This window comes from Nymphaea colorata, chromosome 1, assembly GCF_008831285.2.
Source record: "Nymphaea colorata isolate Beijing-Zhang1983 chromosome 1, ASM883128v2, whole genome shotgun sequence".
Classification (NCBI taxonomy): Eukaryota; Viridiplantae; Streptophyta; class Magnoliopsida; order Nymphaeales; family Nymphaeaceae; genus Nymphaea; species Nymphaea colorata.
In genome coordinates this window covers 6,762,096-6,828,947 of record NC_045138.2, presented here as the reverse complement: position 1 = coordinate 6,828,947, position 66,852 = coordinate 6,762,096, and the positions used below count along the sequence as shown (strand labels likewise).

Genomic DNA, 66,852 nt, shown 5'->3' with positions numbered 1-66,852 from the left:
TGTACCAAATGCTCCTCAGTGTGCCCACTCACTAAACACGAGCACTGGGTTATCGAAGGACGGACAAAGCTTAGATCCAAATTTTTATTGAAATGTAGAGTCTGATCCTAATTTAACAATTAGTGCTTTTTTTTTTAAGTGGATCCAACTTTGTAGAGGGTTATTTTTATAATTTTTTATTTTCGATAGTGTTGACTTAAACTTTAAATAATCTTTAAAAAGGACCCGTATCTCTTGTATCTATTTGAAATAGTCGACTTTTAATATTGCTTTTCATAGCATCTGAAACACCATAAAAAGGTGTGTTTTAGGAGATCTTTATTTTAATCAAACTAAAAATCTTGGTAACATCTTAGTAATATGTATTTTAAATTCTGCTACATGTTAAAACTGGTCCAACCTAAATACATTTAACATAGTGAGGATGCATAATAAGTCAGGCTACTCAACTTTAGCTTGACCTTGATTTGTCTAGGTTTGACTCCAATCGAATCTCAAACTCAACCAGTCCGAGCTCACATAAGTTCAAAGAATTAAAAAAATGCAGGCATTTAATCTCCCCAATTAGCTTACATAAAACACAAATATTCAGCTCGATTTAGATTGAAAAAGGGTATTAATGCAGAATTTATGTCATAGATACTGTAATCGTGGTTGGTCAAGCTACTTTTCCTTTCTACCAATTTATTTATTTAGTACTAAGTCTCGTGTTAGGTCGACTCTATCTTGACTCACTTTTAACTCACTTTTAGTAATTGAACCAAGCTTGAGCTGTGGACAGAGCCTGTTTATGTAGAAGAACCAAGTTTGTTCATATTTAGTACTTAGAAATTTTTGACGACTGAAGAAGACTAGTTTAATTCGCAAATGTGAAGGTGTAGTTCAAGAAATGAGAAGGGAGCCCGATTCAAATGAAAATGCCGCTTAAGATATGTTTGCTTACCAGATCCAAGGTGATTTAAGATCACAATAATCTTAGATTCTACTAGGATCTTAGTTTTTAACATATATGATGGATATGAAATCAACAATTAGGAAATCTATATTTGTTTAGACCATGAGTTCTATGAAATGTGGATTCAGATCTGCCTGTTGGCCAGTCGCGGAGCCAGCCAGTAGGCTATGGTCCCCTCATAAGCATGAAAAATAGGCATTGGGCCGGCCTGATAAGTTATCGGGCTGGCCAGACTAAGCCTGGTTCTATCCGATAAGATTTTTTAAATGTTATTTTTATTAATTTATGTATTATTATAATATTTTACCATGATTAATTTGATGTATATATTATTTTATATTACATATATATATATATATATATATATATATATTTATACTTGTTTTCATTTTTCATTTTTGTTCATACTTGGAAACTCAAATTTTCATTTTTCCATTATTGTTCATATTTTCAAGTTCTCTAGATTTTCTTAAAAAAAATCTTGATTGATACTGAAGAAAAACCTCACTGATAAAAACCCCAGGTCTATATATATATATATATATATATATATATATATATATATATATATATATATATATATATATATATATATATATATATCGGCTCGAGTTTCGCGTGTCGGATCAAGAAAAAAAGCTCCACATGTCATTTAAAAAAAATAATTTAACTTAGAAAAATTTTGAAAAAACATATTTTGGCCTGTGTCAAAATGTTGAAACTATAATTCGGCGGTTAGAAGCATTTAGAATGGAAAATCTATGGCTTTACCTCTGCTGGTGGAAGTTCTATTGTCATGTTGCATCATATGTCTTCATGAAAAATTTGTTGAACCTGTTTCTTTAACAACAAGGAACCCTCAATTAACTCTGTCAAAAAATATCCGATAAAAACCACGTTGATAATGTTTTAATTAATATTGTCACAAAAGTTATTAATTTGAATAAAACCGGTGGCAAAAAGATTCTGTCCACATGATGATACCAAGGATAATATACTTTCAAATGATAAATATTTATTTTATTTTCCTGTTGTTTTATTCTAGTTTTATGTTGGTCTTTTATTTTTTAAATATATATAATACTTTTTGTTCTTATTCGCAACTAATTAAGCTGAATCACCGAATCGGCATCTCGGGCAATTCGATACAGTTTCTAACTTTAATGTTATTTTAAGCAAAAGAGTGTGATTCATAAACAATTTAAAGAAAAATGCAATTGGATTTCAAATTGGACAACAAGATTTATTAAGGCTTCCATTGCAGATAGCATGTGTAGTTTTGACTTTAATCAAAACATGTAAAGATTATTAGATCCTATGAGAGGTGTGAGTGAATTGATGATTTTTGAAGGATGTGATGGCTTGTAGGAGGAGAACAATGAACATGCCAATCAACATCGAAACCACAATGAAATAACTAAGTATCGTTCTAAGGAAAATATCGGCAACGTTTCTTTCTGGGTATTTGCAGTAAATTTTTTTTCATAGAAAGACTTTGGGAAAATTTTCAAAAAATTAAAAAAAATATTAACTATTAGAGAAAAATAAAATAAATGCGACACTAACAATGGCAAAAGAAAAAAAAGCAAAAGAATTGCAAAATTTTCATTTTTGTCGAGGTTTTTCATTTAGATATACGAGACGTGCTGAAGAAATCAATTTGCATAAGAAAGAAACACGAAGACTAAGCAACACAAACTCTTCAAAGTGTTGTTGTTCCCAAGTGGACATGGACTATGTCAACAGATCGGATTCGGATCAGATATACCTTTTATTATGTCCGATTTTTCAGATATCCATATATTCAGATTCGGATTAGGATTCGAATTCGGATAAGAAGAAGTTTATACTATATCCGAATCCGACTTTAAAATCTACATCCTGATTTTTAGTTATACTTGAATCCAATCCGAATCCAATTTTTAGTTATACTTGAATCCAATCCGAATCCGATTTTTAGTTACACTTGAATCCGAATTCGATCTGAATTTTAAGTTATATCCGAATCCGATCCGACCGAATCCGATCTGAATTTTAAGTTATATCCGAATCCGATCCGAAATTTAAGTTATATCTGAATCCGAACTTAGAGCATGAGTCCCCGTGCAGGTGCAGCAACAAAAAAATTGCCTCCTTTTCCATTAAACTATTGATAAAATTATAGTTTGTTAATCATTAATTGTTAGTTTTATTATTTATAGATGATTATATATATGTGCGTACATGATACTATATTATATATAGTTTTATTATTTACACATGATTATATATATGCATAGCAAAAAAACAACCAGAAGTTGCTTGACCGGTTTGAAAGTCCCAGGAGTCAAAGGCCTGTTCGATTCAGAGTTTTATAAAATTGGTCATATAACTATAAGAATAGTAGGTTCAGTCAGCTAGTGTTTCACTCTAGAGAAAAAAGTTCACAAGGCTATTCAATGGACTTTGACACACTTGGCTACTTTTTAGATTGAAACTCTGCTTAATTTTACGTACATGATTTAATTTTTTCCAACTAAGTTTTCCTTTTGTTTTCAGAGTTATTATTCATTAACATGTGTAGAAATACGAACAAGAGGAAGACGAAGAGAAACAATGATCACGATGTAACGTGGAAAACCCTCAACACGAGAGAGAAAAAACCACGAATGAGGAGGAGTTGGTGCCCACTAGCCGCCAGACTCTCTCTCCCTTAAGATTATCATTAACCCTTAAGGATTAGGGTTACATGACTTAAGTAGAGCCCAAAACGGGCTACAAGGCGGGTCGGGTATGGATCCGGACCCGAAACACACAATCTATCAACACTCCCCCTCAAGTTGGGCATACATATCAAACATGCCCAACTTGGATACATTCCTCTCAAATGAAGCTGAAGGAAGAGCTTTCGTCAGAACATCAGCAGTTTGGTCTTCAGACTTTATGTAAGGTGAGATCAACTCTTTCGCATCAATCCTTTTCCGAATGAAGTGACGATCAATTTCAACATGTTTTGTTCTGTCGTAAAGAACAGAGTTGTTGGCTAAGTTGATTGCAGACTTGTTATCACAGTACATCTTCATAGGTCCTTCAATCTGTATTCCAATGTCAGTCAACAATATCTTCAACCATAATAACTCTGACACTCCCATAGCAACTGCCCTATATTCTGCCTCTGCACTGGATCTAAAGCAAACATCCTGTCTCTTGCTCCTCCATACAACAAGGTTTCCTCCCAAGTAGACACAGTACCCTGTAGTGGATCGTCTGGTATCACCACAACCTGCCCAATCCGCATCAGAATAGCCCTCGATTTCTACAGTCTCTTGTTTCACATACAGGAGTCCCTTACCAGGATTTTTCTTCAGGTAGCATAGCACTCTATCCACAGCCTTCATATGTGCATCGGTTGGCGCATGCATGAATTGGCTCAAAACATTCACCGCAAAGGTGATATCAGGTCTCGTGAGGGTAAGATAAATTAGCTTCCCAACCAAACGTTGATATCTTCCATTGTCTTCTTCACAGAGAGGCTCTCCATCTCTAAGACTCAACTTGTGCCCAGTGTCAAAAGGGATAGGAGTAGGTCTACATCCCAATTTACCAGTTTCTTCCAGCAGATCTAATGTATATTTCCTTTGGTTTAGTACAAGACCAGTACTAGACCTATCAACCTCCATACCAAGAAAATACCTTAGTTTGCCAAGATCTTTGAGGTCGAATTCGGTAGCCAGTAACCCTTTTAGCTTGATAATCTCCTCCTCATCATCTCCAGTAACAATCATGTCATCTACGTAGACGAGCAGGAAAGTAACCATGCTCTCCTTCTTCTTCACAAACAGAGTGTGATCTCCATTTCCTTGTTTGTATCCACAACGTATCATCACTCTTCTCAGTCGTTCAAACCACGCTCTGGGCGATTGCTTAAAGCCATACAAGGCCTTTTTCAGCTTACAACACTTTTCTGGTTCTTCATATCCTGGAGGCATATGCATATATACTTCTTCTTCGAGGTCACCATTGAGGAATGCATTCTTAACATCCAGTTGATACATCTTCCACTCATTCATCACAGCTAGGGATATAACCACCCTCATAGCCTTCATTTTCGCAACAGGAGCAAAGGTTTTCAAGTAATCAATTCCATATTTCTGGCTAAACCCCTTGGCCACAAGTCGAGCTTTATATCTTTCAACATTCCCATCTGGTTTGTACTTGATGATATACACCCATTTGGATCCAACTAGGTGAGCGGCTTCAGGAATCTTCACAACTTCCCATATCAAGTTTCTTCTTAGGGCATCTATTTCTTCTTTCATTGCATCAGCCCACTTGGAGTCACTTTGAGCTTCAGCGACAGTCCTGGGAATCACAACCAAAGAGAGAGTAGAAACAAAGCACTTGTAATCTTTCCCAAGTCTGGAATAAGAAACAAAATTACCAATGGGGTGTTGAGTACATGACCTGACACCCTTTCTCAGGGCAATGGAAAGATCGTCATTCTTCTTTTCAACCTCATCATGAGTCTCCACGGTCTCCTTGGTAGGACTTGGTTCATCCAGGGAATGAGTGGCATTGAGATTGGAAGTAGATCTAGCATCACAAATCATCACCTCTGTCCGAGTACCTCGTCTAGAGTAGAACTGTCCAAACAACTGAGGGCCTTCCTTCTCAATGTTATTGTCACCACTTTCCTCCTTCTCAGGCACATCAACAGTATTAAGTGATTCTGCTTTCTTGTAGTCCAAAAAATCTATAAACTGAAGTTCCTGTCTCTGAGAATACTCTTCTCTGCCCACAGACTGCTCCCCCTGAAGAGGATTTGCACCAAAGTAAGAGGCATGTTCCAAGAAGGTAACATCCCTCGTAACATAAGCTCGACCAGTAATAGGATTAATACATTTGTATCCTTTTTGCGTAGGGGAGTATCCAACAAAGACACCTCTGATAGACCTAGGATCAAGTTTCTTGACATTTGGACTGTGATCATGGATAAAACATACACAACCAAAAACACAAGGAGGAAGAGGAAATGGTGGACGGCTGCCAGGAAGCAACGAGTGGGGAGTCCTACCATTCAAAACACGACTGGGCATGCGGTTAATAAGATAGACACTAATAAGAACTGCATCACCCCAATAGTGTTTAGGAAGATTTCTCTGAAACAAAAGAGCCCTGGTGACATTAAGAAGTTGACGATTTTTCCTTTCAGCTACCCCATTTTGAGGGGGGGTGTAACTACAGGATGTCTCGTGAACAATCCTCCGTTGTCTAAGAAACTCCTCAACAGGCTGACACATGTACTCACGGGCATTATCGGACCTGAAAGTTTTAACATTCGCACCATACTGGGTATGCACAATAAGAATAAATGTCTCTATGATGCGAGGAACCTCGCTGCGGTCTTTTAACAAGTATATAAATGTAGCACGAGAGAAATCATCAATGAAAGTGATAAAATACTGGAAACTTTGACGGGTATGAATGCCCAAAGGTCCCCATATATCAGAGTGAATCAGGGAAAAAGCTTCATTAGCACAACTAAAAGAAAGAGGGTATGAAGCCCTTGGCAAACTGACAAACATCACAAGAAATGGAAGACAAATCAAAGGAGGAACACAAGTCTAGAAACAAATGTTTCAAAATCCCAAAAGGTAAATGCCCAAAACTTTCATGTCAGTACATAAAAGACTGAAGACAATCTTCTCTTCTCTTATCTGTCTTGCGGATCGCTGTCAACAGAGCAGTAGCCACACGTATGGGAAGACGATATAATCCATCAGAAGCTAAACCAATCCCAATCCTCTTCCCTGTCACCAAGTCCTGCAAAACACAACGATCGGCAGAGAATATAAGTTCACAATTCAATTCTTTAGTAAGTCTACTGACTAATAAGAGATTTAAAGGAAACTGGGGAACATGTAAAGCGCCCTGCACATGAAATTTGTCCAACAAGGACAGAGTGCCTTCGCCTGCCACACAGGTAGAGGAACCATCTGCAAGAGAAACACGTTCCTTTCCCGAGGACAACTTATACTCATGAAACAATTTTGGATTACCTGTCATGTGATGAGTAGCACCACTATCGACAATCCATTCCCCCACAGAAAAGTTACCTTGATTGCCAATAACCGCGAGAGCATGATTAGCTGTATTTCCCTATGAGGTCTCAATCTTGTTGACATCGATCCTGCCCAAATAAGCCCTTAGTTCACGAAGCTGGTTAGCAGAAATGGAGACTTTTTCTCCATTGGATGCTTGCACCTCAGACACAGGCGTTCTCCCAATCGAAGATCTCCCTTTGTTTCCCTTCTTTTCTGGATGAAGATCCCAACAATAATCCACGGTATGACCTGTCTTCTTACAGTGAGTGCACAGGCGAAGGGATCTAGACGGGCCGCCAGGACCACGACTCACGAGAGCGGATCTCTCGTTATAGGGCACAAGTTCCCTCTTCCCTTCTTTTGTAACAAGCCTCCTCTGTTCTTCCGCTTCAATACAGGAGTACACATCTTCAATACTGGACACCTCCCCTGAATTCAGAATCTGGCTTCGAACACCTTCAAACTCATCATTTAAACCTGCTAAAAAATAGGAACACCATGTTTTCCCATTCATGAGCAACATAGAGCGCCTGATCATGGGGACAATACCAAGGAATATCAGAATGATAGTCAAGCTCTTCCCACTTAGCTTTCAAAGCCCCATAGTACTCTGCAACAGACGAGTTCCCTTGTCGAATGCCATAGACTGTCTTCATTACTTGGTAAGTACGAATTGCGGTCTTCTTTTGGCCATACATTTGCTCGAGGACCACCCACATGTCTCTAGCAGTCTTCTTCCGAAGGATAAGGGGCTGAATATTGGCGGAAACGGAATTGACAATCCAAGTTTTCACTTGATTATCCTCAAGAAACCAAGTATGCCACACATCACTTGTTCTTGCTGGTTCGGGGTTGCTCCCATCAATATAGGCCATGCGACCACGGCCAGCAATCCCCATAGTCATAGCAGGCGACCACAAGAAATAATTCTCCTTGGTGAGGCGAAGAGTGATGACCTGCATGGGAACATTCTCAGTTCTAAAAGCCCCTATTTCAGTGAGATTGGTGTTGACGGTTGACGAGAAAGAGGCTGCCATAATCACAGACCAGTCTAGCTACGGGAGAAGCCCAGTAGGCAGCAAGGGAAGCAGGGAGCAACAGCACAATACAACACCAAAAAAGGCAGAGAGCAGGCAACGGACAAAACAAAGAACGCCTAAACCTCACCGGCGGAAGAGACAGCAACAGAGAGGCAGCACCGGAGAAAAAAAAACGAGGCAGAGCGGCGCGGCGCTGGGCGGAAACAGACCGCCGGAACCAGGCAGAGCGGCGCACCAGCGGAAGCAGACCGCCGGAACCAGGCAGAGCGGCGCGGCGCTGGGCGGAAATAAACCGCCGGAACCAGGCAGAGCGGCGCAGCGCTGGAAAAAGACACGGCGGTGGGCGATGCGTCGGATGACAGAGAGGAACGCCGCTGGACAGGGCGTCGCTGAGCAGGCCGACGCTGGGCGGAAGCGGCTGAACAGGAACGGCGCTGATCAGGGCGTCGCTGGGCCGGTCGTCGCTAGGCGGAATCCTGAGCGGTGCTGATCAGGGCGGCGCTGGGCGACAGACGAAGCTCGGGCACGAGCGTCGGGCACAGGCGTCGGGCGAAGCTCGGGCACGAGCATCGGGCACGGCCGATGAACAGTGCCGGGCGAGACGATGAACAGTGCCGGGCGAGTCAATGAACAGTGTCGGGCGAATCCTCCTCCAACACGGGCAAAAGACAAACCAGAAACGCCGGAACTTTACGGCTCTGATACCATGTAGAAATACGAACAAGAGGAAGATGAAGAGAAATAATGATCACGATGTAACGTGGAAAACCCTCAACACGAGGGAGAAAAAACCACGAATGAGGAGGAGTTGGTGCCCACTAGCCGCCAGACTCTCTCTCTCTTAAGATTATCATTAACCCTTAAGGATTAGGGTTACATGACTTAAGTAGAGCCCAAAACGGGCTACAAGGCGGGTCGGGTATGGATCCGGACCCGAAACACACAATCTATCAACAACATGTAATAATTTGATTTAAAATCACTTGTTTACTTAAATGTTGCTTTCATTTTGATTTTTTTTTATTATTTTGGGTATATACTTATATATCCTGTTACGTACCCACATCTTCTAAAGTTGTCGTGTCCGTACCCATATCTCAATTCCTATACTTCAACCATACCCATACCCATGTAACTTAGGTCTCAAGTAACATAAACCTTAAGAGGTCCCTGTTATTGAATACCAAGACAGTCCATCAGGTGCATATGACCCCTAGTGAGGTTGCTGCAACAGACTGGGTGGGTCGAACTCCCACAACGCACAACTTTTTGTGCTACAAAAAGTGGGCAGGGAGGGGTGGGGGGACACCGATATACAAATTAGAGTATAGGGAAAGTGTCATCTCGAGGCACCAAAAGTATGTCAAGTATCATGAGGGGATGGCAGAAAGGGTGGAAGCTTGGCTTTCAGCTAGGCTGTTGGATGCAATCCTCCTCCTGCTCACCTCACGCAAAAAAAAAAATCAAGTGCATATACAAATATGGTAGAAAAATTTTGCAAGACTAGTGCTGTTAGAACTTTAAAAAAGGTCATTTGGAAAAAGATGTTTGCATCAAACATTTGAGAGATGTGCAACCACACAACAAAGTAGAAGTTTCTCAAACTTGATAAAATTCCACTAGGTCCAGCCCTTTCCTCTAATGGTTGGTTTTGAGAGAGACTAAACAGTCTAAACCAAGTTTTCTTAGTCCACTTAAAGATCCTCCACTCTTTAAATACGAGAAAGTTGATAACATGACATCTTTCAAAGAAGTCCCCTCTAGTTAGATAGGTAAATAAATAGATAGATAGATAAACACAATAATGACCAAAGTTGCTTCAAAAAGTTCATTGTTCAAAAGATGCAGAAATGCCTGCCTTGAGATTGGTATGAGGCTAAGCAAGACTCATACTGCAGAGTAGATGCAAAACTCATCTAACCGAAGCATGCATATCTAATTAGAGGTTGAGATATTCAATATTGATAGTTTATATTAAGTATTAACTATGAGACAAAGCGCATAACATACTCCACACAGTAAAAACTTTACACTGCTCGTCATATACATTAACTGTATACGAGATAAATCTCCAATATAGCATACTGCACACAGTAAAAATCTCTTCATGTACAAAACCAATTTTCCCTTTTGCTAAAACCAATATAGTATTTTGCTATTTTTTTCTTTTGTACAGACTCTGAGAATCAAAAATTCGCAAATTAAGTAAAAGCTCATTAGCTTTCTGGCTGGCTTGAACTGGAATCATCATCTAGGCCTCCTAGTTGAATTGCAGGATAATAATGGTTTGGCAGTGTAGAGGGATCTTCAACGCAGCTTTAGACTTTCTAAGAAGTTGCTTCATGCAGAAGCAGTCCTCTGACTTCCATTATATGCACCACAATGCTGTAACAGTCATCTTTATACAGTTTTCCGTTTTTAATTCCTTCAAGCTTTCATTGGAGATGCCAACATTTGATTCTCTGTGTTTTCTTGTTCCAATTATGTCAAGTCTAAATGTCTAAACTTATGGCTTGTGAAATATATCCTATGGTGCCATTCCCTGCTGCAATACAAACCCCATTCTTTTCCTTACGATTCAATTCTGCTAAGCCAAAACAAGAAATTTTTGGTGCAAAATCATGATCTAGTAAGATATTCTTAGGCTTGACCTTCAAATGAACATTTCACATATTCAATTGCTTGTACAATTCCTTGTAAATGAACTGAAGTTCACTAGAGAACCATTAATTAGTCATGAATTCATATGCAGAAGTCCTTAGCCTTTGACGTGGTGCCCCAGAAAGAAAATGATGCTTCTGTGGCAGATCCTAGTTGATGATTGTCTGCCATCTCTGTAAGACTTCTTAGCCAGTTCTGTTGGTGCAAGAGTGCTGGCTTTTCACTCCTCTGAGCATTATGCATAGGCATCCTGCCCAAGTGAATGTTCAAAGTTGTTAGTCTTCCTCTGCTTTTCCTTGGTATCTGCATCTTGGGGGCCTGAAGGATCTACAGTCATTCAAGAACTGCTCAAAGTTACACGGTTTTTGTTCCTTCTTTGGCTTTACTTTGCATGCTCGCAAGGCAAGAAAAAGATTACTCCAACTTTCGAAGAAATTGCTTCATGCAGCAGCAGTCCTTTGACATCCATCAATTCCATCACTGTTATCTTTGTACAATTTCCCTTCTACAATTCCTTGAAGCTTTCACTGGAGATGCCAACATTTGATTCTCTGTGTTTTCTTGATCCAAATATGTCAAGTCTAAAGGTCTAAACTTCTGGTTTGTGAGAGAGATTATTCAGGTATCTCCAGGGAAATATATTTGATTGTGCCTTTTCCTGCTGCAATACAAACCCCATTCTTTTCCTTACCATTCAATTCTGCTAAGCCAAAACAAAAAATCTTTGGTGCAAAATCATGATCTAGTAAGATATTCTTGGGCTTGATCTTCAAATGAACATTTCATAGGTCACATCAATGATGCAGATATTCAATTGCTTGTACAGTTCCTTGTAAATGAACTGAAGTTCACTAGAGAACCATTAATTAGTCATGAATTCATATGCAGAAGTCCTTTGGGAGCCTTTGACACGGTGCCCCATAAAGAAAATGATTCTCCTGTGTGGCAGATCCTAGTTGATGAGTTGCCTGCCATCTCTGTAAAGACTTCTTAGCCAGTTCTGTTGGTGCAAGCGTGCTAGCTTTTTACTGAACATTATGCCATAGGCTTCCTGCCCAAGTGAATGTTCAAAGTTGTTATGTCTTCCTCTGCATTTCCTTGATATCTGCATCTTGGAGGCCTGAAGGATCTACAGATTCAAGAACTGCTCAAAGTTACACAATACAGTTAGAAATTCAAATAGCTAGGATTCACACACAGACACACACACATATATAGAAGCAACTAAATATTGACAACCAACTTTTGGGACGATTCAAACAATGTCCTTTCTCTTTCTATTAAATGCTTAGCGGTGAGCATTCAAGCAAAAGGTGATAGAAAGATATATCTTAAGCTGAGAAACCAAAAGTGTTGTTAATATTGTCCTGCATTGGGGATGTGTTATCCTACAGCCGGTACAGGTTTATAAATTTCTTTAGATTTGCATTTTCCTTAAATCAATATAAATATTTTAATTATTTTTCTTCAATTGAGAAAAATGATTAGAAATGGTGTTTATCGTTTGAGCAAACAACAAATAGCCACTCAACTTCAAAAGTCCATATATATGCCCTAAACTTATGGAAAAAAAATATCAAAGAGCCACCTATTGTTAGAAAACATTAATTTTTTTATATAAAAAATGCCTTTCTTAATGAACCATATATTCCTTAGCCCACCACCAAAGATATTATTCTTATTTTATACTAAAAAATTAATATTTTCTGCTAGAAGAAAAGTTGAGTCATCATTCATTGATGAATGATGAGTATCTACCACGAGAACCAAACCGCTCCGCCACCTTCTTCTCTTATCCTAGAGTCCATAGATGAGTCCGTAGGGGGCCCGTAGTGCACGTTAGCTACTATACTGGTTCCATACATTGGCACAAGGGAGGTAGGCATTCTGTTTAGGGATGTCAATATATCCTATTTGAATAGGATATCCAACCGAATTAATCTGAAAATTTCAAATATAGAAAAAAATTTAAAAATTTAGTACCCGATTAAGAAATCGGATCGGATTCGGATTTAATAAATGACATCCGGTTGGCTTCAGATTCAGATATACATAAATATTCGATGGATCAGATTCATTTCTAGACAAGCATCTTGTATCTAATGCTATTAAAATTTGAAAATTCAAAAAATTCGGTTCAAAGTTTGGATTTGGATTTTGGATATAAATATAAAAATCAGATTCGGATCGGATTCATATTGTAAAACCAGATTTTGGATTTGGATTCAGATTCGAATATCACTTTTTTTAAAAAAAAAAATTGAATATGTGAATATTCAAAAAGCGGATATGATTAAGAATATATACGATTAGAATCCGATCCATTGACTTCCCTATTGCTGCTAGAACAAATGAGCAGCCACCTACCAGCCACAGGCCCGCGCTGGCTCACCGAACCTCGTCGGTATAAGTTGAACAGTAATTTGTTATCTGCTCAAGCGGCTTTTTATAATCAGACGAAAAAAGGAAGACGACGATGCATTTTGGCAAGATCTTAACAGTACTTATTAACTATTTATACAGCATTTATATACTGAACTAAATCAACGTAGGATCTGGCAGTACAGATTAGGTAGGATTAGAAGATTAGGTGTAAGTAAGCGCATTCATTGTGGGGTTTGAACTTGTGACGTCCTGTCGGCTTTGCGAGTGGACCTCACCCCTTAAGTGGACAGAAGAAGTCATTTTCTCACCGATTACCTGCTCTGCTCAGTACTTCGCCGCCCTGTCATAAAGAAATTCGACCACAGCAGGATTGAGGATCAAGTCAGTGAGTACAGTAAATTTTAATTGAAATGGGAATCTAAATGGCTGCAAAACCGGGTTTATCGACCACAGTTGAAGCATGGTGGAGGCACTAAAAGCAGATTCTATATTTTAAGGGGCCGATGAATTGGATGGAGGCTTCAGTTCTCATCTGAGTGGTAGGATGAAATATTACTCCTACTCACTCAAGAATAGTTCAGATCCAGTGTAGATATCCAGACAAATCCAAATTCCTTTTGTCAGATTCGATGACCAATGCACCGGAACCAAATCTCAACTTGAACCTAAATCTGAATTCAGATGAGCTTTTGGGGAGCTACAGTATATCGAATTTGAAACCACTAAGATCTATGTTCTGTTTCAGCTGGTGTGATCTGACTCCGGAATGATTAATCTAAGCGAGCTCATTTTGGATTCAGTAATAACTAATAACCAGGCCAGGCCTGGCCTATTCAGTTTACTCTACAATGCTACTTGCACTCATCCCACCTTTGGTTGGACCTTCTTGTAGTAACAATATCATGCTTTTTGTGAACCAAGATCATGATCTATTTGACTATTCACATTGCTGAAAGAAAATGAACCAGTATCATGATCTTAGATGTTCCTGCCCAGTGTGAAACTTGGGAACCTTGAGTTATCTTGCCTGTGAAGGGAGAAGCAATGGCATAGGTGAGGCTGTTTGGCGCATGAAAAAGGTGCCCAAGATAATGAAATTTGCATTGTTGTTTAGTTAATGTCTGGTTTCTAGATCCCAAAATTTTTTGGGGACTCCAGCATTTGCCTTCACAGCATCAGCCACATTGATATAGGGCAATTATTGTTTCAGTTTGGGAAGTTTCCCTTTTAGGACCTCATTATCTATAATTCCAAAAAAGGAACCACTTTTTATGATTTTTGAAAATAAGGGTGTCTTCTGATTGAGCGGAGTATAAGTTATGGCCCATAACAAGGGGCCCATTTATAGACTGAAAATGACGAAAATACCCCTATTGACTTGGAAACTTCTTTACAAACGAAAAAATGGTATGACGAAAATACCCTTATTGACTAAATGGGAAACTTCTTTACAAAGGAAAAAATGGTATGGCTCAAAAATATTTCAATAAAATGTCCAAAAAACCCTTTTAGGTTTAAATTATGGGAATATGTTTTCCTATGTTACGACATAACAGAGAAGTAGTTCTCATTTAACCCCACCCTCTCCTCTTTCTTACATTTCTCCACTCTTATCAATTTCTAATATGTCACTTAAAAGGGTAAAAAGGTAACTTAATTATAATGAGGCAATGTTATAAGAAGATTGCAGCCATCTTTGAGGGATGTAGCGTATCTGTCAGACTGGCGGGTCGGTGATAACTTGGTTAGTCATTTAATGCTCATGAATACTACTTTTTTAGACTACAAACGGAGGTAGTGTGACACTCTAATTGACAGGAATATGATGAGGTCCTAAAATAGCATTGGGCTCTGGGAAAGGGGAAGGGGGAGGAGTTCGGCCTTTCTATGAGTGGTTTCTACTCACCCATTGGCCGTAGAAGAAGATTGCAACCAACTTTTTTTTTTTCCGGTCTCGTTTTTTTATGAAAAAGATGGTTTTATTGAAAAAGAAAATGTAGATCACTTTTGCAATTACAGGCAAAATGTTAGGCATCAAATGAAAATGTTGATTTGTTTGTCGTAATTAAACAGTGCCCTTAAGTAATTGTTTGAAGTGACCCTCTGTCTCTACTTCTCCATAGAGAGAGCAGCTACCATGCATTGATTATATAATGCACCGAATTTTTGTACCATAATAAATTAGCATTCTCTACATTATTGTGATATCCTGATTATATGGTAGTTGGTATTCATGGCTCATAATATATTCTTTCATTCAGAACAAGTTGGTCCCCTAAATGACTCTGTGGAGGTTGTGAGTGAATCTGACATGATACTTAATGTCTGATCCAAGTCTGACCCACCTTTCATTAGGGTTGTAGATGACTTAGGATCCGATTTCAAATCTGTTTAGTCAGATCTGGTAAAGAGATAGGATCTTATCATTGATTAGATTCAAATGCGTTAGGCACTTCTCCTTAGTTGAATCTGGGTTTGATTCTCAAATATGGGAGCCAATTAGTGCATGATCAGTATCCGAATTTGGTTCTAGAAATGGGGTATGCATCCGATCCAAATTAGATTAGGAATTCTGAAAAAAGCTGGATCCGCGGATCAGTCCCCAGTTGAAATTTTAGACCAATGATCTGAATCATGTGGTGGGTTTGCAATTAGGGTTTCACTATTGTAATTTTGCCCTCTACTAATGTTTTTTGCTTCTACAACGCCTTAGATTCTTATGATAAATTAACCTATATCAAGGTCCAGATTCAAAATCATTTATCATGATCTCCTTGAGAAGCCCCCCCTCTTTAAGAAAGAAGATCTGGGTCTGGAACCGGTACCATTACTTCAGGCCTACAGCCGTGTTACAAACGAAATCCAGTTAAGTGTTTGGATAGGACCTACAAAAGAGCATTTGATAATATGAACACTGCATTTTTGCAACATATGTTATTAGACCACATAAGCACATTTTTTTATTATAGAAAGCCTGATAATTAGCTACACTAATATTTCTTAGAAGAAGAACAGTGTATTTGAAACAAATGTTATAGAAGATTGTGTCCAAGAACACATTGTTCTTCCCACCACACACCTTTCTAAAATAAAACTGATAGATAGCCGAATATTTTCACGTTCAGAATAAGTTGCACTAATTTCTGAGTTTGAGGTGGAAGTAAAAGTGGTCTTTTCTTATGAAAGATATGGCAGATCCATGTTCAAGTACCTATTATGAGTCTTAGGATTGTGAGTGGCCTGAATTTTATCCGAAGGTTTTGTTACCTCAAAAGGGCATAGCTTACCTGGTTGGGTTAATGAGAGTGAAGGTCTCATGTCGTATATATGTTATATTCCTATGAGTGGTATCCTACTATGAGTGGTATCCTATGAACAAGGGTGGAGCGGGCCAAACAGTCCAACCTCGGATTCAGGTAGGGTCAAACTGAACTCGAATATAAAAAATATATTGCACAACTAAATTTTTTTAATTTTTTCGATGTAATTTTTTTAATTAGTTGGAGTGGGGCCATGGCTTAGGTGGCCCCCCCCTCTCCCTCCGCCCTGCCTATGAAGCAATATGAGGTGGGTCACAGCTCGAAACGGTGCACCGGCACTCCGGCACTACGTTCATACACTAATGCACCTACAGTTTTCTTGGATTTAATTTCTTCCAGAATGCCTGGATTTTGTTTGTAGATTTGGATGTGAACGGTTTTGATGCTTTTCTTAGTATCTGGTGTCTGGAGACGGGAGTTTGAATCGATGAATAACCTCTTTGTCGCCTCATGGAATGCCACAAGGCTTACAACTATCGTTAGTTTCCCCAGAGATTCTGCTGCAACATGCAACTGATAGAGTTGCTGAAATCGTTCATATGGAAAATTTCTGCTGCTATAAATTAGCTCCGCAGAGAAGATAGAGAAGATACTACAGCCTTGTATATCAAATGCAGGGGGACCGTGACATCCTGGGATGAGAAGATGCACACAAAGATGAAGGAACTGATGCACCAATAACTTTGCAAATTTTGCATGTTAAAATCAGTGGCAGTTTTTCTATTACGTTAAAGAAAAAATGAAAGTTGGTCATTGGATGCTAGCCATACACCATGCTCTTACTCTCATCGGAACTGTATAATCGTGTTATCTGCATCAAGATGCTTGTGTCTACCTCTCTATGAATGTCATATTTAAGAAGGTTTTGCACTAGCAGGAGTTAGGCAACTGCTACTACAGAACAAGTTTGTTGGAATAGATTAGTTTTAAATGTAAAAGATCCAAATAGACATTGCCGTAGGACAAACACATAATTCTTGTGCACTTTATAATATTGCAGTGAACGGAGACTGTGAACCCCCTCACTTACATTGTCATGCACTTCATATAAGCTACGCCTATATGTAATGGAGCCTGAAGCTATTTATGTTAGAATAACATTCCTGCAAACATTTTAAATTTTCATTTTCAGTTCATCAGCTTTAAGCACTTTGAATGTCTTTTACAGATACCAATTATTTTGATCATATTATGCACTTTTTTTTTCTATTTTGGGGTTTGCAATTACTGGTTTTTGTTTTTCTTTTTGTACTGTATTACCTATGTAAGGTTCAAGCTCAAGAAATGATAGTCTCATATGGACTGATGCTCAACTAGAATATCTTATAAATATTCTAGTTCAGCAATCACGACTATCTGGCATGAAGTTAGGCAGCAATTTAAAGCCAAAGCGTATAAGACAATTGAACAGAAGATGATAGAAAAGTTTGGGCCAAATTTCACAATCGAAAAAAAAAAAAAAGAAGTTGAAGATTACAAAAGCAGACTACAATGTGTGCAAGCAAATTTTGGCAACAAGTGGGTTGGGTTGGGACCCAACAAACAAGTGTGTAGATGTTGACAATGAAGTTTGGGCCGTCTACATTCAGGTAAGCTGGGGAACATTTAGTGTATGAAATTAATCATCATGTCAATAACATTATACAACATATGTGACTAAAATTCTAACTGCAGAAATTCCCTAAGAGGTAGAAATTCAAAGGAGGGCAAAAATGGAAACGTTATGAACAGTTACATGAAGTGTATGGCCAATCAACTGAGAGAGGTCGTGACAATTTTAATTGTACTTCATACATGATGACTGAAGACTTAGAGACTAATCAAGCACCCGCGACCCCTATAACCCATACACCTGGTTTTGGGGTAAATGTTTGATGAAAATGTATCTTTCACACAAATGTTGAACAGTAATTCTCCTATACCATCATCAACACATGTTCAACAAGAATCGGATCCTACCGCATCAGAAAGTAGGACCACCAACTCATCAAACTAAAGAGCAAGATTAATGTTTTGCATCTCAGGCTCTTAGTTCGTTCAATATTTCTTAAGCTGCAAACAAGTTGCAATTGATGTTGTTATCATTTACGTTTTAAGCAACTGATACACACACAGACACAAACACACCCGTATCATAAGCCAAAATGTGCAGTTATCATATTAAGATTATAGTTGTTGAATAACTAGGAGTTGATCTTTATGTTCATTACATCGCTGGTCGTGGTTTGGTAAATTGTTTATTATTTATCCGTGTGCTTAAGAAATTATATCAAAAGATTATGTAAATATGGAAATATGTTTCCTTATTATCAAACTAAGAAATAATTTTCTTGAAAATCTGGAAATATATTTCTTTATCATCAAACATAGAAATACATTTTTGGGAATATATTTCTCAGTCATCACACACACATCAAAATGAGAATCGAAAAGATTTTTCTCAATCCTTTATTCCAAGAAATATATTTCTAGAAAAATATTTTCAATTCCAAATTTCCAGGCCATCAAACGGGCCCTAATGTATCGCATACGCTTGTATTAAGCCTCAAACCCCTTAGCATTTGTAGTAGGCTATAACTTGGGCCGAGAAACCCACTTGTACCCTTGACCTAGGGATGATTTTGCGCTGGGGTTGTTGTCTGGCCAGGGAAAAATATTATAAGGCTTGATTATTTAACCAACCTAGCATCCCACTCCAAGAGATATTGGGAGGAGGATCAGCCTTCGGTAGTTTCTTGGTCACTACAAGGTCAGATCCTATTAGTTGGTATCAGATCACTATAACCCAAAAGCGAGACAATTTTCCCTTCGGTAGACGCTGTCACTATTATCTTTGTAGAATTTTCCTTTTCCAATTCCTTCAAGCTTTCACTGAAGATGCCAACATTTGATTCTCTGTGTTTTCTGGTTCCAAATATGTCAAGTCTAAAGGTATAAACTTCTGAGAGATATTATTTAGGCATCTCCAGTGAAATATATCTTATTGTGCCCTTTCCTGCTGCAATACAAACCCCATTCTTTTCCTTTCCATTCAATTCTGCTAAGCCAAAACCAGAAATCTTTGGTGCAAAATCATGATCTAGTAAGATATTCTTGGGCTTGATCTTCAAATGAACATTTCACAAGTCACATCAATGATGCAGACATTCAATTGCTTGTACACTTCCCTGTAAATGAACTGAAGTTCGCTAGAGAACCATTAATTAGCCATGAATTCATATGCAGAAATCCTTTGGGAGCCTTTGACACGATGCCAGAAAAGGAAAATGATGATCCTGTGGCAGATTCTAGTTGATCAGTTACCTGCCATCTGTGTATGACTTGTTAGCCAGTTCTGTTGGTGAGTGAGATATTATTGCGTTTGATCTTCAAATGAACATTTCACAGGTCACATCAATGATGCAGACATTCAATTGCTTGTACAATTCCTTGTAAATGAACTGAAGTTCACTAGAGAACCATTAATTAGTCATGAATTCAAATGCAGAAGCCCTTTTGGAGCTTTTGATGTGGTGCCGGAAAAGGAAAATGATGCTCCTGTGGCAGATCCTAGTTGATGAGTTGCCTGCCATCTTCGTCAGACTTCTTAGCCAGTTCTGTTGGTGCAAGAGTGCCATAGGCATCCTGCCCAAGTGAATGTTAGTTGTTGGTCTTCCTCTGCATTTCCTTGCTATCTGCATCTTGGAGGCCTGAAGGATATACAGTCATTCAAGAACTGCATAAAGTTACACAATCCTTGTGTTCCTTCTTTGGCTTTATTTTGCATACTCGCAAGTGAAGAAAAAGATTACTCCAACAGTTAGAAATTCAAATAGCTAGGATTTACACGCAGATATATATATATATATATATATATATATATATATATATATATATATATATATAAGCAACTAAATATTGACAACTAACTTTTGAAACAATTCTAACAATGTCCTTTCTCTTTCTATTAAATGCTTAGGGGTGAGCATTCAAGCAAAAAGTGATAGAAAGAGAAATATCTTAAGGTGAGAAACCAAAAATGTTGTTAATGTTGTCCTGCATTGCGGATGTATATCCTACAGCCGATACAAGTTTAGAAGCTTCTTTAGATTTGGATTTTCCTTAAATCAATATAAATATTTTAATTATTTTTCTTCAATTGAGAAAAATGGGAAGAAATTGTCAGAAAATGGTGTTTATCGTTTGAGCAAATAACAAATAACTACTCAACTTCAAAAGTTCATATATATATGCGCTGAACTTATGAAAAAAAAATATCAAAGAGCCACCTATTGTTAGAAATCATTAATTTTTTACATAAAAATTGCCTTTCTTAATGAACCATACATTCCTTAGCCCACCACCAAAGATATTATTCTTATTTTATACTAAAAAATTAATATTTTCTGCTAGAAGAAAAGATGAGTCATCATTTGTTGATGAATGATGAGTATCTACCACTAGAACCAAACCCCTTCGCCACCTTCTTCTCTTATCCTAGGGTCCATAGTGCACGTTAACTAGTATACTGGACCCACCCATTGGCACAAGGGAGGTAGGCACAAATTGCTGGTTAGGGATGTCAATATATTCGATTTGAGTCGGATGTAGTCAAGCGTCAACGGCTTTTTTAAATTACTTTCAGACGAAAAAAGAATGATGAAGATGCATTTTGGCAAGATCTTAACAGTATTTATTAACTATTAATGCAACATATATATACTGAGCTAAATCAACGTAGGATCTGACAGTACAGATTAGGTAGGATTAGAAGATTAGGAGTAAGTAAGTGCATTCATTGTGGGGTTTGAACTTGTGACGTCCTGTCGGCTTGATAATTCTTGCGAGTGGACCTCACCCCTTAAGTGGACACAAGAAGTCATTTTCTCACCCATTACCTGCTCCGCTCTGTACTTCGCCGCCCTGTCATAAAGAAATTTGACCATATCAGACTGATAAGATTGAGGATCAAGTCAGTGAGTACATTAGATTTTAATTGAAATGGGGATGTAAATGGCTGCAAAACCGGGTTTAAAGACCTACAAGTTGAAGCGGTATCCCGAGGTACTAAAAGTAAGTTCAATATTTTAAAGGGTCGAGGAGTTGGATGGAGGTTTTGGGTGGTAGAATGAAATACTCTTCTTACTCACCGAAGAATAGTTCAGATCCAGTGTAGATATCCGAACAAATTCAACTTCCTTTTGTTGGATTCGATGACCAAATCCAGTTCGGGCATAAATAAAAGCTATTTGCTTCGGAACCAAATCTCAACTTGAACCTAAATCTGAATTCAATGTCAAATTTGAAACCTCTAAGATCTATATTCTGTTTCAGCTGGTGTGATCCTACTCCAGAATGATTAATCTAAGTGAGCCCATTTTGGGTTCAGTAATCCCGATAATCAGGCCAGGCCTGACCCATTCAAAGCCTTGGGGATGGACCCAGTTTACTCCACAAAGCTACTTGCACTGATCACCTTTGTTTAGACCTTCTCGTAAGAACAATATCATGGTTATTGTGAACCAAGATCATGATCTATTTGACCGTTCACATTGCTGGAAGAAAATGAACCAGTATCATGATCTTAGATGTTCCTGCACAGTGTGAAACTTGGGAGCCTGGAGTTCTCTTGCCTGTGAAGGGAGAAACAATGGCATAGGTGAGGCTGTTTGGCAGCATGAAAAAGGTACCCAAGATCATGAAATTTGCATTGTTGTTTAGTTAATGTCTGGTTTCTAGATCCCAAAAATTTTTGGGGACTCCAGCATTTGCCTTCCCAGCATCAGCCACATATAGGGCAATTATTGGTTCAGTTTGGGAAGTTCCCCCTTTAGCACCTCTTACCTATAATTCCAAAAAAGGAACCATTCTTTATAATTTTTTAAAATAAGGTGTCTTCCGCTTGAGCAGAATATACGTTATGGCTCATAACAAGGGGCCATGTGTTACAGACCGAAAATGACAAAAATACCCCTATTCACTAAATGGAATTTCTTTACAAAGGAAAAATGCTATGGGTTAAAAAAATATTTCAACAAAATAACCAAAATACCCTTTAGGTTTAAACTATGGGAACATGTTTTCCTATGTTACGACACAACAGAGAAATCGTTTTCATTTAACCCCACCCTCTCCTCCTTCTTACATTTCTCCATTCTTAGCAATTTCTAATATGTCACTTAAAAGGGTAAAACAGTAACTTAATATATAAGCAAGATTGCACATAGGTACTACTTTTTTATACTGCAATCGAAGGTAGTATGATACTCTAATTGACAGGTATATGATGGGTTTACCTAGGTCCCAAAGTAACCTTGGACTAGAGAAAGAGGAGGGGGGAGGGTTTCGTTCGTTCTTTAAGTGGTTTCTACTATCCCATCGGCCGTTGAAGAAGATTGCAGCCAACTTTTTTTTTTGGGTCTCTCTTTTTTTTATGAAAAAGATGATTTTATAGAAAAAGAAATGTTGATCACTTTTGCAATTATAGGCAAAAGGTTAAGCATGAAATGAAAATGTTCATTTGTTTTGTCGTAATTACACACTGCCCTCAAGTCTGTTTTTGAAGTGACCCTCTGTCTCTTCTTCTCCACACAAGCAACATAGAGAGAGCAGCTACTATGCATTGATTATATAATGCACCAAATTTTTGTACCATAATAAATTAGCATTCTTTGCATTATTGTGATCTCCTCCTTGTATGGTAGTTGGCATTCATGGCTTATAATATATTATTTCATTCAGAACGAGTTGGTCCCCCAAATGACTCTGTAGAGGTTGTGAATGAATCTGACATTTTACTTAATATCTGATCCAAGTCTGACCCACCTTTCATTAGGGTTATAGATAACTTAGGATCCAATTTCAAATCTGTTTCATCAGATCTGATAAAGAAATAGGACCTGATCATTAATTAGATTCAAATGCGTTAGGCACTTCCCCAAAGCTGAATCTGAATCTGGGTTTGATTTTCAAATATGGGAGCCAATTACTACATGATCCGTATCCAAATTTGGTTCTAGAAATGGGGTATGAATCTGATCCAAATTGCATAAAATTGGATTAGGAATTCTGAATTCTGAATCATGCGGTGGGTTATGTATTGCAATTAGGGTTTCACTATTGTAATTTTGCGCTTTACTTATGTTTTTTGCTTCTACAACGCTTAGATTCTTATGATAAATTAACATATAACAAGGTCCAGATTCAAAATCATTATCAGGCCGGCTCGGGCTGGTTTTTTCGAGCCCGGGCCCGATCTGCCAGTTTTTTCGGGCCCAGGCCCAAGCTCGATCGGGCCGGGTAACGGATACCCGTTGGTTACCCGGGCCTGATGCCCAGGCTTAACAGAAAACATGATAGATAATTACACTATATTTCTTAGAAGAAGAACGGTGTCTTTGAAACAAATGTTATAGAAGATTGTGTCCAGGAACACATTGTTCTTCCCACCAAACACCTTTGAGCAAAAGAAAACTAATAGATAGACCGAATATTTTTACCTGAACTAAGTTCAGAATAATATGCACTAATTTCTGACTTTGAGGTGGAAGTAAAAGTGGTTTCTTCTTGTGAAAGATATGACAGGGATCCATATTCAAGTACTTATTAGCACTTCCCGGCCTGTCTAGCCCCAGTTGTCATATTATGAGTCTTAGGATGTCCGAAGATTTTGTTACCTCGAAGGGCATAGCTTAGATGGTTGGGCTATTGAGAGTAATGGTCTCATGTCGTATATATGTTCTATTCCTATGAGTGGTATGCTTTGAAGCAACATGAGATGGGTCACAGCTCAAAATGCTGCACTGGTACTACATTCATACACTGATGCAGCCCTAGACATATGAGGCATTAGAAAGGAGGGGGTGGCCTTGTCTTTGCCTTGGGCATCCCTATGTTTACATCTTGTGTAATGACCTGACCCACTTTCATTCTCGGCTTGGGCCTTTGCTTTGCCGAATCCCTACCCATCCCCTAATAGTTTCTGTTTTAACTCCAAAACAAAAAGTAAAAACTAGGACAACCAATCATTGAGCAATCCTCATTTAAACCCTCTAAGATTCCTTACAATATTCGATACGGAGTCTGATGTCAAGTTTTGGTGCATTTTGCTAGCTGTCACGAGTTCGACTAGTTTGCAACTCTAATCATGAAGTGGGTCCATTGGGGGAAAAAAGTTCATTGGTCATAGCTCATACGGTGCACTCTGTATTTATTGATCATCTAACATGCAATTCATGGTTTCAAACTCTTCTGCAACATGAAATCTCACCCACCACAAAACATGATCACCCCCAGCCAGGGGCGTAGGGACATGGGGTCTCCGTGGGACATATGCCCCCATAGAGCCCATTCTTTGAAACATTAATTTAGTATTGAAATTTATGTGAACTTGTGTTTAATTGTATGAAGTAGCCCCATGAGATCAAGGTCACTACTCTATGATCAATTGAAAATTTGTTAATTATATATTTACTGTTCCATAGAAAAAAATTTCTGGCTCCACCCTGCTGCCACGACAACAAAATAACCAACTCTTGGCTGCTTTGAGAATTGGCAGTTTCATCAATTTAATTCCACCACCCCTAAGAGATTCCACTACCTTTCTCCGTGTTCCTCATCTCTGGGGTTCACAAAATAAGCTTCGGGACCTTTTATGTTTTGAGAATTAGCACACTGAGTTGTGACAATGACCAGAGATCCTTTTGAAGTGGACTGCCATTCCGCCCAATCCACAACGATCCTTTTTTTAATTAACAAAACAATTTTCACAACAATGGGCAGAGTTTTTTCAGTCACAGAGAAGAAAGTTACACCTATCAAACACCCTGGCAGGGACATCTAACGCCTGTGGCGGAGCCACATGGTGAGTGTTTTAAAATTTCTTTATTTCTAAATGGACATCTTAAACATTATATATATATATATATATATATATATATATATATATATATATATATATATATATATATATATATATATATATATAACGCCTGTGGCGGAGCCATATGGTGAGTGTTTTAAAATTTCTTTATTTCTAAATGGACATCTTAAACATTTTATATATATATATATATATATTGGCTCCGCCACTTCGATTTTGAGGGATCGAGATTTGTGAATTTATACTTCCAAATTCGAACAAGTTTTAAAATATCTGGATCTTTTGAACTCTACGTTTCAATTGCATGAGGAAATTTGCACAACAAAGATCAGACAACGACAGTTCATGAATTAAGTGCCATAACCCCATTCCAGTAGGAAATGCACCCAATTGGAAGGACCTTGAGGAGGACTTCGGACCGAATTAAGCAAGGAGAAATCCGGTAGGACAAGGTGGCCAACGGGAAGGAAATCAAGGAGACTTTCCGATGTCTGCCATCAAAGTAGACTTTCCTAAATTTAATGGACGTAAAGCGCAGGATTAGGTCTTCAAAGCTGAGCAGTACTTTCAGTGTCAGTTAGTACCACGTGACCAATGGGTGGCATATGCTGTGCTGCACTTCGAAGACGAAGCTATGCAGAGATTTAGGCGGTTAAATCATGACCACCTGGGTCTAGGATGGATTCTATTTCGGTAGGAACTTTTAAACCAGTTTGGAGAATCGGGTTTTGCCAACTTTGATGTGGAGTTAGAAGATTTAAAACATACACCATCCGTGCAAGACTATCAAAGCAAATTAAAGAAGCTAGCTTGCATGGTGACGGGTTGGCAAGAGGGCGCACGAATCGGTGCTTTCATAGGGGGCTTAAAAGAAGAGATTCAGATTGAAGTACTTTCACAACAACCCCGTAACCCAAGGTACCCAAGGGAATGTTTCAGATTAGCAAGAAACACCAAAGAAAAGAATAGAAGATTATACGCACTAGAAGCAAAACAAGGTGTTCGATCCACATCGGGTCAGGCCACTGGACATAAGGGTTCAGTCCCCTTTTAAGAAAAAGGAGGTACCACAACCCACCTTTACTGCACCAAAAACACAGTACATAACCCAGCAATAAAGGGTTGAAAGGGTCAAGAAAGGGTTATGCTTCTATTGCTTTAAAAAATGGCACCGTGGACATACATGTAAGTCCTACAAAATGTTCTTGGCAAAGGACGGCGAAGAGGAAGAGGAGGAACAACTGGAAGTGAAAGAGGATCTAATTGACGACTTGGAATTGAGGACCGACTCAGACTTATTGGCTGAAATAGATGGCTTGTGTCACAACCTAATTGATCCGAATGGACCCAACTCTATGAGGGTCATTGGTAAGATCAACGATTATCAAGTGGTAGTCCTCTTAGATATGACAGCTACTCATAATTTCATGAGTACCGAGATTGCTCAAGCTATCGGATGTAAGACAAGGCCTCAAACTTCTTTGAATGTGATGGTTGGTGATGGATCCCACCTATCATGTAGTGAAGTGTGCAAAGAAGTCAAGCTAGTCATGAAGAAAATTCCCCTTAAGGTTGACTTGTTTGTATTGCTGATAGGGGGTGTAGACGTGGTGCTAGGGATGCAATGGATGAAAACCTTAGGTAGAATTACTTGGGACTTTGATGAGATAATGATGTCCTTCTCCAAGTAGGATGGTGACGGCCAAGTCACTTTAGTAACGTCGAGACTCATGTTGACCCAAAGATGGCGATGAAAACCCTAGTAGTGCAGCAGCCAGTGTGGTGGCTGGTTTCCATGGTGCAAGACATAGTCCCTACAGCCGAGGACAGTGATGAGATACCCAGCTGTGTGCAGCAAGTCTTGGGAGAATTTCCAGAAGTCTTCGCCGAGCCGACCAACCTATCTCCCAAGCTATCGCATGATCACCGCATAACATTGACGACAGGGGCCAAAGCTGTCAGTGTCAGGCTTTATAGATGTGCACATTGTCAAAAGGCTGAGATTGGACGTTTGATTGAAGAGATGTTCGAAAGTGGGGTGATATGACCTAGTAATAGTCTGTTTTCTTTACCAGTCCTCTTGGTTAAAAAGAAAGACAGCACATGGCGGTTTTACATTGACTACCGCACCCTCAACGAAGTTATAGTCAAGGACAAGCATCCAATTTCTGTCATTGATGAGTTTTTAGATGAATTGGCAGGAGCATCATACTTTTCAAAGATGGATTTATGGGTTGGATACCACCAAATCCGCATGAAAGAGGACAACCCAAAAACAGCCTTTAGAACACATAATGAGCACTATGAATGTCTCGTAGTGCCCTTTGGCCTGACAAATGCACCGACAACATTTCAGAGGTGCATGAATGACTTATTTAGGGACTACTTGAGGCATTTTGTACTCATCTTTTTCGACGACATCCTAGTGTACAGCCCAAATTTGGAGCAACATGTGAAGCATTTGACGACGGTGTTGCAAATCTTGAAGGACAATCAGCCATATGCAAAGATGTCAAAATGCACATTTGGGCAGATCTGTGTAGAAAATTTGAGACATGTTATATCCCATGGTGGTGTTAGGGCTGAACTGGACAAATTGTTAGCAGTGGAGAGATGGCCTATACCTGAAGACCCGAAAGGTCTAAGAGGATTCCTCAGACTCACTGGTTATTATCGGAGATTTATCAAAGGTTATGGGTCGATAGCCGTACCTTAACCCAAATGTTGAAGAAATGACCATTTGTATGGTCAGAAAAATCCAGGCTGGCTTTGAGCCAACTCAAGATAACATTGACATCGGCACCGGTTCTAGCACTGTCAAACTTAGAGTTGGTCTTTACATTGAGATCAATGCAAGCAACATTGGTGTAGGGGCAGTCCTAAGTCAAAAAGGGCACCCGATCGCGTACATGTATAAGGAATTGACCAGCAGGGCCAGACCCCTATCAACATATGAGAAAGAACTATTAGCTATAGTTCTAGCGGTGGAAAAATGGCGACCGTACTTTCTAGGTTGAAAGTTTGTAACCACAACAGTTTGAAGTATATGATGAGCCAACGAGTATCTACCCCAACGCAACAAAGGTGGCTAGCCAAGTTATTAAGGTACGACTTTGTGATAGAGTATAAAAGAGGACCCGAAAAGGTGGCTAGCAGGATGCTAAGGATAGCCTCTGGTTGCGGAAGGCATCACTGCAACAAAATGTCGGGTTTGTCTCGAACCAATCAAAAAAGGGAAACATTCTATGTCGCAAGGGACGGGCGGTTATCCCACGGGAATCCTTTCTCACCCGAGAGCTTATGGAACACTTTCATTCTACCGTTGTAGCAGACCATGAAGGAGCGGCCAAGACCTTAGCATGGATTCGATGTCAGTTTTGGTAGGAAGGCATGAAAACGGGTCTTACATCAAGCAGTGCCAAGTATGTCAACGAGAGATGCATGAAACTATGAAACCACCGGGACACTTGTGCGCACTTCCCATTCCAACACAACCATGGGTGGATATCTCGATGGATTTTATTGAGGTCATGCCTCGAGCAGAAGGTAAAGAGGGTGTGATGGTAGTGGTGGGTAGGCTCACCAGACACAGCCATTTTGCACCACTTCCACGGCATTACAATGGACCGTTGATGGTGAACATATACAAGGACTATGTGGGAAAGTTGTATGAGATTCCATATATTATCTTATGTGATTGGGACTCAATCTTTTTGAGTAACTTTTGGCAAGAGCTTATGAGGTTGCCTGGAACTAAGGTACACTTTAGCACAACCCATCATCCTCAAACAGATGGGCAAAGTGAAGTAGTAAACCGAACACTGGAGACCTATTTGAGGTGCTTCGCCCCGAGCTTGCCCAGCTCGAGCTCGAACTCGAGTCGAGCTCCCTAACACAAGCTCGAGCTCGACTCGATTATACAAAGTCGAGCCCGAGTTGCTTAACTCTGAGTAACTCATTTAGTTTTGGTAACTCCAAAAAAAGACATCCAACATCTTGCCTATTGCAACTTCGGCTCTCCAAAAACATAAGGATGAGACAAAAGCAATCGAAATGGTTATTAGTTCTTGGGAAAGAAGAAGTTACCTTTCAGAACAGCGATTTAGATTGTTAGCAGTCTGTTTTCAACTTCTGAGAAAAATGGAAAAAGAGAAAAAATGAATGAGTAAGACGAACTCTTGAAATGAAAGGGAAATTTTGCATACATGGAGAAATTTAAACAAGCAGAAGCACACCTCTAGAAGCAATTACGATCTTAATATTTATCTCATCCTAAGATTTCTGCCAAAATAAAAAGCAGAAAAATGATTAAGAAGAGGATGAAGTCAAGACTTTGTTTGAAAGCAAAGACGCAAGATATTCAAAACTTTGACCCTTGAAGGACAGGGGCATTAGCAGACACCATCAGGCGTTAGACAGAGCGTGGAGGTGAGCTGGTGGTGGTGGCAGTGGCAGAGAAGGAAAAGGAGGAGGAAATGCAGACGGTGGTGCTGTCGTTCCGTGTAGCCCCTGTGGGGGTGAGCCTGTGTGGATGAGGTCACGAGAGTTTAAGAGAGAGAGAGAGGCAAAGAAAGAGCACAAGAAAAAGAAGGGAACATACCTGATACCAATGGCAATCCGGCCAGACGGTGGAACTAGTGTGCGGCGGACTGGTGGAGTCATGGAGAGGACTGAGGATGGTCGATGGAAGAGAGAGACACCAAAGAATCGAAATGGGAAGAGAAAAAAAACTGACCAATTTTTACCCTAAACCGGTGAACCGGTTTTGATAAGTTGGTGTATCAATTTTTAAGATTTAACCGGTTTTATAAAAACGAGTCGAGTCGAGTATAAACGAGTCGAGTTCTTAAAACTCGAACTCGATTCGTTTACTTATTCGAGTATCGTTGTAAGCTTGAACTCGACCCATTTATAAACGAGTCGAGCTCGACCCGAGTTGACTCGACTCGTTGTGCAACCCTATTCCCCGAGGATAGGCCGAGTACATGGGTTAGGTACTTGTCATGGGCTGAGTGGCCTTACAACTCAAGTACCAATTCTACCATCGAAATTAGTCCTCATGGGGCTCTATACGGCTATCCTCCACCATTCATTCCATACTATAAAGGAGGCACCGCGCTGGATGATACAGTGCACTACGAGTTAAGGAACCGCAATGAGATCATCAACTCTCTACGACAAAATATTACCAATAACCAAATGCAGCAGGTCTTCAGTAAGGAAAGACAGGACATGGAATTTGCTTTAGGTAATTATGTTTGGCTGAAATGGTTAGTCATGAGGCAGAGATTCTTGATGGGGCAGCTATATCCTAAGTTGTTGCTGAAATATTATGGGTCATTTCGGGTGCTACAGAAAATAGAAAAAGCCACGTATCGACTAGCCTTGCCAGCCACTGCGCAAGTCCATTCCATTCTCCATGTTACTAAGCTTAAACCACACCATGTAGACTTGCCAACTAAGATTAAAGATGTTCCTAATCAGCAACCTGTACCTTACCAGATATTACGACATCGATAGGAGGTGTGTAATGGGTAGCCAAGATCAGAGGTATTGGTTGAGTGAGAGGGGCTTGATAAAGGTACCTTGTGGGATGCATTGGACGATATTGTACATTGTCTTTCTCGTGTACGAGTTTGGGGGCAAGCCCAATCCAAGGAGGGTGGATCTAATACCAACCTACTTGGAGCATTATCGAATGCCGCCGAAGAGGCTGCCGAAAGACCTGGCGCTAGCATGATCGCGGCCGTCGCCGAAGGCATTGTCGAATTCGAAGCCATAGTCACAACGGCAAGCAGTGTCGAGACCGCCGCCAAGGATGAAGTAGAGGACACAGCCAAGCTGCAATGTGCCGAGACTGCCGAGCAGATAGCCGGCACAGGATGGGCTATAGGTGCGACAGCTGATGTCGAGGGTCGCAATCAAAGTGTGGTTACTGTGGAAGTCGAACAGGATGATGCAGGCGGAGTTAGCCAAAGTGAGGTTACCGTGAGGAGTCAGCCGAGAGCGGCAATGGGTCGTGCCAACCAAGTGGCAGAAGAGCGCCCAGCGCAGTCACGTGAGGCTGAAAGTGTTGACAAGTGCAGTCGGGCACATACGGAGGCTAAAGAGAATGCGGGACATCGTGTGATGCAGATGTCGCGGCCAGGGCATACCAGCTGATGAGGAGCGTGGTCGAGGATTGATGAGCACTGCCGTGGGATGCATAGCCAAAGACGCCGAAGGAGGTTACAGCATGGGAAGGGCCGCACGCCCTTTCCGGGCGCGATGAGCTGAAGCGAGGAGAGCATCGCATCAGGCCAAATCCCTAGCGAGGTTAACGACAAGATGAGGCTAGCAGCTGCCCTAGGTGGAGATCTTAGTGAGGTTAATTGCCGCAAGCAACAGGTTGTGGTCAAGGCCGAGGACACCAAGGGCAGACAACAAAGTGAGGCTCAGCGTGGTGGCAGACCTCGACGAGTGAGAAAAGTTTAACTTTTTACAGATGGACTTGGTTTGGATCTGGTTTCGACCCGTAATCAGATCCAAACGTACCACGTACACGCCTTAAACTTGGTTTGGATCTGGTTTCAACCCAAAACCAGATCCAAAGGTACCACGTACACGCCTTTAGATGAACTTGGTTTGGATCTGGTTTCGATCCGGAACCAGATCCAAACGTACCACATACACGCTCATTAGGTGCGGTTTGGGTGCGAATCTAGGTTGCACCCGCACCCGAATCTGCACCCGCACCGCGTCGACGTGGGTGCGGGTCCAATTCTGCCACACCCCGGTAACATAGAGTGCAAGGGTAAGTCTGAACTCTAGAAGCGATCGGATTTAGACCCAGCAACGGACCATGGAGATCAGCACCCAGTCGGTCAAGGTGATGAGACTGGAAACAAGAGCAGAGCAGGAGCGAGTCAGGTCAACGATTGCGGTCAGAGCATCAACGACCAACTGAGGAGAGAAGCCGATGGTGAACCTAAGTGGGGTGGGGGAAGAGCCTAGCTGAGCGTCTATCGAATAAAGGCAAATCACTCAGTTCAACCCGACCTCAGGCAACCTGAGCAGGTGCGGGTCAAGACGCCCAAGACAGTTCAAGAATTTGTTTTTGTTTCGCTTTGTTTCTTTTGTATCGTTTCAGACCGAGACAACAGACTTGACCCGGGACACTTCAGCATTATAAAAGATGAAATTGTGTGTAATAACCTTATCTGATAATTAATGAAGTTTTGAGTTCTTCTTTCTGGTGACTGTCTTGCAACAAAGACATCTTTCTCTAGTCATTGTCACCAGGAGGGATCATTGCCAAAAATTTCACTGGAGCGGTGGCCGGAAAATGCTATTAGAAGCTTCAGACATCGCTTATTCCCAGTTCGACATTGTAGAGTGGCTGACGGTGTAATCTCCCCAATCATAGAGGAGGTTAGAGGCTGCAATCACCACCGGGAGTTGCAAATGAGGGCAACAGAGGCTGAAGACTCGGCGATAGATTCTGACCCTGCAACATCGACCACCGGCGATTCTTCAGTTCAGGTTAGTATTTGAATCTCCACTGATACTATCAGTTGAAGAAGTCATAGATTCTGATAAAGGTTGATGTAACGACATTGACACACCCATGATTCCGACAAGCCCAGTCTAACGTGCGTGTAGATCGGTCCATTTCGATCTAGATCAAAGGATCGAGCAATCAGGAGGTGTTGACGGGATTCTGATGCATTCGATCGCTATTCCGACAATAGTCTAACGTTGATCTTAGATCGACCAAACAGGTGCTCTGATCAACAAATTCCCATCGCCATTCATTGATTGTTGTTTTCTTCACTTGGCGATGATGATCGGAGATGATATTGCCAGAATCGAGTGGTATCAATCAATTCGGGTTCCCAAGTGTTCACAAAACATTTCCACAAGATTTTAGAATTTTTGGAACTCGGATTATGAATATGTAGATTTTCCAAGTTCCACCTGAACGTGTGACGCTGCTGGATTCTGTTTCGAGGCCGAGCCTCCTTTATGCCCCCAATTCATCAATAATTGGGATTCTGATAAAATTCGGTGACAATTCTATAAATGTTTGGTCTATCATTTCATACTCTTACTGAGAATTTGATATTTGTTGTCCTCTAATCCTTAATCAAGGAAGAAGTCACTGTCCGGCTGATAGACACAAAACCAGAACTAAAGTAGGGAATTTCTCATGTTCATCGGTGCCTCCGACCATCATTCCCCCAATTATGTCACTGTTTGGGGTTGCTTCTACTTTCTGGTGATGCATTCAAACATGAGAAATTATTGTCATTAATTCCAAATCTGTCAGTAATTTCTGTCTTATATTTGTTGGACATAATCGGTAGCGGACAGGAGCTGTCGCCTTAGGACCAAAACAGTCACAAGCGGCGCAAGGGAGTCACCTGAGTTCGCCGGCGCATTCTGGCAATTGCTTCCCTCTCCTCGCTACAAAGACAGGGGTTAAATTGTCCTCTGGTGACTTCCCTATCCCTTCTGAAATATCTTTGCCATTGTCTAAGATAAACTGCTGTTCACTGTGGAAGGAGACGACCAAACCAGCTGCTGTCAAGAGGAAGGCGATAGCCGCTAGTCTGTCGCGATTAACAAGAGGAGAAGACAACTATCAGCGTACCTGATGCCTGCCTCCCCAAAACATCAAACACTTGGGGCAATATTGGAGCACGGTGATGCATTTCCTCCTCTTGTATGTTGCTCTAGCTGCATTATTAGAACAGTGATTTGTTGTTTGCTGTCTCAAGCTCGGAGCAATCGGGGCAGCAGCTGCTGAACTAGAAGCGAGCTGAATTCGAAAGAGCAGCCCAAGCTTCTGCTGACATTCTCCGAGCTAATTGCCGCGTGGAGATGCCGGGTGAGGCCCCGGTATGTGAGGCTTGTAACTCCCAATAGAATCGGGGAGGGAGTATTTGTTTTCAACCGGCCTTTGGCCAAGCAAGCGGTAGGGACTCCTCCAAGGCATAAATAGCCAAAGGCACAGTCCTGGGTTGCGCGAGCCTACCTAAGGGTGCTGGGTGTGGTTTGGACACCTAGAGATGATAGGGTGTATGTGGAATGGTTTTCATGTATGGGGAGTGAAGTGAGTGATTAATGTATTGCATACGCTTGTATTAAGCATCAAACCCCTTAGCATTTGTAGCAGGCTGTAACTTGGGCTGGGAAACCCACTTGTACCCTTGACCTTGGAGTCATTCCGGGGTTGCTGTCCGGCTAGGGAAAAATTTTGTAAGGCTTAATTATTTAGCCGACCTAGCATCCCACTCCAAGAGATCTTGGGAGGAGGATCAGTCTTCGGCAGTTTCTTGGTCGTTACAAGGTCAGATCCTATCAGTTGGTACCAGAGCACTATAACCCAAAAGTGAGATAATTTTCCCTTCAACAGTTCCATCAATGCCGTCACTGTTACCTTTGTATAGTTTTCCTTTTCCAATTCCTTCAAGCTTTCACTGGAAATGCCAACATTTGATTCTTTGTGTTTTCTGGTTCCAAATATGTCAAGTCTAAAGGTCTAAACTTCTGGGAGATATTATTTAGGCATCTCCAGTGAAATATATCTTATTGTGCCCTTTCCTGCTGCAATACAAACCCCATTCTTTTCATTTCCATTCAATTCTGCTAAGCCAAAACCAGAAATCTTTGGTGCAAAATCATGATCTAGTAAGATATTCTTGGGCTTGATCTTCAAATGAACGTTTCACAGGTCACATCAATGATATAGTCATTCAATTGCTTGTAGAATTCCTTGTAAATGAACTGAAGTTCACTGAAGAACCATTAATTAGTCATGAATTCAAATGCAGAAGTCCTTTTGGAGCCTTTGACATGCTGCTCGATAAGGAAAATGATGCTCCTGTGGCAGATGCTAGTTGATGAGTTGCCTGCCATCTCTATAAAACTTCTTAGCCAGTTCTGTTGGTGCAAGAGTGCCAGTTTTTTACTCTTTTGAACATTATGATGCCCAAGTGAATGTTCCAAGTTGTTAGTCTTCCTCTGCATTTCCTTGGTATCTGCATCTTGGGGGCCTGAAGGATCTACAGTCATTCATGAACTGATCCTTCTTTGGCTTTCTTTTTGCATACTCGCAAGGCAAGAAAAAGATTACTCCAACAGTTAGAAATTCAAATAGCTAGGATTCACAGACAGACATATAGAAGCAACTAAATATTGACGACCAACTTTTGAGACAATTCAAACAATGTCCTTTCTCTTTCTATTAAATGCTTAGCGGTGAGCATTCAAGCAAAAGGTGATAGAAAGAGATATCTTAAGCTGAGAAACCAAAAAGTGTTGTTAATATTGTCCTGCATTGCGGATATGTTATCCTACAGCCGGTACAGGTTTATAGACTTCTTTAGATAAGCATTTTCCTTAAATCAATACAAATATTTTAATTATTTTTCTTCAATTGAGAAAAATGGAAAGAAATGGTGTTTATCGTTTCAGCAAATAACAAATAACTACTCAACTTAAAAGTTCATATATATATATGCGCTAAACATATAAAAAAATATATATATCAAAGAGCCACCTATTGTTAGAAAGCATTAATTTTTTATATATAAAAAAATGCCTTTCTTAATGAACCATACATTCCTTAGCGCACCACCAAAGATATTATTCTTATTTTGTACTAAAAAATTAATATTTTCTGCTAGAAGAAAGTTGAGTGAGTATCTACCACTAGAACCAAACCCCTCCGCCACCTTCTTCTCTTTTCCTAGGGTCCATAGTGCACGTTAGCTAGTAGACTGGACCCACCCACTGGCACAAGGGAGGTAGGCACTCATTGCTGATTAGGGATGTCAATATATTCTATTTGAATTAGATATCCGACCGAACCGATCTGAAAAAATCAGATATGAACAAAAATTTAAATATTCGATTAAGAAATTGGATCGGATTCGGATTTAATAAATGGCATCCGATCAGATTTGGATTCAGATATACATAAATATTCGATCGGATTTAGATATGGACCAGATTCATTTTTAGACAAACATCTTGTATCTAATGCTATTAAATTTTGGAAATTGACAAAATCGAGGTCAAAATTTGGATTTGGATTCAGATATAAATATAAAAATCGGATTCATAATATAAAATCGGATTTGGATTTGAATTCGGAGATGACTTTTCTTTATTCGAATTCGGACATGTGAATATCCAAAAAAATGGATATGATTAAGAATATATTAGATCCGAGTCCGATCCGTTGACATCCCTATTGCTTTTCGGCCCGAGGCTCACGGAACCTCCTCGGTACAAGTTGAGCAGTAATTTGTTATCTGCTCAAGCGGCTTTTTGTAATTGTTTTTGGACTAAAAAAGGACGATGAAGATGCATTTTGGCAAGAACTTAACAGTATTTATTAACTATTAATACAACATTTATATACTGAACTTAATCAACGTATGATCCGGCAGTACAGATTAGGTAGGATTAGAAGATTAGGTGAAAGTAAGCGCATTCATTGTGGGGTTTGAAACTTGTGACGTTCTGTCGGCTCGATAATTCTTGCGAGTAGACCTCACCCCTTAAGTGGACACAAGAAGTCATTTTCTCACCGATTACCCGCTCTACTCTGTACTTCGCCACCTTGCCATAAAGAAATTTGACCATAGCAGATTGGTAAGATTGAGGACTAAGCACGGGCCTCTGGCCGGGCCCGGACGGGCCATAACAAGTCGAACCCGAGCTGGCCTAACATTCAAAAACTAGGTTCGGGCTCGACCCAATTCGAAAAACCTGAGCCCAAGCTCGACCCAATTTGAAAAAACCGAGCCCGAGCTCGACCCTAGTAAATTTAAAAATACTTTTTTAAATATAAAATATATGTATATATATTAATAAAAATTTTAAAAAACCAATTATCGAGTCCAAATCGAGCTTATCGAGCCAGCACAGGTACCGGGAACCCGGTGCGCAGCCTTAGAGGGTACATTTGATTTTAATTGAAATGGGGCTGCAAAAACGGGTTTATCGACCCACAAGTTGAAGCACGATGGAAGCGATATTTTGAGGCATCGAAAGCAGGACCTATATTTTAAGTAGCCGAGGAGTTGCATCGAGGCTTCAGCTCTCGTCTGGGGTGGTAAGATGAAATACTCCTCCTACTTACTCAAGAATGGTTCAGATTCTGTGTAGATATCCAAACAAATCCAACTTCCTTTTGTCTTGTCGGATTCGATGACCAAATCCGGATCGGGCACAAATAAAAGCTATTGCACGGGAACCAAATCTCAACTTGAACCTAAACCTGAATTCAGTATCGAATTTGAAACCTCTAAGATCTATATTCTGTTTCAGCTGGTGTCATCCAACTCAGGAATGATTAGTCTAAATGAGTCGATTTTGGGTTCAGTAATCCCGATAACCAGGCCAGGCCTGACCCATTCAAACCCTTGGGGATGGACCCAGATTACTCTACAAAGCTACTTGCACTGATCACGTTTGTTTGGACCTTCTTGTAGGAACAATATCATGCTTTTTGTGAACCAAAATCATGATCTATTTGACTGTTCACATTTCTGGAAGAAAATGAACCAGTATCATGATCTTAGATAGTTAGATGTTCCTGCCCAGCGTGAAACTTGGGATCCTGGAGTTCTCTTCCTGTGAAGGGAGAAATAATGGCATAGGTGAGGCTGTTTGGCAGCATGAAAAAGGTGCCCAAGATCATGAAATTTACATTGTTGTTTAGTTAATGTCTGGTATCTAGATCACAAAATTTTTTGGGGACTCCAGCATTTGCCTTCACAGCATCAGCCACATATAGGGCAATTATTGTTTCAGTTTGGGAAGTTTCCCTTTTAGGACCTCATAACCTATAATTCCCAAAAGGGAACCACTCTTTATGATTTTTTAAAACAAGGGTGTCTTTATGGCTCATAACAAGGGGCCATGTGTTATAGACCCAAAATGATGAAAATACCCTTATTAACTAAATGGAAACTTCTTTACAAAGGCAAAAATGATGTGGGTCAAAAAATCTTTCAATAAAATGACCAAAATACCCCTTAGGTTTAAACTATGAAAGCATGTTTTCCTATGTTACGACATAACAGAGAAATCGTTCTCATTTAACCCCACTCTCTCCCCTTTCTTACATTTCTCCACTCTTATCAATTTCTAATATGTCACTTAAAAGGGCAAAAAGGTAACTTAATTATATGAAACAATATTATAAAAAGATGGCAGCTATCTTTGATAAGTCTGGGCATCGGGCCGATCCGGCCCGATAAGGAGTCGAACCCGAGTCGGCCCGACATTCAAAAACTGGGCTAGGCTCGGCTCGAAAAACCCGAGCCTCAGCCCAGCCCGGGCCTGTCCGATTAAATTTAAAAATACATTTTTAATATAAAAATAATATATAAATGTAATAAATTATAATAAAATATTATAATTATGTATAAATTAATAAAAAATAAAAATAAATTATGAAACCCACCGGGGCCAGCTCGAGCCCAGGGTTTTTTTGAGGGATTTTTTGAGGGATGTAACATAGCTAGTCAAACTCACAGGTGAAAGGTAGCATGGTTAGCCATTTAATTATCAAGGATACTACATTTTTATACCGCAAACGAAAGCAATATGACACTCTAATTAACATGTATATGATGGGTCCACCCAGATCTCAAAATATCTTTATATTATGGGAAAAGGAGAAGGGGGAGGGTTTCGGCCTCTCTGTGAGTGGTTTCTCGTCGGCGTCTAAGATTGCAGCCAACTTTTTTGTTTTTCCAGCCTCTCTTTTGTTTTATTTTTTTATGAAAAAGACGGTTTTATTGAAAAAAATTGTAGATCACTTTTGCAATTACAGGCAAACAGGTTAGACATGAAATGAAAAAGTTCATTTGTTTTGTCGTCATTAAACAGTGCCCTCAAGTCAGCGTTTGAAGTGACCCTCTGTCTCTTCTTCTCCATAGAGAGAGCATCTACTCTGCATTGATTACATAATGCACCAAATTTTTGTACCATAATAAATTAGCATTCTCTGCATTATTGTGATCTCCCGATTATATGGTAGTTGGCATTCATGGCTCCTAATATATTCTTTCTTTCAGAAACGAGTTGGTCCCCTAAATGATTCTGTAGAGATTGTGAATGAATCTGACATTATACTTAATATCTGATCCCAATGTTGACCCACCTTTCATTAGGGATATAGATACCTAAGGATCCGATTTCAAATCTGTTTTGTCAGATCTGGCAAAGAAATTGGATCTGATCATGCATTAGATTCAAATGCGCTAGGCACTTCCCCAAAGCTGAATCTGAATCTGGGTTTGATTTTCAAATATGGGAGCCAATTAGTGCATGATCCGTATCCAAATTTGGTTCGAGAAATGGATTAGGAATTCTGAAAAAATCTGGATCCGTGGATCAGTCCCCAGTTGAAATTTTAGACCAACGATCTGAATCATGCGGCGGGTTAAGTACTGCAATTAGGGTTTCACTACTAATGTTTTTCTTTTGCTTCTACAACTCCGTAGATTCTTATGATAAATTAACCTATATCAAGGACCGGATTCAAAATCATTTATCATGATCTCCTTGAGAAGCCCCCTCTTTAAGAAAGAAGATCTGGGTCTGGACCCGGTACCATTACTTCAGGCCTACAGCCGTGTTACAAACGAAATCCAGTTAAGTGTTTGGATAGGACCAACAAAAGAGCATTTGATAATATGAACACTACATTTTTGCAACATATGTTATTAAACCACATAAGCACATTTTTCTAATATAGAAAGCGTGATAAATAGTTACACTATATTTCTTAGAAGAAGAAACAGTGTCTTTCAAACAAATGTTATAGACGATTGCGTCCAAGAACACATTGTTCTTCCCACCAAACACCTTTGTAAAATAAAACTGATAGACCGAATACTTTTACCTGAACTAAGTTCAGAATAATATGCAGTAATTTCTGACTTTGAGGTGGAAGCTAAAATGGTTTTTTCTTATGAAAGATGTGACGGATCCAAATTCAAGTACTGTATTAGCACTTTCCGTCCTGTTGCCACTACTAGCCCTAGTTGTCCTATTATGAATATGAGGATTGTGAGTGGCCCGAATTTTATTCGAAGATTTTGTTACCTCAAAGGGCATAGCTTAGCTGGTTGGGTTAGCGAGAGTAAATGTCTCATGTCGTATATATGTTATATTCCTATGAGTGGTATGCTCAAAGGCAACATGAGGTGGGTCACAACTTGAAACGGTGCACCGGAACTACGTTCATGCACCGATGCAGTCCTAGACCTAGGAGGCATTAGAAAGGAGGAGGTGGCTTTGTCTTTGCCTTGGGCATCCCTCTGTTTACATCTTGTGTCACGACTCGACCCACTTTCATTATGGGCTCGGGCCTTTATTTTGACGGATCCGTACCCATTCCCTATTAGTTTTTGTTTTAACTTCGGAAAAAAGCTAGAAACCAATACAACCAATCATTTAGCAATCATCATTTTAAACCCTCAAAGATTCCTCACAATATTTGATATGGAGTTGATGTCAAGTTTTGGTGCATTTTGCTAGCTGTCACGAGTTCGACTAGTTTGCAACACTAATCATGAAGTGGGTCCACTGAGGGAAAAAAGTTTATTGGGCATGGCTCATACCCTGCAGTCTGTATTTTATTGATCATTTAACATGCAATTCATGGTTCCAAACTCTCCTACAACAAACAAGAAAACTCACCCACCACAATTCATGATCTCCACCACCCAGGGGCGGAGGGAGGTGCGGACTCCGTTGGGCATGGAGCCCATTCTTTGAAACATTAATTTAGTATTGAAATTTTGGTGGCCGTGGGTCCAATTTTATGGAGTAGCCCCATGAGATCAAGGTCACTGCTCCATGATCAATTAAAAATTTGTTAACCGTATATTTAGTGTTCCATGAAAAAAAATTATGTCTCCAGCCCTGCCGCCATGACAACAAAAGAACCAACTCTTGGCTGCTTTGTTGCTCATAATTAGGGTGCTCTTCACATGCTATGACTTCTGACCTACCATTATGTGTTCCTTGCTGCATCTCAAAGCCAAACATGTTTTTTTGATCAAGTGAATCATAAGAGTCAGTTCCAAATTATTTTTGTTGCCAGGTAGTGTTGAATAGGATGATTTTACTTAAGTTGGTCACTTTCTAATAATTTGGATTTGGCTTTCCATCAGTTTGACACTGTCTTCTTGTTTGTAGTGTAAGGCATAGTTGGTAGACCTATGACTTGGACTAGAATCAACTGAAAACTAGATAATTGGGTTAGAGAGTTGACTTGGAAACTTGATTGGGCTATGTCACAAACTTTGATGCTGCATTTCTTTTATAAATAGATTGAAGAAGAAAAGTTTATGGGGAGTTCATGTTTTATTTTTTCATCAACTAAAACTGAATAATCTATAACATGGGTATTTGTGTCATGTGCTGACAACTATACACATGGGAACAATTTGGGTCTACTTGGTAACTTTTGTGGTGTTTCACAAATCAAAAAATAAAAAATTTTAGTATAAAACATGTAATTAGTTAACGAACATAGCTAACTGGCCCCGAGTTATGACCCAGTAAATGGACGACCCTAATCGACTTAGGTGACTCGCGACTTGAATCAGCAGGTTTGCGAACTATAACATACGTGCAACATCCTAGATCCAACGAGCAACCAGCTTCTGCCGGCCACATCCTGGAGAATCTCCAGTCTTTTTTCTTATCCAATCGCAACCGATTCAGTTGAATCGGGGCCGACCTGCCAAGTCAGCAGCTTCTTCAATTTAGTTCCACCACACCTAAGAGATGTCACTGCTTTTCTCTGTGTTCATCATCTCTGGGATTCACAAAACATGCTTTGGGACCTTTTATGTTTTGAGAACTAGCACACTGGGTTGTGACAATGACGAGAGGAAAAAAAAGTCACACCTATCAAACACTCTGGCAGAGATATCTAACGCCAGTGGTGGAGCCGCATGGTGAGTCTCTTAAGATTTCTTTATTTCTAGAACGTTTATCTTTATATATATATCATAGTCACAAATGAAGTTTGGAAGTTTTAAACAGCTAGTTTTTCTTGGGTATAATAAGGTGAACTTGAAAAAAAAAAAGACAAAAACCAAGAAAAATATGGTAAATTTTTTAAAAAAAAAAAAAAAACTAAAAATAGAGAAAAAAATACAATAAGTGAGAAACTAGTAACACAAATATCAAAAGATAAGTAGATTTGCAACAAAACTGTTTGGCATTAAAAAAAACAAAAACAAAAAAACGTGTTTTCATTTTTCAATGTTTTTTTCCAAAAAAAATGCATTTTTTTAACGGCATTTAATTTTCTTGCGTTTTTTTGAAAATAACATGTTTTTTCTGACTTTATATATATATATATATATATATATTCCAACCAATTGTTCTGGCTCGGAGACTAGCGCCACATTGATTTTGAGGGATGGAGATTTGTCATTTATACTTTCAACTTCGAACAAGTTTTAAAATATCTGGAACTTATGAGCTCCACGTTTTCAATTACATGAGGAAAATTTGCACCACAAAGATCAGACTACGACAGGTCATGAAGTTCTGCCACCCTTGAGATCATGCCAAATCCAGATGAGATTGAGTTCATGAACTTCGCCTACTTTTGTCTCGTTTCAAACATTAGAAGGCACTCGAGTTCATGAAACTTGGATATGGATGTCACTTCTGTGGGTCCAGTATTATCCAGACCGATATTATGCTCGGAACTTAATGAACCACGGACCGGCACCATTTGTCTATTTTTGTTAGATCCAATCCATGCAGATCTAGTTTAGTCATCTCTGGAATCAGACGATGATAATATAGGATTATGTACAACTGAATCTGGATCCAACTAGCTTAATAGCATGTTGTTTGATGCCCTTATAAAATCAGATCTCACTAGCAATCAGGTCCAAATCCAACTAGCTTAACAACATGCACTTTGTTTAATTCCGTATTATAAAATCGGATCAAACTATTAATCAGATCCAGAATAAACCCTATGAAATTGTGAGGAGCCGAGTTGGAATTAACGGTGCTACCAATCAAATTTTAACTATTTAACAAGTTATTTTAAGAAATTTTGGTTTTTCAATATTATTACGGGTTTTTCATTTAATCTTTTAAAAATGATTTTTTTAATAATTTTGGCTGATTTATGAGCGATTCAGTTGGATCTATTCCAAAAATTAAGATTCTATTATTTTATGAACCTGCTTCAAACAGGTTCACAAACAACCCCGAAATTGTGTTTTCCAATTCAAAAATTCAAGCAGAAAACAAATCCTCGCAAACTATCTTGGGATATATAATAGACTTATTTACATGCTCAAGGGCCTATGGAATTCAAAGTTCCAGTTTCTCATGCACACTTGGTCCACATTTTATCACATAATGAAGGGTATGAATGAATATTAAAATTCGCTTGACTTAACATTAAATCATACATCAAATGCTATATTCAACTGTCACACTAATTGAATTATACAAAGCAATCGCATATGCTAATCCTTATCTAAACTGTTTTTCGTACAAATCTGTTCTGCTCTTCATCTCTCAAAAGTAGTCACTACATGAGCATCTTCAAAAGTGTTAGGCTCAGGCCAGTCCACCTGATGTATATATATATATATATATATATATATATATATATATATATATATATATATATATATATATATATATATATATATATTTGGGCACAAGTTAAGCCAGAAAAATTGTTGTGCTGACTGAGGCCGTTTTTTTACAGCTTGAGTGCGGCTTGGCCCGACCCAGGTCAGGTACCCGGAAGCTCATTGGCTACCCACTAGATGCAGGGGCGGAGCCAAGGTAGGATTCGTTTGGGTCTTGGCCCAATTCAAAAAAATTTTAAAAAAATTTATATATAAATTTTAAAAAATTTCATTTGTTCTATATAAAAATTTTAAAAAATTATATTTCAGCCTTAATCAAAATTTAAAAACTTTAATTTAACTCGCCTAACTAGCTTTGCCCCTCACTGGATGCCCACTCTTAATGGTTGATATCTAGAAGTTGAGGTTATAAGCTCCAATAGGTTTAGTTATGAAATTTATAACAAGACCAACATAGATTGGATTCATCTCTTTATCCAGATTCAGTGTGTTAAGTTGGATACCTAGCAATTGGATCCAATTGGTTTTGGATCGATTCTAGTTTAATTTAAGCCCCCAAAAAAAATTAAAAAATAAAAAATAAAAAATAAAACAACCCATGTGGGGATGGAGCTGCAACATGGCATGGAGGGGATATCGGTTCCCATGTCTATGCACGTGACCGGTTTGACTCAGGCACGTGCAATAGATGCACAAGAGCTAACAATAACTCTCTGATGGGCCCACTTCTCCTTTGTAGGCCATGGGGGACCCACGGCGGCTGGTGCAAAAGTCACATCTCTGGGCCCCACCGCCATGTGGCCATGGCCCGCAGCGCAAATTAAAGTGGATGGGTTTCAACTCGAACTCGACTCATTTAATATTTTGAGTGTATATTATGCACTTCTACAAGTCTAGTCCAAATCCAGTTTTTGTGAGTGAGTTTCAGTCGAACTTGAGTTGAAACCACTTATTATACATCCTTAGGCATAATAGGCTTTTAAGTTGACTAATTTAACATTTTAGGCATATATTATAGAAATCGAGCTCAAACCAAGCTTTTACGAATCCGTTTGAAGGGAGCTCGAGTTGACTCGACTCATTGTGCAGTCGCATGCATGATGGAGTTTGATGCACCGGTTGGGTATAGTGTGCATGTTCCATGAATTTGATCATGAAACACTGTAACCAATGTAAGGAACGAATCAAATTGATCATTTGCTAGATGTTGTCGGATAGTTAAAAATTAAAATTATATAGTTAAAAGCATTATAAACCATCATTAAAAACACTATAAACTATCATTGCACCATAAACCATCACTAATGCTCCTATTGTAACTGTTTTTAAATTTTTAATCATCCTACAACATCCTGCATGACACATGGTAGAGCTGGATTCCCATAAAATCATATCTAAATTTTGAATCTTAATATATTTAATGGAATACTTTATGAAGCATGTCATAACATTTATGACTAGTTTTGGATCCCAATCTAACTCGCAAAAATTTCTGGAACTTGTTTAAATGATAACTTGGAGTGGGACATGACGAGTGCTAAGTAACTACCTCTTCCAAGAAAGTTGGTGGTTTCACTTTAATTATGTGGTGAGAATAGAAAAGAAGAGGACAAAATGGGGCTGGTGATAAACATGAATGTACCGCTTCAAGAGAAGAAAGGTGCAAGAGGAACGTGCATCATGATGCAAGGGAGTTCATAAATTTTGTGGGAATTTTTATCTGGAGTATACTTTTGATCTGTAAAGATAAAAGGAGTTAGTGCATTTTTTTTTTCATTTTATTTGAAGAAATAATGACAAAGCCAAATGGTAGCGAGGAGGCACAAAACCTTTAGCATGTTCAAACTAAATTATTTTTTTAAATTAAAAAAACATTTTTATTCCTCTTAAAATCGGCTCAAAACACGTTTGATTAGGTTTTTAGGTGAACAAGACGAACATTTCATCCTACTACCTGAAAAAAGGCCGAAGCTTCATCAATCAACCGCATTTTTTTTCTAGGTAAAGGGTTTGGTTTGGTACCTCATGATGTCGCCCCCATTGTGCTTTAACTTGTACATTGGTGGCGGCGTCTCTCCTTTTGCAACACAAGTGGTTTAACGCCTTGAAGATTCAAATCAAGAACTGACTGCCTACAAAGCGCCAGCCTACCCTGACTATTGTGCCAACCCCCTCGAGAACAAATATGTTTTTTGCATCACATAATCTATTTAAAAATGTAAACTTGTTTTTCAATTTTGCACTTAGCTCTTTCACGCGACATAATTTTGACTTTGTCTCAAGGAATTTGGATTGACTAATTATACCAGACCAACTGCTGCTCGCATAAGATAAGTTTCTTGTTCGATTCTTGTGGGCATCAACTCTCTCTATAAACCTTTAGAATAAAGGCTTATAATGGGAGTACCAATGTCAAATACAATGCCTCCTAAGCAACAACCTTTCTTGGTTAAGTGTAGTCTCTTGGAATTTTTTTACCTTTTTTTTATCAGTTTTACTTTTGATGAAATTTTTTTAAGAGGCCCTCAGCTTAATATTTTTCCTTTGAAGAGTAAGTTAGGGTTAGGTTGATTTGTACTTGAATTAATATTAATGTCAACATTATGTAACAACTTTTGAAAATGAAAAATCCAGTAGCTGCCCAATTAGAAGGCACACTGCACAAGCTAAATAATGACGTGGTGAAGATTATGAAAAGATATTTCCGAATCTTTTAAGTCAAACAATGCTTTTTATTTATTCATTTCTTTCATTAAAATCAAACTGATGTCAAACAAATTCAATCTACTGGCTCATTCAGGAGTTTCACCGTTACTTTTCAACTACTACAAATAATTTTTGATGATATATATATATATATGTGGATATATATATATAGTCCAAATGTATGGATACTAGATATTACTGGATGGCTAAAAATTGATAAATATATCATTAAAAACAAATGTTGTAGGAGCTGTACTCTCTCTCTTTCTCTTTTTCTCATTAACACAGGGGGAGAGATTCCACCAAATTTAAGAAGGTTTGGTTGGTAGATTGGGCTTGAAGGGTAGACTAAAGTCAAGACAATTGTGGAAAAAAAAAGTTCTCAAAACCAAGGTGTGCAGCGCGGTTAGTTGGACTCAATAATGGTGTGTTTGTTTATTCCTAGCGATCTTAGATTGCCAGGATCTCAAGTCTGTAGTTTGAACAAGGACAGGAATCTTTCCGTCGGACCTTAAATCCATGAATTTAAGATCCATTAAACTTATTAAATATTTTAAAAATTGTTCAATGAATTTGCCCACTTTTTGAGATAAATAAATGAAACAGTAATATATTGTTACGGGTTCCAAATGAGTTGTTTTGCAAATGGACAAAGTGTTCCATGAGCTTATTCTACAATTTGGGGCAACTTCATGGACACCTAGTTCTAGTGTTTTATGAATCTGTTATAATATTTTAGATAGATTAATGATACACTCACGTAGTGTTCCAACTTCCAGCCTCGTGAATACAAAGTTGTTTCACGACATAGGTGGATGAGGTTCAATTGATATTATTTGCAACTTGGATGAGTAGTGTTTACAAGAATCAAATTAATGATCGAGCTCTCATCGTCTTCTTAAGCCAACTAGTTACATTATACACCTCATATCGTTATATAGCAGATATCATCTTAAAAGGGAAAAAGTTTTCATGTGACATCATGTGAATTATACAAAAAAAAAAAAAAAAAAAAAGTCAGACAGACAACTTTCTTATAATTACTGCACATATTTCGCCGACCCATATCACATAAACTTTATAGAATAAAAATCAATCATATGAACAGAAAATCAAACACATGAAATAACGCCCATAGAATGTCCCTCTTTCTTACATGTTCAACAGCAAGAGTTGCCTCCACGTTAACGTTGCTAGGAACATGTCGCAACATGTTGAGCATTATCTTATATTTCCGATCGATTTATATCTCAAAATATAAAAAATGCTTTGAATGCGTATCTTGGTTCCCTTGTTCAGCGGCCTTAATTACGGATCCCCTCAAGTTGCTCCAAGCACCAAAAATCCGTTCGAAAAAAACAACCGGAAAGAATATTTATATTTAAACATCATGTTCCAGTCTTTGACCAAAATAAAAAAATTAATCAAAATAAGAATTTAATATTCATGAAAAAGTAAGAAATAAAATAAAAAGGGAAACTCTGTCCGGGTTTTTTTTTGAAAAGGAAGCGGGCCCCACCGTACTTCTCCCGCTCTCTTTTTCCCGTTCGCTTTTCCTTTTGCCGCTCTCGCCGACGGGGCGCGCGGGACACGTGGCGCGCCGTGGTTCACGGGTTCTTTTGCCGCCCCGTCACCGTGAAGGGAATAAGAGAGCGGGAAATTTTCGAATTTCGCTAACTCGTCTTATAATAATTCGGAAAGTCGAACCTTCAACTTTTCTTATTTCCAGATACAGGCGCCCCATCATATAAAAAGATGTTTATTTTAAGCAGCCGGCCCTATTGGCTCAGCCCATAACGAGCCCGGCTCGACATCCGAAGCTCAGGTTTCATGTTGCTTTAATCATTAAAATCAGGCTTGGGTTCGTTTGGATTAAATTAAAAAATATTTTTAATATAAAATATTATATAAATATAATTAATCGTAATAAAATGTTATATTTATATATAAATATAAATATAATAAATATTAAAAACAAATTGTTGAACCCACTCAAGTTTATGGGACCCAACCAAGTGGACCCGATAAATTATCGAGCCAGCCCGATGCTTTCTCTCTGGGCTACTTATCAAATATCTGTCGATGGCCAATAAAACTAATAATAAATTAACAAATTAAATTAAGCGATCATAAAACACTAAAAATCGACAACATTTAGATTTGTTGTTCTCCGTTGAACCCAATTTGGTTAAGGCATAATTGATAATAAACAAATAACGATAAGCACATCAACAATCAAAATGTTTGCCATTTTTTAGTAAGAAACATGTTCAAATAATCTTTCCAACATTCAATCATAACCGTCCCCGAGAATTTCTTGGTATAAACTTTGATAAAAAAATCCACAAAAGTGTATAAAATACATATATATATATATATATATATATATATATACATATAACAATTTAATGGACTTTATTTAGCATAGTTAATTGTTCATGTGTGCCACCTTCATCATCAAATAAACCTCATTAATTGATTTTTTTTTTTAATTTTTAGTTGAGGTTAGATCTTGGGAGGATAAGAGCATTTAATGGGCATGCTCCCTGTGCGGCGAACTCAGGCGAGTGCCCACCCCCACGTTATGACGGCAAGGTCATGAGAAAGTGACTTCATCCCCGATCTTCTTCCCCTTAACACCATTCACACAACCTCCTTCTCCCCATTTGCGGCCCTCTACATGTGGTGGTCGCCAAAAGCATGTTGAATTGGGATCGGAACTCGGAATACGAACGCATTATTTCTCTCAACCGATTTCAGGCATGATTTTTTTTTTTTTTTACTGACTCGACATCCAAAAACAAGGCCGTTCCTGACTATTAAAACTCAAAATCTAGCTCAATCCGAATAAATTTAAAAATAACTTTTTAATATAAAATAATATATAAATATAATTAATTATAATAAAATATTATATATATATATATATAAATTAAAAAATAAATGTTTAAAAATTTTATCTGACCCACCTAAGCCGAGTATTAACTACCCCACTGGCGGCCTGGCCTGATGCCCAGCCTTAATGTGGAGTGCGACTTGGATGATGACTATGGCCAACCAAGTTCACCGGATTTCTAATCTATTACAATATAGATTATTGAAAGAAAAATAGTGATTGATATTTTTATTTAAATAAGTTTATATTCTTTTTCTTTCTTTTTTTTTTACCGTTCATCATGACCCTTATGAGTTGAATGGCAACCCAAGATAATTAAGGTTATACTATATATATATATATATATATTATATTATATTAAAAAAATAAATTAAATCACAGATGTTTGCCTTAACACCATTCACAACTTCTTTCCTGCCATTTGCCCTCCACATGCAGCGGTCGGTAAAAGCCACGTTGAATTGAGACAAAACTTTGGAATAGGAAGGCATTATTTCTCTCTATTGAATTCAAGCCATCCAAAGTATACGATTTGAAGACTTAGAATGACATGATTGTCGCTATCCAAGCTCACCATATCATGTGTGATGGGGGTCTCATCTATTATAATAGATGATTAAAAGAAAATTAATAAACAAAAAAATTATAAATAATTTTATATTTTAATATTAGTGAATAATTTTTTTATTTTCTTTCAAACACCCATTTATTATTTTTAAAATTTTAGATATATTATATAAAGGAAATTAAATAAAATCCAAATGAGACCAGGGTTTTCATGTATGACCCACCAGCAGGCATACCACGAGGCACGATGTCTGTCCATTGCATAATTATCGACTAACGCTTGCACATGCGCATAGTTGACAGTTGATTTTGACGTTATATATATGTTAGTTGAATCTGACATTGAGACTAGTTTTTCAAGTTCTCTCGTCATCCACCAATTTAGAACGAGCAAGACTGTTGTAAGGAAAATAAAAATAAAAATAAAAATAAAAAGTAAATATGAAATTGAAAGGCAAAATGTGGTGAAAAAACTACCTCCCATTATATATGTAAGGAAAAAGATATAGAAAATGTAAATTTAAAAGGCAAAAAATGCAGTGAAAGACTATATATATATATATATATATATATCAGCTTATTGGATGGTTAGAGTTTAAAAATATGTCGCTGAAAGCACTATAAATTGTCTATAAAAATACCATAAACTATGTGTTGCATTTCAAACCGCCATACTCAACTAGACCTAACCTAGTTTGGCCAGACGAACAAACCAAGATCAGGGTCCGATCAGAGGCGCACCCAGATACAAATGGTCAGGACCGTTTGCAAGATTTCCATCTATGAGCAACGAACATGAGACTGAAGAATAAGAACAAAAGAACATTATGAATCACTGGTCATTCAAATTATGGTGCCATTTATTAGTTTATAAGCTTTTCACAGTACTGATGCTTGCCCTAATATAATAATCCACATCCAACTCACTTGATTAATGCAACTAGACATAAAACAATTAATGATCCAGGCCTTGCTTAATCTGTGTTTTGCTTCTGCCAATGCTGCCGCCACGCGGGGGATCTTACGATCTTCGCCGGGGCCGCAATTCTATATGTTGGATCTTAGATCCGAGGTGATCTTTGGCGCGTTTTCATGCAATTTTTAAAAGAAACGAGGACAAAAATACAATGTATTGTTATGATTTGCAGTACGCGGCAACCGCAAGTTGAAGGAGGTCAAGAGTTCAATACCAAACATTTCTTTAAACAGAACAAGACATGGTAAACATGAACCTCTAGTGCTAAAAAATGGATCTTTACTGCAGGTTTATCAGTGTTGGTGCTCATTGGTCCACGCACATATAGTCTACCACGCGGCGAACCAAGACTGGCGGATCCAAATATTATTTTTTAAATTTATTCGAGATTATTCTGTTGTTTTTCTTGTGATTTTCTTTTAATTTTGGTTATCTCATTGAACAGTTAAAATAAGAAGTGATTATCGTTTTGTATTGATACAGGCAAGTTTATTTTGGATTTTGGATCTGGATCTGGTGTCGGCACCTACAATATTAACTAGTAGCTTAATTTGCACGGGAGAAAGGCCTTGTTTAATGTGCCTTGCGTTAATAATGCATCGTATTCAGGAGAAGAGAGCATCTTTTTTTATCAATCCAACTAATATCCGTACATGTCAAGCCTCATCGGGTCTGGATCCAGAATTGTGGATCTGATATGGATCGTGGACCTTCTTCTTCCAGATGCACACTTCCATACCCGACAGGGATGTTATTGAGTTTCACTTTCCGGGTATGGATAGAAATATCCGTTTCCATCTCAGATTTACTTCAAAAAGGAGAGAATGAAAATGGGTTTTCCTGTTTGGATCAGGATCTAAGGATCCATAGATTTGGATCATGTGTATCTCTTTCCTGGAAATCCGGAAATTGGTCCACCCTTTGCTTGCTGGCACAAATTAGTATATCTCAGTTAACAACTAGGAGAAATTAGGGCATGTGGGTTACTCCAGAAAGGACAAAATTGTCATTTTTTTAAATCAACAACCAGTAAAAAAAAAAGAGTTTTCTTTTTAATAAAACCTTTTGTCTATATTCATGCAGTGTCAGCGAAGGCAAATATAATAATTTATAATTTTAACAACAACCCAGTTTTTTTTAATGAGTTTATTTAGTGTTTTTCTGTGAGCACGAGGTTCACAACCCATGGTCCGAGAAAATAAAAAGGCCAAGGTGCATCCGTTTCTCCTACTCAGAGTCTTGCCACGGACCGAGCCAAGGTAGGGCCCACATGAACCCCGACTCTATTTTATAAAATTTATTTAAAAAAAATACATATAAATTTTAAAAAATTCACTTGTTTTATATATAAATTTTGAAAAATGAGATTTTCAAAATTTAAAAACTTTAATTTGGCCTTACTCATATAAAATTTCTGACTCTACCTTTTGTTGTATCGACGTCCCGCCAAGGTATGTCAAGGGTAGGAATGAACAAGGGACCTACCCTTTCACATGCGCCCTATCTAATCCATACTATGCCTCTTAATGAGTTTATTATGCTCTCTCTCTCTCTCTCTCCCTCTATATATATATATATATATATATATATATATATATATATTAGTTAGCTTATTTTTGTAAGCGTAATAATGTAAATGTGATCTATAAGGTTGCTTTTATCAAAATTTACTTGTCCAGTGAACAAGAGGAACTCATGTTTGGCGTTGTTAGTTAGCACAGAAATGATGAAACGAACAAACCCCTTGTTGTTAGCATAGATCCACTTTTAGACAATTGAAATATGATGAATTTTAAGTCTCGTTTGGATCCACTTTTAGAAAAGCCTGGTTTTGTGGAAAGCTATTTTTGTATGCGAGCGCAAATCGACCGCCTCTTAGGTTATTCGGACTATGTTTTCAAAAATTTTATTAAAAAAATAACATCTCTAGTTATCTCGAAGCTGGAGGTCAGAGATAAAATCAAATTTGGTAAGTTAACTTTTTTTTTTTTTTAAGGGTTAAACCTAAAAAAGAGTTTCAATTTTGTTGGTTTTTATCATGCTAAATGCATTATAAAAGCTTCAAAAGCAATAAATTGGCTGGTCAAAGTAAGGGTTGTATATGTTTGATTCTTATAAATGTTACTAATGTAGTTCCGTCGAAAGCGGCTAATGCAATTTATAACCCTAGAGCCAAAAAATAAACTTAAATTGTATAATTCAAATTTGATTGTACGTAAAATGAATAGTTCCATTAAAGTGATTATTTATTGTTTTAATAATTGCGCCAAAATACAGGAAAATTTCGTAAGAAGCGTGCGAGGAGGCATCTCTGCCTTGTACTTGTTTTGACTGATTTGATTTATCAGTCAGTCCTGTCTCGAATCGACAGTTTAAAAAATCAGTAATAAAGAGTTATTTTTGTTTAAAAAATTAACTTATTGGTTGGTTCGAATTGAATGGATAGCAACCAATTAGGTCCTGTATTTTTGATAAATTTTATGTTTTTTTTTTTAATTTTTTAATATGTATATTTTTTGATATTTTTAATATCGATTAGTAAAAAATCAGTTGAGTCAGCAGCATTAGTTATGCATATCATTATTAACTTCAAAGAAAGTTGATTTGTTTATGATCTGAGTTAATTAATTAAGGATTAGGATTCATAAATGTGCCTGATGAACACCGGTGTTTGACTCAAAGATCACATGGCGAAGTGTAGTTTTACGTATTTGGCGCCCTCGACAGCATTGTACTCTTTAGATCGATAAATAAATAAAAACAGAAAAAGAAGTATTGTAATTTGATAAAAGACAAATTCAGAAATGGGTCGTCTGTTTCTTTCTTTATTTTATTTGTCAAAGACAATAAAAAAAGAAAAATCATAATTATTATTTTGGTTTTATGTAAAATAAAATTTTAGACGAAAGAAAACAAAATAAAAATTGCAGATGGGGAGAGAGAGGCGCGGACGTCATTCGTGGGAATATATTGCCAGGGATGGCCGAGGGAACAGGTACCATAACCTCTCTCTCTCTCTCTCTCCACGCACAATTTGAGGATGGTGGTGCACCGTTTCTTTTGATCGGTTTCTGCGTGAAAAAAGAGACCGGCAAAGTGCCATCTCACTCTCTCTGTGTTGTTCTTCATGTTGCAGAGTCTGTTTCTTGCGGTTCTGCAACTCCTCTCTCTGTCTCTCCCTCTCTGGTGAACTTGGTAACTTGTTTAATCCACATTGGTCGTCTGGGGAGAAAAAGCACCAACTCGCTTGCTATCTGCATCAGTTCTGTTTAAGTAGCAATACTCTGGAGTTTCTACTTCTCTCTCTTGGTATGATCGCGACGAACAATATGTTGGTAGCTGGTAAGGGAAGGGGCGTGGGTTTGGTTTTTTCTGTGAGTGCTTAGAGGAAGGAATTCTGCGGGTGACGGGGTGGAAGGATGACGAAAATGGGGAATTTGGAGAAGAACGGAGTAGATGGTGGTGCAGAGAAGACGGTTTTGGTCGGGGTGAATCTGGATTCTCAGAGCAAGGAATTGCTCACTTGGGCGCTTGTCAAAGTTGCCCAGCCAGGAGATCGAGTTATTGCTCTTCATGTCCTGAAAAACCCAGGTATCGCCTTTCTCTCTCTCTCTTGTCTCTCTCCTCCCACCCTCTCTCTCTTCTCATTCTCTGTGTTTTCTCTGGTTATTAATCAGGGAAAGTTCATGGTTTCCTGGCGTGGTTTTTGCTTTCTATTAAGCACCTTTTCGCTTTCTCTCTCTTCTCTCTCTCACTATTTTTTCTGGTTATTAGTCATAATTATATTCCGCAAATTCATGGTTTTGATGTTGCTTTTGAGTCGTATTCCTTGATGTGGTTTTGCTTTTTATTAAACACCATTTTGTTGCTTCTTCTTCTCTCTCTCTCTCTCTCTCTCTCTCTCTCTCTCTCTGTGTGTGTGCTTTTTTCTCGTTATTAATCCTAGTTATTTTGGCAAGTTCATGGTTTATTTGAGTCGTTCTCTTTAAAGGTTTTTGATGCCATTTTTTTTTTAAACACCATTTCATTGCTTCATTCACGTTCTGTGTTTTAGGATTTTTGTCCTTATTTTGAGTTTATGGAAAGTGACGATCTGTTCGTTGGAATGATCTGTAACTGAAGGCTGAGGCTACTAAATATGTGATATCATTTGGCTTCTGTTCATACTGTTTCCTACCTTCCAATGGAGTTTTTGTTTTCTTACTCCCTGTTTTCACCCTTGGTTTTGTCTTCTCGATTTCGGTTTTTCTCCTATGGAGTTTATGAACCTCTATGTTTTCACCTTCGTTTCCTTTTCCGGATTTCGGTTTTCTTCCATGGTGTTTATGAATTCGGGTTTGTTGGACTTTTGTTTGAACATTTTGGGTGGGGTGTCGGTTGGATCTTGTTATGGCCTTTATAGTTGCAGTTGCTGCAATTTAAGGCGGCTGGTTCTTTCTTTCGCGTTTTGGTTGTCCTCTGCTATTGTGGGCATGGAGGCACCCAATGGAATCAGTAAACTTGGTTGCCAAAAGTTTGGAAAAGTTTTGTTTGTATTCTCCAAGTCTGTATTGTGGTCTTTGGTGGTGGTTTATCTAAGACTCTTTTTTTTTTACATTACTTTTTCGTTGGATAAAGGAAGAATTATCTCATAGACGTGTCAATCTTATTGAAAAATTGGAGTTATTTGTTCAGGGGAGGTTCACACAAGAGACAAATCTTCTGTCGTTTGTCTGGTAAACACATTCGACTCTGTTCTCTCGGTCTATGAAGGCTTCTGCAATTTGAAACAGGTTTGTCTTCGTTTCAGTCTCCCGTTAAGTTCTTGCCGGATTTTCCTTTGTTTTTTTCACGAAAATTGATCTTTCAGTTTGATTCAAGAAAAAGTAAACATGGCATATATGGTGTTCTATTCCCCTAGGTGGATCTTAAGGTTAAGATCTCTCGTGGTCCTTCGGTTCGCAAAACTTTAGCGCAGGAGGCAAAGACTTTTGGCGCATCAACAGTTATAGTCGGTGCATCCAAGAACAGCACCCTTGGGTACAACCAGATACACTGTCTTTTCCTTTGTCCGGTACTTTTATTTTCTAATTGTTGTTGTATTCTGTTCATGTTCCAGGTCCTCTGTTTCAATTGCTCGATATTGTGCTAGACAATTACCAAAAAGCTGTTCAATTTTGGCTGTCAGTAATGGAAAAGTTATGTTTCAAAGAGAAGCATCGGCATTAAATCGTCAAGGTTTCTTTTGCAGTTTTATAGCAGTTCATTCGTATGATGATATTTGCAGGTACGCGATCAAGCTACCTACTGAACACCCTGTTCTTTGTCGAACAGGTGTCCTAGATGAATCACGCAGAACTAAGATATTTGGTGTGCTACAGAGGACATTAAGCAAGAGTTCCAAGGTTTTGAGTAATAGTTCTGATGATGCGTCAACGAATGAAGACAGCGGAACGTGCTCTGAGTCAGGAGATTCACCTCAATTTCGTACTCGGATGTCCACTGGAACCAGAGATTCACCCTCTGTGAATAGTTACGATGAAGGTGGCTTAGTCTTTACTGATGCCTTCAAGTTGAATACTCCAAAAGACACCTGCCAAGTTTGCAAAATTGAAGCAGAGGGAAGAGGAAAGGACAAGGCTGTCAACAACAAGGAAAAAGCTGATTCTTTAGGCCGGAAGCCTTGCATAAGCAGCGACTGTCCAACTACCGATGCTAAAAAGGAATGGGCGCTCGTTCCAGTTCAAAAGCTAGGAGCTGCATCAAATCCTATTCCTCTCCTGATGAACGAGATGTCGGAGTTAAAACCTGGTTGGCCCCTTCTAAGAAGAAAATTTTTACCAAACAGAGGAGATCCCAATTCAACAAGCCAGATTTCTGTTGTTCAATGGGCTATGCAGCTGCCAAGCAGGTATTCTGCAGCAATAACTTCAGATTACAAATCTAAGAAAAAGAATACCTCTGCACCTGCCTTTGGTAATGCTTGTAATAGCAATAGACGACGGGAATTAGTTCCTACAGATTGTATAGATGACAGGAAGCCTCAAAAGGAGTATGAAAATTTACCAAAGGAGCTGAAGACTCTTTATCATCGGCATGCTTCTGCTTGTAGATTGTTCAGCTATGAAGTGCTTGCACGTGCTACATCACAATTCTCATCAGGTTTTCTATCCTCTTGGTAACCCATTCTTCAATGTCAAAATCACTTGTCGTTGAGTTCTGGTTTCATCTAATTAGATCTTTGTTTTTCACAATAGACAATTTGGTTGGTAAAGGAGGCAGCAGCCGTGTGTACAAGGGTTGTCTTTGTGATGGCAGAGAATTAGCTGTGAAAATCTTGAAGTCCTCCAATGATGCTTGGAAAGAATTCCTTCTGGAGATTGAAATGGCCACTACTCTCAAGCATAAGAATATAATATCTTTGGTTGGCTTTTGTTTCACGAAAAGTAGTTTTCTGCTTGTCTATGATTTCCTATCTAGAGGCAGCCTGGAAGAAAACCTTCACGGTGAGTGCCATTTTGACAATGATCGCTGTATGCTACAATGTTTGCTTTCTTACACATGTTTTTTATTTTTATCCAGGTTCAAAGGACAAACACTTCCTTTCTTGGGCGGAGAGGTACAAAGTCGCAGTTGGCGTGGCTCGCGCACTAGTTTATCTTCATAATGCCAATTCCCCTCCAGTGGTACATAGGGATGTTAAGTCATCAAATATACTTCTCTCTGATTCCTTTGAGGCTCAGGTATGATGTTTATACTAGAAAACTTATTTCTTCCACTGCTTGTTCCTACATATCTCGTTACACCATTTGTCTTTTGTGGAGTTTTCAGTTGTCCGATTTTGGTCTAGCCAAGTGGGTGCCTGTATCTTCTCATATAACTTGCAATGATGTTGCTGGGACTTTTGGGTTTGTATCTTCTCCTGTTCTTCCATGAATGACTTGATAAGTCATTGGAAAAAAGCTTTTCTTAACAGGGATGCTAACAATGGTTTATTTTTTTCATTACAGGTATTTGGCACCCGAGTATTTTATGCATGGAAAGGTAAATGATAAAATTGATGTATACTCCTTTGGTGTTGTTCTTCTTGAGCTACTATCAGGGAGGAAGCCAATCAGTAATGAATCTCCAAAAGGCCGAGAAAGCTTGGTCATGTGGGTAAGAACTTATTTATTTCTTTTGCTGAAACACAGGACCCACATTATTAATCCCATGCTTTTTCAACCTGATGATTCCATGACTTCTGGCTTCTGCTTCTCTTGAATTAATGAACAGGCCATGCCACTTCTACAGAAGGGAGAATTTGATAAGGTCCTTGATCCAACATTAGGCAAAAACTACGATGCTAGTCAGATGACAAGGATGATGCTAGCTGCTTTGACATGTCTGAGACGTGCACCACGTTTCAGGCCTCGGATGGATGTGGTGATTACTTGGCCTTGTATCTGCATCTTCTTGTTAATTCGATCTTGTCTCAGGACATATGCAAAAAATTTCAGTTCACAACTTCACATTTGCTTAACTTACAGTCAACATCATGGCAGTTTACCCTTAAAAAATTTATACAAGAATCACTTGGTGTTAAAGAAAAATGTACATTCATCAACACAACCACTATTTTGGAGATGTCTATGCTTGTCCAAACCAAGTGATTTTTAACACCCAGTTGCACAAGTGTTATTGTACAAATTAGTATGCAAATGTTGGTGAAATATCAATTGAAGTATATAATTCTTTTGGGTTGTGGAAATTGGCTTGCTTAAGCATTTTTTTCTTAGTTTTTTGTGGCGCATTAAGTTGTCCACTTTCTGAAGTAGGTTTTGAAGTTACTCCAAGGAGATGAAGATGTGGCAAAGTGGGCAAAATTTCAAATTTGCATTGATTCCGAGGAGCTAGATGGCCTAGAAGATGAAGCATTCCCTGCGCCTAATATTCAATCTTACCTCGACCTTGCATTGCTTGATGTAGAAGAGGACTCACTATCTACGAGCAGTATGCGGAAGAGCATTGCCCAGATCACAAAGGACAAGTGCCTGGAGGATTACCTGCGAAGACGAGGAACTCTGGCTTCCAGTTTTGGTTGACTGCTCACCTCTCAGTTGCCTATATACCCATAAGCTCTGTATAGTCCTTTTTTTTTACTTCAAAATTTTTTTCTTTTATGAAATATATACCTTAGCATATATATGGGCCTTGGATGGGAGGTGGTTAGAAGGATTGATGCCCTCCTCCTTGCCTTGATGATAAGGATGTCAACACCCATCCTTTTGTTCTGTAGCCTTCCTGGAAAATTGTGAAGGTCTTGCCACATCTTAAGAGAAACCTCTTAAGAGTTTTTATGTTATTCTGTAAGCGCAACCTGTCTTTCCCTTGCTTTCACTACAGTGTATGTAAAGTTTCCATCAGACCACTATTCATATACTGTATGGATCTCTCTCTGAGAGTTTTTTCTCCAAGTATAAATGCAACATGATGGCTTTGTCACCAGAAATTAGACCGACTGTTGGTCCCCAATCGTAGATCAGGTGACTTGATGTTTCACGCATCTTTCATCAGTGTCCACACATAAAAGTCGGTTTACAGGTTTGGGTACAAGTATAGAGGTGCGCTTATGGGCACGGTAAATTTAGAAAATGTTGGTATAAGGTACCACAGAGTATGTAGATGTACATATGCAAAACACCACAAAAACGTTCAGAAAGAAAGCAACATTTAAATAAATAACTAATATAATAAAAATAATACATGTTAATGACCAATAGCTCACAAAAAAAAAAACAGAAAGAAAACTGAGTAAGAAGTAAGTTAAGTTAAGTAAAAGTAGCTAGCTTGGATCAGTATCCAGTTACTCGCTTTGCCGTGCTGCCTTAGCAGCACTGTATGGCTATTGGCAATCTTATTGAAATACCCATGTGACTTAGCACATTTTATCTTCTCAAATCACTTGTTTGTTTCACATTGCCAATCAGAATCTCTGAGCAATCTCTGTAACCTATCAGGCATGTACTTTTGTTGTAAGATTGAAGTTAAGGTGAGCTTACCAATCGTAGGGGGAGGAAGACGTTAAGGGTTCGTTTGGCAAACAAAAGATTGTGTATTAATATTGCACAAAGATTGAGACAAATCAGTGATAAAATGTATTCTATAATCTGTCTCAACTTTTGGAGTAAATTCGTTACCCTATTCCACTTACTAATGTAACCCTAACCTGCTAATTGTCCAGTTGACCATGTAGTCTTCCTTGGTCAACTTGCACAAGCAAAAAGAAAATGATACCTTTTATTTAGTTAAAAATCAGCAGCATATGCTAATGAAAGGCCCTAAGGGTGATTGAGATAGCTCAAATTCACTCCTAATTCACTCAATCTCTCTCTCCCTCTTTTTTTAATATAATATTTTGTTCGCTAGTCATGATATCGCTTAGCAGGCTTTCTCTTTTTGACTCACAAGAGAGAGAGAGAGAACTTTTTGAGACTCCATAATCTAGAATAATGCTAAAGCTGTGGCAACAGGAACATGGTATCTTCAACCAATGTAAGGAGGGGAATCACAGTTCGAGTCATTTCCTGTGGGTCAAAAAGAAGGGAAGAAAAAAAAGGTGCCAGTCTTTCGATTCCTTGGTGGACTTGGCATAACGAGGCCTCTTGTCTATGATGGTAGGTGTTTACTTATCAATCTTCATCTTCACGGCAATAGTAAAAGACTAATATCATTCTGTCGGAAAATTTCTCGGTGCCCAAGGTCTTAAAAACAAGCTTCACAATAATTGAACCCATTATATATATATTAAGTGAATAATGATGTTGACTATCCAAAAGTCATTGAGTCATTTAACCAAGGTTGTTTATACTAAGCAAGTAAACTATTGAGAAAAAACAAAAAGAAAAAAACTATGAACTAATAATAGAGGACAAATAAGTTCATTATATTTTTTCTATGTTTTTCTTTCAACTATCTAATATTAATAGATGGATTAGACAACTTTTGGTTGGATGACTCTTAAATATATATATATATATATATATATATATATATATATATATATATATATAAAAGGTTGTCCAATCCAACATAATAAATGGTTAATAGAATAACAAAGGGAAAAAACTGATGGATATTTTTATTATCTAATATTTATTCACACATATTTTTTTTTTCTTTCAACCATTCTTTTGTTTTAGATGAACAACTAATTAGATGGTAATCATCATTCACCCAATATATATATATTATATATATACACCCATCACCTTTTTTTCTTTCAACTGTATTGGATTGGATAGCCTTAATTAGGCTAGCGATTCCAATAAATAAATAAATATATATTATTATGCACACACAGACTCATTATGTTGTGTAATGTATTTTGAGAAAATAAAGAAACTAGTGATTATGAAGTGATTTCGACCATTTTCTTATTTATTTACAATCCATCGGTAAGTCTTCCCAAGCTTCGCTTGACTGTGATGGATTGACCTGATCATCCAATTGCTTGTTTGTCTACCTTGTGATGCAATGTCGCGTTATTGTCAGACTTTTATAAAATGTCCAGGGAGGTCGAACGTCGCCAGGCTAAATTGAAGTTTCACACGGCAAGATTGGTTTTTTTACTAACAGAAAAAAACAAAAAAACCAAACTAGGAAATATTCATTTAATTATTCTGCATCAATAACTTAAATAATCTCTCTCAACACGCGCCATTGAGAGGCAACTAAAATAATTCTATTTATCTCAATTTTTAATTAACTTTTAAAACACTGAGCATTTATGAGAAAAATATTAGAAAATTGTTGGAGTTGTCATAAATACTATACGGTTGGTGTTGATTATCGCGGACCTGAGATTCATGGTGATATGTGGGAAAACAAATGCATGTAATATATATGTGCGTATATATGTATGCAAGAGTGGAGCCAAGGGAGGGCCTACAGGGGTCTGACAACCTCTCAATTTTTTTTAAAAATTTAATTGTCCTATATAAAAATTTAAAAAATGATATTTCGGTTTTTGTCAAAATTTAAAAAGTTTAATTCGGTTTTCCTCATAAAAAATTTCTAGCTTTGGTCCTATATGTTTTGTGTGTTTCCTATTGTTTTTTCTTATGAACAGATCATCTCATAAATCACATCCTATAAGGATGTCCTATATATGATAATGGGTTGCTATTTCATTTGGAGGAAAGAAGATTCCAAAACTAAACAGCTAGCAGTCTCTTTCTATCAACAAGAAATGATAACAATAATGGCAAGTTTTGCTCATAACATCTAATTTTCTCTTGATTTCTTGTCAGTTTTTTTTATAATTATTTTATCATCTGGTGTTCTAATTGGATACAACATTGTCATAAAAAAAAGATGATGGGAAGTGTCATAGAAAGACTTAGAAGGATGATGATCTCATCAAATGGCTACAAAAAGAAAATGACATAAAAGCATATCTAACAATATGTGTTTGTAAGTCAATTTAGTTACTTTCATAAAAACATCAATTACTGGTTTTAATATATGTAGAGAAGAGATAGTTGTTGAAAAATCATTTATAACTATCTCACTTTTGTATGGTCATTTTAGCACATCAGATGAGAAAAGACAGTGGAGGATGAGGAGATGAACTGTTATAGATTCTTCAACCACTCTCTTTTTTGTACTTTTGTGAAATTCCCATTAAGGCTCCAATTTTTAGAACATTTCAAGAAACGAACCTCTCTTTTCTCATTTTCTTGTCACAGTTCTCACTTTGCTGACGATTTGAATGAAAAAATAAAAATAATATCTACTGCATAATTGTTTCTTTGATCAGTTAGAAAGTGCCGTTCACACGAAGCATAACTCTTAAGGGTTGTTTGACAATAGGAATGGTTCGTTATTCGATTTGGGTTGCCTCAAAATCAAAGTAGATTCATAGAAATGGTAACAAACTATTCCCTTTTACCAAGCTGCTCCATATTTTACCAACCAAACTAACATTTAAACTATGATCCTTGTTTAAAAGAAAAAATGAAGTTCACATTTGGAAAATTAGAAAGCTAGGGCTTATTTTAGTTACAAGATAGGCACTTAAATGAAATCTCTCTCTCTCTCTCTCTCTCTCTCTCTCTCTCTCTTCATTAAGAAGGGAAGACTTTCCTAAGCATGGTGGTGGCACCAGCAGTGAGGTTGCCAAGAACTGACTCTTTGGTTTTAAAATCAGTGAATACTTACTTATCAATAACCATGGGCGGAGTCAGAATTTTTTCATGAGGGGGACCGAATTAAAGTTTCTAAAACACTCACTTATCAAGAACCAGTGACTAAGTTAGATTTTTTTTAATAAGGAGAGCCGAATTAAATTTTCTAAATTTTGACTAGCACCAAAATGTTATTTTTTAAAATTTTTATATAAAACAAGTGAAATTTTCTAAAATTTACAAGTGAATTTTTAATTTATTTTTGAGATGGGGTCAGGGTGAAATGATGGGCCAAAAAAACTCCCCTCAAAATGCTCTTTCATATGGGGACCCACGAAGGCCTTAAGAGTCTCGGACCCCGGCAAGTGGCTGGTAGGCAGCGAGTCAATGGGCACAAGATGCCCATTGGAAAGAAAGAATGATATATATATATATATATATATATATATATATATGTGTGTGTGTGTGTGCATGCACACACGCATTTTCTCCTCAATGCCCTTCTGTTTTTACTTTTTGGGTTACTGTTTATCATATTCCCTGCATCATTATCCTTGGAATTCAATACCAAAAGATGAATAAAATGATATAGTGGAAGACCCAAAAAGTTTTCAGAGAGACTTTTGTGGAGTGGACTTGAGCAGGAGGTGATGTAATGGAGCAGTATGAGATCTGGTACTGTTGAAGATTCAGATGGGTTTGCTAGATATATATGATCTCATCCATACTTGACTTAGGGATGTCAATGGATTGGATCATCTGTTACAGATTTGAACTTGTATCCGATTGGTGGGGTTTGATAAGAAAGTGGACCGGATTAATAACTCAACTCGGATCCGACACACTTTATATGTGAATGTTTGACATTCAAAATATGGGGTCAGCTTTAAAAGGTCTGGTTCAGATATGTGTCTGGATCAAAATATGATTGGATGGTATCTGATTAGGTCATGGTTTGTAAGGCTTAAATTTGATGGATCCGAGTCCATCACATTGGATCAGTGCGGCAAAATGATGAGTTTAATATAGTGGCCATCGTGTAAGAAGTTACAGTTTGATTCCCGTGGGCGTCACTTCTTACATGAGCCAGGTTGCCCGAAATTCAACTTGATTGAATTTGGCCACCATTTTTAAAAACTGAATTGGGATTCAACGAGGATGAATTCCCACATTTACATGCGAAGTACGTTGAATTCGTATCACATCTCAGTCAGGCCAGAGCCATTTTTTTTTTTAATAAGACGGGCCAAATTAACGTTTCTAAATTTTGATTAAGACTGAATATCATTTTTCAAAATTTTTTACATAGAACAAGTGAATTTTTTTAAAATTTACATGTATTTTTATTTTATTTTTTGAGGTGGGGCCAGGGCCCATGCGGTCCTACCTTGGCTCCGCCCCTGATCTCAGTTGAATATCTAGCTCATGTTCAAATCTGGTGACCGATCTCCATACTCAATTCAGATGCAATTAGTAATTATAACTAAATTCGTTTAACATATCTAGATAAATTGTTCGGTTCTTAAAGCATTGATACAACCACAGTCAGATCTTTTTTTTGGTGGGGGCACTAATTTGATATCTTTTTTTTTTTAACACTTATATATATAAACAATCAAATATATCAAAACATTAACATACTATTAAACTAACTTTGTGACTGAATACAACAATAAAACAAAACTTCAAAGAAATAAGGGAAACAAAGGAAACCACACAAAAGGAATGCAAGAAACTAAAAGCGAAAACGACGAAGGATGTAAGATCCGAAGCTACTTTAAAAGTTGCGCTATGTAAGATCTTCACTTTAAACTAACAGAGGATATCAATACAATGGATCTCGAATCTATGCTTTATATATATATATATATATAAACCATGAGTTTAAGGTCTGACAGAGGGCGACATTAAATTTTTGGATTGGAAATGCTAGGTGATTTTGTGATCTGTGGTAAACAAAAGCAACCAAAGCAACAACAAGGATCTCTTTTTTGTAATCTTATTTCAATGAAGTTATATAGATGGGTCCACAAATGGAAGCCGGAGTTTGAGATTCATTTTCTTCATGGGCGGAGCCAGAAATTTTTTATGAGGAGGGCTAAATTAAAATTTCTAAATTTTGACAAGTTCTGAAATATTATTTTTCAAAATTTTTATATACAAGTGAAATTTTTTAAAAATTACATGTAAATTTTCAATGAAGTTATGTTGATGTGTCCACAAATGGAAGCCCAAGTTTGAGATTCGTTGTCTTGGGCTGACATATATAAGCTGAAACATACAAGACATAGTTGTTGTGGGGAAAAAATGGTTCTTTTTTATAACAAAAAAGATCCCGTAATGCCAAAATCATGATATAGATCTGATTTTAGCATGAAAATTTGTGTTCAAAAGAATGAATTTTCATGCTAAGATGGACATAAACTAAACATTGTTTTAGCATCATCCAAAAGGATAGTGAATTCTGTGATGACAAATTTGGGGAGAGTATTTATGACAATCCGGCTTTCAGATTCTAATTCACCCCTTAATAGTTTTTGTTCCACCCTAAAAAAAGATAAGAACCAGAACAATCAATCACTTAACAGCCTGCTTTATAAGTTTTTCAATTTTTTTTTTCTAATCTTATATACTAGACTAAACTGATAGGTGTTACAATTTGCCTTTCTTAAGGCACACGCATCCACTTCTATGAGATTCTAAGTCTGAGCGTTGAACCGGCTTTGATACCATTGTAACAGTCCGGTTTGATGGATCTCAATACAAATAGATTCAATCAATTCTATAAAAAAAAAGGGTAAAAATTAGAACAACCATTCACTTAACAACTTGTTTATAAGTCTCTTAAGATTCTCTACAATCTTAGATATAGACCTAAATTTTTGAAGTGTTACAATATACAAGCGGCAATGCATGCCTTGAAACATGTAAACATGTCTGAATCTCGTCCCAAAGTAGATAATCAGTGGCGGGGATATACGTCGACTTGTAGGGGCAAATGCTTGCACAGACCTGCACAATTTGCTTATTTTTTTTTGTTAATGTCTTATTTATATATTAATACCCATTAGCCATTTTCCAGTATACTTGAAGGGTGGTCTAATAATTTTTGAAAGGTGTCAAATTCATTTAGTAAGTATTCACGATTTTCAGTTAGAAATTCTGCCTCGGCCACGGCTTGTGTTAAGTGAAAAATCAATGAATTGTGCTCCACCAATTTGACAAAAAAGGGGCCAAACAAAATGTCTGATCATATGAGGGGGTATTGTGATTCTTCTTATCAAAAACACCCTTTTATGTGCCAGAAAGTATGCTCTACGATCTCTCGATGCAATATCAATTACATGTTTTCACCTGGGGCAGGTCTGGTTTAAGGGTTGTCATAATTTATATGGTGCAGAGATTTGGTTAAGTTTTAAATTTTAAGAGTCACTTGTATATAAACAATAAAAATTAACAAGTTAATTTCACGGACTTGTGTGGGCAGTGGCCCACATCAGCCTAGACCAGCCACCTCCACTGTAGAGAATCTGATCTTGACTTTTAGGGCGTGTTTGTTTCACCATGGATCTCAGATCTAAGATCTCAAATCTATAGATTTAAA

General features: G+C 38.2%; 2 protein-coding genes across 2 annotated transcripts; both read left to right on the top strand.

Annotated features, from left to right (window-relative positions):
- The first annotated feature begins 32,507 nt into the window (after positions 1-32,507).
- LOC116248933 (uncharacterized) lies at positions 32,508-34,918 on the top strand. The gene is made up of 2 exons (XM_031621976.2): positions 32,508-32,825; positions 33,650-34,918. Exons 1-2 carry the CDS (start codon positions 32,748-32,750, stop codon positions 33,938-33,940), a joined length of 369 nt encoding a protein of 122 aa, XP_031477836.1. The 5' UTR covers positions 32,508-32,747; the 3' UTR covers positions 33,941-34,918.
- Positions 34,919-54,091: 19,173 nt separating this feature from the next.
- On the top strand, positions 54,092-59,575 carry LOC116266603 (protein kinase STUNTED). The gene is made up of 11 exons (XM_031647877.2): positions 54,092-54,693; positions 55,777-55,874; positions 56,003-56,121; positions 56,201-56,319; positions 56,416-57,243; positions 57,339-57,587; positions 57,664-57,824; positions 57,913-57,989; positions 58,092-58,239; positions 58,357-58,506; positions 58,899-59,575. Exons 1-11 carry the CDS (start codon positions 54,522-54,524, stop codon positions 59,163-59,165), a joined length of 2,388 nt encoding a protein of 795 aa, XP_031503737.1. The 5' UTR covers positions 54,092-54,521; the 3' UTR covers positions 59,166-59,575.
- The last annotated feature ends 7,277 nt before the right edge of the window (positions 59,576-66,852 follow it).

Excerpts from the sequence above, each read along its gene's own strand:
- LOC116248933 (XM_031621976.2), top strand. The coding sequence starts at position 32,748 with ATGAGGGCAACAGAGGCTGAAGACTCGGCGATAGATTCTGACCCTGCA. Across the intron at positions 32,826-33,649 it reads CCGGCGATTCTTCAGTTCAG|CGGACAGGAGCTGTCGCCTT; the intron begins GTTAGTATTTGA and ends CATAATCGGTAG.
- LOC116266603 (XM_031647877.2), top strand. The coding sequence starts at position 54,522 with ATGACGAAAATGGGGAATTTGGAGAAGAACGGAGTAGATGGTGGTGCA. Across the intron at positions 56,122-56,200 it reads TCCAAGAACAGCACCCTTGG|GTCCTCTGTTTCAATTGCTC; the intron begins GTACAACCAGAT and ends TTCATGTTCCAG. Across the intron at positions 58,240-58,356 it reads GAGAAAGCTTGGTCATGTGG|GCCATGCCACTTCTACAGAA; the intron begins GTAAGAACTTAT and ends ATTAATGAACAG.